The sequence below is a fragment of the Malaclemys terrapin genome, chromosome 2 (assembly GCF_027887155.1).
Source record: "Malaclemys terrapin pileata isolate rMalTer1 chromosome 2, rMalTer1.hap1, whole genome shotgun sequence".
In the NCBI taxonomy this organism is placed as follows: Eukaryota; Metazoa; Chordata; order Testudines; family Emydidae; genus Malaclemys; species Malaclemys terrapin.
Window position 1 is genome coordinate 64715363 of NC_071506.1, and position 72089 is coordinate 64787451.

The window sequence follows — 72089 nt, forward strand, 5'->3', positions numbered from 1 at the left end:
CTTCCGTTCTAGCAAAGTGTCTTCACTGTAATGTTGATACACCTGCATACAACATCACAGGCCAGCAGGCTTCATGATCCTTCAGGGGTGCAAGGCAAACCCCAGTGCTTAAACTTTATTTGAAGAGCAATGAAATTGTTTTAAGTGAACACATAAAGGGCATGGGGGAACTAATCAGTATATTGTTATTTTGACATATTTGGTTGCCTTTTAGAAAATGCATTCATAATTTTCTATTTGACGTGATCTCAGCATCCAGTAAAAAGCTGAGAATTTTTCATCCCTCTGACAGGACTCTATTAATAAAACAACAATCTTTTGTGTGTAGTAATCTTTAATCTTATTTTGTCACACACTTCTCAGTAGCATTTCCACTCGTTTTACAGTATAATTTATGGCACTGAAATAACTCCCTGCCCTGAAAAAGGTCAGTCTGTCAAGGTTTACTTGTCTTTGAAGAAAAGTAATAGAGCATTATTTATGAAGCAAAGAATGCGCTTCAATACTTTAATCAATCAGAAAGATACTTGCATTATTGTATCTTTTGCCAAAAAATACCATGAGCAAAGGATAGATCAACCTTGCATTCTCTTTTATGTTGCAAAAGGCCTTTTACCTTTTATATCTCTTTCTCCTTTTGTGTTTACTGCAGTATGAAAATAACAAGGCTGATGATGTCTGATATCTGGGAACAATTTGTAAATTATGAGCACAGGATTGATCTTTTCTAAAGATCACAAAGTCTCTGGACAGATTAACTAGCACTATCCACTATGCCCATCACAGTAAATTCATCTGATAAAATGTTGGAGGATATGTGATTAAAAACAATGGAGTTAGAGAGAAAATTGCAGAAGGTTTCAAGATGTGTATCTCAGAAGGTAATCTGCAAAATACATAACCACATTTGGAACCCATATGTTTTTAGAAATCATCATAAGCACAAATTAGAACATGCAATGTGGGGAAACAAATTGGTAGTTCATTAGTGAAAACAGTCACACTTTAAATTAAATCTCTCACATAAGGATTTAATTTAGGTTTAGTAAAACAGCTTTATGTGAATGAAATACCAATACATTATTTAAACCCTGTTATTGATGGTTAACAAGTGTGTAATGAGATATATATTATCTATTAGTTCTTAGTCATTAGTAAATATGTTTTTAATAATCAGTTTATATCAAACATGAAATAGCTATTGCAACTATTTTTATCTCCTTTAATATAATAGATGGCTAATGTATTTTATTTAAATATCAAAAGTGTACTAAAATAATTTGTAATGTTTAACATGTTTATGATTTGTATGTTACATAGCTGCAAGACCTCAAACATATTCATAATAATCAAGGCCATGATCCTGCAAAGACTTACAAATGTGCTTAACTTTACACATTTTGAGTAATCCTAGTGAAATCAGGATGTGTAAGTAACCCAGAGCAACACAGCCAACAGAACAGGTGAGGGAACACAAATTATTAGGTCCTACATAAACAACTCTGAAGTCAGAGGTACTAAGTATTCATAAAGTTAAGTACATGCACAAATCTTTGCAGGATTGGGAACCAAATCGTAGTTCTGAAACATGAAAGAAGTATCATACGAAGTTCATAAAATACTTTAATTTAAATCACTATCAAGACAATGTCAGTCCTGAGCATCAGTGTTCCTGCATCAAGATTATCTACATTGAGATTTATGTAACTCTGTGGCCAAAAATGTCCGTTTTGAAACTACAGTTGCCAAAATCAGTGGTGATGTAAATGCATCTAAATATTAAAAAAATGAAAAATGGGATGCGTCTCGCAAGACTATTGTGTATGATTCAGAGTTCAAATTTAGTAGCAATTTATGGAAAATAATATTGTGCTCATGTAATCCTACAGCATTGGCCTGAAGGGCAGGATGATTACAGCAAATAATGACCAGGAATTGTAGTGAAGGTTAATTTTTATTTCACTAAACAGTTGTGTAAAAAAATTTAAAAATTGTGACTTGACTTCAGTGGGTCTGCTCACCTGTTTAAAGCTAAGCATGTGCATCAGTGCTTTGCGAGATCAGGGCCAAAGTGCTCAGCATCTGGCAGGATCGACCCTTAAAGTGGGGTGGGGGAGTCTCAAGTGCCAGTGACAAAAAGCTGAAATACCATGTACCAATACCAGTGATTAGGAAACACTGCCATACAGTCCCTTTCCCACAGTCCTTTCTACAGCCCTTCCTAGAGCCTGATCCAATACCCACTGAAACATAAGAACATAAGAATGGCCATATTGGGTCAGACCAAAGGTCCATCTAGCCCAGTATCCTGTCTTCCGACAGTGGCCAATGCCAGAGGGAATGAACAGAACAAAATGAATGGAAAGTTTCCATTGACTTATCTGGGGATTGAAACAGGCCACTAGAATTCAGCACCTACTTTCTTTTCCCTGTGGGGTTCAAATTAAATATGCTACAAAGGTATTATATAATGATTTAATAAACAATGCACACATTCAAGAATCTCTTCCCCCCCCCCCCAATACAGTTTAAATCTAAAGTAGTAAGTGTTCACATAATGTTAGCAGATTTGTATTTTACTATGGTTATTTCCTACTTCTGTGCTATTCCAAACCACTTCTGTTGGATAGTGAAGTCTGCGGCTAAAATCAGATCAAAACTGTGTGTTAAACCAACCTCAATTTAAACTTTTACCTTCCTCTCCTTCTCCATTCCATTAGTGCACTATTGTCAATTTTTCTAACCAAAAGCAAACAGTTTTAGTCTTTTGTTTATGAGAAAATCAGTAAAATTGTATGGGGCAAAAGGTGAGTTAGACGGTACAGTGGATTTTTTGTTTTTATTTTTTCCTCCAAATTGTGTTGCCATTTAAAAGACATATAGGGAGATATGAAAAGAAAGTAAAACTGGGAATGGCACGAGCAAGAACTGCTTTCAAAGTGATAAAGATTGTAACAAGAAAAGGTCTGTTGGTTTATACCATTTCCCTTTCTTGCTACAATCATTGTCTCAAGAATAGATTCATATTCTGCATCATTTTCTGTTACCTTTATAGTCTTTCTTATGGGAATGAGGAATGGAAATTTTAATGCCTCATATATTCTGTGAATTACTGTAGACGAGTATGCTGTACTACTTTGATCTTTCCTACATTCTGCAGTTTGATTGGATCGTGATGTGAATGGAAAACAGCATAAAACAAATCAGTTTCTGAGAGAATGATTGTAACAAGAATAGGCGGGGAAAAACAAGGTACTGTTCAGCCCATTTCATTACATTACAGACGGGGTGGAGAGAGAGTTCAAATGCTTACTATGTAAAGGTACCAAAAATTATCTCAATTTTTGGAGTTAACCAACCTATCAGTTACCAACAAAATAATTGACTGGGTGTTCATAAACTGAATATAACTGTCTAGAGTTGGATCAAATATTGCTTCATGACAATTCAGCAGCACTATCACAAGATGAATGGGAAGAACCAGAAAGATAAGAAGATAAAAAAACAAAACAGTCAGAAGAATTATATGTTTCTTAACTGTTTCAGACAAACATTCTACATCACATTTGCTATCATAACTGGAAATAACCGGCAGCCTTAACCAGGGTTCGGGTTGGAGCAGGGGAGCAAGGACATATTGTCCTGGAGACAGAGCTATTCTCTTATCTTTAGTGGGGCCCCTCCAGAAGAAGGCTAAGGCACATTGTTTGGAAAAGATTGTAGTACCATTCCCAATGATGTTCTGTACCTTTTCTATAGATAAACTGAAGACTTCAATCTCCAGTGCTGACAGCCCAGGACCTTTAGCAAACAATAAAATTCACAAAGTCACAAGAAAGCAATTTTTTTTTCACACTTTCATGTACCCCATTCCCAATCAGCACTAAGAAAGGCAACTGGTATATGGTTTGTACTGCAGCTAACTGATCCCTGGAGTACTATATAGAAATCTTTGCATATGCGTTGTGAATGGATGGACCTTTCATGAAATATATGGTAGTAGGTTTGCTTGGAGCAGAAAATAATGAGGAAGAGAAAGAAGAAGACAGCACAAACATTACTTTGTTATGAAGTATGTTTGTCCTTAGAGTGAGCTCTCTTAACTTGGGATGGAAATATAGTTTTCACTTTACTTGAGACATATGTAGTAATATCATCCACACAAGATCTTCCGTTTGCAAATCTTTTACAAAGTCTGGAGTCTGTAGATAGCTTGTACCAAATTTTCTATTATGGGTGTTTAAGTAGGACTTGTAAAATTTGTGTATGCATCTGTTGCATGCAAAAACCATTCATTTGTATGGATGAAACATTGCAGAATAAGTACATCTTTGTCCACTCGTTTCTCCATTCTGTGCACACAGATATGGGTTTAACATGTGTGTGATCCTTGTCGGCTGGCCCACCGGGCCGCTAGGGGCAGTGGGAAGCTACTGCATCACTGGCTGGCCTGGGTCATGGCTCTGTCACCGGGGAATTAGCGGCGGGAAGAGCGCCGGCCAGAGTCTGGAGCATGCCCCTTAGGCAGGGGAGCGCCGTCAACAGTCTGTGGCACACCCCTCAGGCAGGGGGGGAGCGCCAGCAAAAGCCTGTGGCGCACTGCTTAAGCTGGGGAGCACCGGCAAAAGGCTGTGGCATGCCCCTCAAGCAGGGGGTGCCGACAAAAGGCTGTGGCGCACCCCTCAAGCAGGTGAGCGTGGGCAAAAGTCTGTAGCATTGTCTGGGTTTTGGTCCTGAGGTGGGTCGGCTGGGTCATCAGCTGCTGGCAGCTCCGGCTCTCCCTCTGGCTCAGGCTGCTCCAGTTCCTTGGGGTACTCGGCTACTGGCAGTCCTGGTAGCTCCAGTCCATCTGGCAGGTCAGGTTTCCCGGGTCCAGAGCCTCCCCTGGCATGGCAGCAGGGGCTGAAGGCAGCAGCCCGCACCTGCATCTGCCTTCCTCCCTGGTGCTGCCCTGGCAGAGCTAAGGGCCCCGCCCTTTGTACTTCCTGTCCCACCCCTCCCCTTCCGGGGGGTGGAGTTAGCTTGGCCTGGCCCTGCCCACTCAGGCTGAGAGAGCTGCCCTTTACCCTCAGGTTGAGAGGGAAGCCACCCTGGCTCCCTACAATGTGCAAATTTTGTAAACACAACCTTGGTGTCTGTATTTTTAATTAGCTAAATTTATGGCATGAACAAGCTATTTCTCCAAAGGGTTTTTAAGAGTTCTTAAATCATTAGGCTCACTGGTGCAATTTATAGTATATAAAAAACAGACCATCATTCAAACAGTATGCAGTATATATCTCTGCTATCACACAAATACTAATTTTTTGTCTAGGTATTTTATAATATTCTTACTAACTAAACTTACTTAATGTAGGAGCAGGAGAGCTGTATTGCAAATAGTAATCTGCATTATCCTGTTTCTTCCTTCTCTACCAGAATAGACAACTTCAACATCCACCCTTCAAAAAAGTCTTGTAATTTTGGTGATGTCTGATTCATCTTTCTCCTTCTCATCTATGTATTGTTACACTTGATAGTGAAGGGACACAATGCTGTAATAAACATATAGCAGATTTTTTATTCAGGATGCTGGATATGGCCCTTGTAGCTCCCTGTCCAAAAAACATAGCCTACATAGCCAAGTGTCACCACACAAAGTGTTCACTAATACTAGTCTGAAAATTGGAATGGATTACTGACTGCACAATAACCTATATCCAGGCTCTAGATCAGGGTTTCTCAAACTTCATTGCACCGTGACTCCCTTCTGACAACACAAATTACTACAGGACCCCAGGATGGGGGACCGAAGCCTGAGCCCACCTGAGCCCTGCCACCCCTGGGGGGGGGGCAAAGCGGAACCCCAAGGGCTTCAGTCCTGGGGAGGGAGGGCTGGAACCTGAGCCCTGCTGCCCAGGGCTGAAGCTGAAGCCTGATCCCTGCCACCCAGGGCTGAAGCCTTCAGCCAGTCTTCAGCTTCAGGCCTGCGCCCCAGCAAGTCTAACACCAGCCCTGGTGACCCCATTAAAATGAGGTTGTGACCCACTTTGGGGTCCCGACCCATAGTCTGTGACCCATTGCTCTAGATGATTCTTACTGCTCCTACATTTTGAATGCCTTCACTTTTCTCTCCATTCCTGCTGCTAAAACCTTTGCTCTCATCATAGGCATACCATGTCTTGACCACAGCAACCTTCTCCAGTCTGTCTTTCCACCACCTATTTTGCAGTATTCCAGTTCATACAACAGTGTGCTGCTACTATTATTACCAAAATCATCTTCCTCTACCTACATTCCTCCCAAGTCTTCCTCCACAGTTCCCTCTGTTTCCTCCTCCCACTCTCATTTTCATACCTTTCTACAAGCCACCTTTTATCCTTGATATGCTCTCTTTCACTCTCTCCTTATATGCTAGTTGGCTACCCTATTATAATTAAAATCACTCTTCAAAAAGCAATTTTTCCATGAAGCCTATCAACATTAATTGATCAAGTACGTGTCATTTATTATATTTTATATTTGAAAAGCATCACTGTAACAGCTTGATTCTTCAGGACTTACTCATTTTCAGTCATACTTACTCATGCAAGTTGTATAATTGAAATCAATGGGCTACATCATGTAAGTGCTACTGAAGGCGACCAACGATTGCAGAACTGGACCCTAAGCCTGGCTCTTCAACATGCATATCTTATATGTCTGAACTACATTATCTGTGTTTGAATTAGATGGTGAGCCCCTCTAGGCCCGCAAAGTATGAAACAGACAGTTAGCTCTCAGTACATAATCAATCATAATCACTTGACTATAGGATGCAGAAATATGTAAGGAAATGAATTTTCAGGTCAGCTGTGGAGATTTGGCACTCAGAAAACCAATTTCATGAAATAAGAGGAAAACAAATGAAACATTGTGACAAGTTTAGACGATCGGGGGTGGGGCAATGATAGATGAATTCTGGGAGATGAATTCTGGTTAGTTATTATGGTATGCAAAGACTTCTACAAATTCATAGTAAAGTAATAGAACTCTTTCCCTGTTAAAAAAGGGAGATTTTAAAAGTTTTCTGTTCCCTCTCTTGTGCCGTTTACTTCAGCTAAAGATGAGGATTCTGTTTTATAGGCTGTCTGCAATCAAAATGATGTGACCTTTACTGGATTAATATCTCCTTCTTTTCCTAACTAATTTGCTCTAATAACAAAGGAAGATGCTTTGTGGTCTGAAAAACACTCTAGGGAATTGGGACTGGTCATATTAGTGAGAGTAAAACCATTATGGCAGGATATATAGTGGCGGTAAAATCTTATATATAAATTTGCAACCACAGTATATGGTAGAATTATTTTTTAATGCTCTAGTTCTCCTTTTAGTAGTTCTTTGCTAAAGCAGCTCGGCTATATTGCTGTAAATTTTGCACAGAATCGTAGGCTATATTCACCAAAGCTGTCTCAGAGATGTCTAAATTATAGCTTCCTCTGCCAGTTAGGCCCCTTATCCCCCCCAGAAGGGAATTCTGTCAGAGGAAAACAAGCAGTATACAGATGATACCACCTCTCAGGGTTCCCAACTGGTGACAGAAACTAATGCCTGCTGAAACTCCAAAGAAGCTCTATTGGTGGGAAGTACTGAAGGAAGGCATTGAATTAATACATTCCATCTGTCCTAGTCATGCTTCTTTCTCAACCAATAACCATTTTTTGGACAGTATAGGGCTCTATGCTAAAAAGGTTCTGGCTACTTCCCAGCACTGTAATCATCCCTCCTGGAGGATTTTCCACCATTCCTCTGTTAGTCAGGGTCTGTAGAAGTTGAGGTAGGTCTAGGGTGAATCTAGACTCTTATAATAAGAAGAGGAAAAAATCCTACACATCCAGAAGAACTTTTGTTATTCTTCCTGCACACAGGACTCAGAATCCTCAGTAACATTTAGGATCTGGCCTGGCTGAAAGGTGATTGTGATAGATACGACAAAACATGGGCATAACTTGAAACCACTTAATGTTATGAATGTAATTTGTATATCTGAGCCAATACTTGAAAGTATGGAAACTTTAAAAACCATTCTATTGAGAGGGATCAGAGGATAGGCATCCCTAGAATATTAATAGACCATTGTATCAATGTGCATTATATGCATATATGTTTCTGGCTCACTGGTTGGATTTTCTGGGGAATCTGACATCACGTGAGGGTAATTAATGCAACATCCCAAGGCTGTTTGTGGAGGTGCCCAAACTTTCAAGCCTTACCTCCTGAGGAAAGGGGCAGGGACTGCTTCTATGTTTTTTCAGTGGGCCTGGGAATAAAAATGGCATTTGGGGCTATAAAGGCTCAGTTTGAACTGACTTAGGGGATGTTTACACTAGAGCTGGAAGTGTAGTTGGCAGCTTGAGTACACATACACATGCTAGCTCTGACTGCTAGAAATGGAAGTGTAGCCATGGTGGTACAAGCAATTGGAGGAGCTAACCACCCCAAATATGACCCCATCGGAGACCATAGATACATACTTGGGGGGCGGGGACTAGCCCTTCCCACTGCTTGTGCTACTGGAAATTAGCACCTGCCAGCTCCAGTGTAGACATATCCTGAGAGAGGGCATCTTGGGCTACACATTTATATTACCTGATAACCAAGAGAGGAAAACCCTGAGAGAAGGGTCTGAAAGACTTTGGAACCTTTCAAGGACTCCCATGAGGATTGATAAGGTGTCTCTGGTGAGTTTAAATATGCACTTCAATCGTTTTATATATTTTCTGTGTACACTTTTTCTTCAGTACATTTGCAAATAAATATAACCCTTCTGCCAGGTGTGGTCAGCAGCAAAAAGGGATATCTTCAATTTTCTAGGGATTCCTTCTGAAATCTAAAATAACACCAGCTTGTGCTCCCACACAGAAACCTGGGAAACTATATATACCACCTTGGGCACCCTTGATGGGTAATACTTCCCCATTCACAAGCACTGAGTCCAGGGTTTCAAACATAGGGTACTTTATTAGAGGGATAAGGAGGAGACAACATAATGAACTTGGCAAACCCAGCAATTAATAAATTAATAGTATATATTAGGTAAGACTTCCACCCTCCTACTCCCCCAGTATGTCTTAACAATAGTCCCAACCTCAATCCTTCTCTCACATTTATGAGTGGCTGAGGCATTCTAGCCATATCTCTACTCCGCACTCAGACTCTGTTGTCCATGACTGGTGGAGCCCAAGAATTCTGGCAGGTCAATCACCTGGTAGGTAAATGCTGCCTGGCTTGCTCCAGGGACTCTAACAATTGACCCAGCTGAAGTGATTTTGGCATTGATTGCTGCACAGGGAGGCCCACACCAGAGTTGCTCAAGTAGGCTGTTACTCTCTGTGGCTTCAGGCCACACCATCTCAGTGCTGCCATGACACCGCCTCAGCTCAGCTCCATCCACCACCTCAGCTCAGCCTATGATCCCTCATTTCAGGCACATTACATGCAGTTCTCATGTCCTTTCATTTCCCAACAGGGATTCATAGATTCATAGATTCTAGGACTGGAAGGGACCTCGAGAGGTCATCGAGTCCAGTCCCCTGCCCACATGGCAGGACCAAATACTCTCTAGACCATCCCTGATAGACATTTATCTAACCTACTCTTAAATATCTCCAGAGATGGAGATTCCACAACCTCCCTAGGCAATTTATTCCAGTGTTTAACCACCCTGACAGTTAGGAACTTTTTCCTAATGTCCAACCTAAACCTCCCTTGCTGCAGTTTAAGCCCATTGCTTCTCGTTCTATCCTTAGAGGCTAAGGTGAACAAGTTTTCTCCCTCCTCCTTATGACATCCTTTTAGATACCTGAAAACTGCTATCATGTCCCCTCTCAGTCTTCTCTTTTCCAAACTAAACAAACCCAATTCTTTCAGCCTTCCTTCATAGGTCATGTTCTCAAGACCTTTAATCATTCTTGTTGCTCTTCTCTGGACCATCTCCAGTTTCTCCACATCTTTCTTGAAATGCGGTGCCCAGAACTGGACACAATACTCCAGTTGAGGCCTAACCAGTGCAGAGTAGAGCGGAAGAATGACTTCTCGTGTCTTGCTCACAACACACCTGTTAATACATCCCAGAATCATGTTTGCTTTTTTTGCAACAGCATCACACTGTTGACTCATATTTAGCTTGTGGTCCACTATAACCCCTAGATCCCTTTGTGCCGTACTCCTTCCTAGACAGTCTCTTCCCATTCTGTATGTGTGAAACTGATTTTTCCTTCCTAAGGGGAGCACTTTGCATTTGTCTTTGTTAAACTTCATCCTGTTTAACTCAGACCATTCCTCCAATTTGTCCAGATCATTTTGAATTATGACCCTGTCCTCCAAAGCAGTTGCAATCCCTCCCAGTTTGGTGTCATCTGCAAACTTAATAAGCGTACTTTCTATGCCAATATCTAAGTAGGTAATGAAGATATTGAACAGAGCCGGTCCCAAAACAGATCCCTGCGGAACCCCACTCGTTATGCCTTTCCAGCAGAATTGGGAACCATTAATAACAACTCTCTGAGTATGGTTATCCAGCCAGTTATGCACCCACCTTATAATAACCCCATCTAAATTGTATTTGCCTAGTTTATCAATAAGAATATCATGCGAGACCATATCAAATGCCTTACTAAAGTCTAGGTATACCACATCCACAGCTTCTCCCTTATCCACAAGACTTGTTATCCTATCAAAGAAAGCTATCAGATTGGTTTGACACGATTTATTCTTTACAAATCCATGCTGGCTATTCCTTATCACCTTACCACCTTCCAAGTGTTTGCAGATGATTTCCTTAATTACTTGCTCCATTATCTTCCCTGGCACAGAAGTTAAACTAACTGGTCTGTAGTTTCCTGGGTTGTTTTTATTTCCCTTTTTATAGATGGGCACTATATTTGCCCTTTTCCAGTCTTCTGGAATCTCTCCTGTCTCCCATGATTTTCCAAAGATAATAGCTAAAGGCTCAGATACCTCCTCTATTAACTCCTTGAGTATTCTAGGATGCATTTCATCAGGCCCTGGTGACTTGCAGGCATCTAACTTTTCTAAGTGATTTTTAACTTGTTCTTTTTTTATTTTATCTGCTAAACCTACCCCCTTCCCATTAGCATTCACTATGTTAGGCATTCCTTCAGATTTCTCAGTGAAGACCGAAACAAAGAAGTCATTAAGCATCTCTGCCATTTCCAAGTTTCCTGTTACTGTTTCTCCCTCTTCACTGAGCAGTGGGCCTACCCTGTCTTTGGTCTGCCTCTTGCTTCTAATGTATTGATAAAAAGTCTTCATGTTTCCCTTTATTCCTGTAGCTAGTTTGAGCTCATTTTGTGCCTTTGCCTTTCTAATCTTTCCCCTACATTCCTGTGTTGTTTGCCTATATTTATCCTTCATAATCTGTCCTAGTTTCCATTTTTCATATGACTCCTTTTTATTTTTTAGATCATGCAAGATCTCGTGGTTAAGCCAGGTGGTCTTTTCCCACATTTTCTATCTTTCCTAACCAGCAGAATAGCTTGCTTTTGGGCCCTTAATAGTGTCCCTTTGAAAAACTGCCAACTCTCCTCAGTTGTTTTCCCCCTCAGTCTTGATTTCCATGGGACCTTACCTATCAGCTCTCTGAGCTTACTAAAATCCACCTTCCTGAAATCCATTGTCCCTATTTTGCTGTACTCCCTTCTACCCTTCCTTAGAATTGCAAATTCTATGATTTCATGATCACTTTCACCTAAGCTGCCTTCTACTTTCAAATTCTCAACGAGTTCCTCCCTATTTGTTAAAATCAAGTCTAGAACAGCTTCCCCCCTAGTAGCTTTTTCAACTCTGTGAAATAAAAAGTTGTCTGCAATGCAGTCCAAGAATTTGTTGGATAGTCTGTGCCCCACTGTGTTATTTTCCCAACATATATTTGGATAGTTGAAGTTCCCCCATCACCACCAAAACTTGGGCTTTGGATGATTTTGTTGGTTGTTTAAAAAAAGCCTCATCCACCTCTTCCACCTGGTTAGGTGGCCTGTAGTAGACTCCTAGCATGACATCACCCTTGTTTTTTACCCCTTTTAGCCTAACCCAGAGACTCTCAACACTTCCATCTCCTATGTCCATCTCCACCTCAGTCCAAGTGTGTACATTTTTAATATATAAGGCAACACCTCCTCCCTTTTCCCCTATCTATCCTTCCTGAGTAAGCAAGGGCTAACAGCATTTTAGTGCTCCCAAACTCAAAACTTAACTGTATTTTAAACAAAGGTCCCCAAACTGTTACATAACTGAAATGCAAATGAGGACAGGCTTATTCAGTGGTTTCCCCTTGCTCACAAATTGATGCTGGCAGAGAGCTCCCTGTCCAAAGGAGCCTCTGTCCATCTGGACTTCTCAAGTAGTTCTGGACTCTTCTCCCTATTCACCAACAGGTATCAATAGTGTGCTCCCATCTCTTCTGGGTTTCAGATGAAAGGGCTTACGTAACTTGTCATGGTTCCACATTTGTATAAATGGAGCCTGAGGCCACAGTGTGTCCTATAGAAATGGAGACAAGCGAGGCCAAAGGAAAGATAAGCAATTCATATAGTGATGTAAGTGTGGGAAAAGATATCTTGGTCATTAGTGTAACTTAGAGTACTCCTTACCCTAAAATACGTTAAAACCACATCAGCTGTCAGCAAGGTCTTGCGGAAGAGCTATCTAACCCGAGGGAAATAATAATAAAAATACAAACATGCTAAGGGTTGTTATTAAAAGGATGGTGATCAATTGTTCTTCCTGTTCACTGAAGTTAGGACACGAAGTAATTGGCTTAATCTGCAGCAAAGGAGATTTAGATGAGATATTAGGAAAAACTTTCTAACTAAAAGGATGGGTACTGCAATAGGTTACCAAGGGAAATTGTGTAATCCCAATCATTGGAGGTTTTTAAGAACACATTACACAAACATGTATCGGGGTGATCTAGGTATATTTGGTCCTGCCTCAGCATGGGGGAATGGACTAAATGACCTTTGGAAGTCCTGTGCATGTCTATATTTCTATGATTATGATCACTATTTTGGGGGCAGGTTATTATTTGGAAGTTGCAGCAAAATGTCAGTGCATTATGTGGATTTTTAAATTGTTTTGTATTGTATTTTTGAAATTGTTATGAGCATAGCTAGAGCTTTGGATTGGACTTTGAAATGAAACTAATCAACAAATTCATACTTACATGGAAGAATCTAAACATATAACGTGAAAGGGGAACAATGTGCACTTTAAATATATCAGTGCCAACCCCACTATAACTTAATGTTGTGCTGAGTAAAGTGGAAGAAGTGTTGTTAAATCTATGTTTCCAGGAGGCATTATTCCCATCTAGCATTCTGCCAAGGGTTACTCTGCAAGCTGACTTTCTAGGAACTCTGTGTATCTTGTAATAAACTGTTTCTACCTTTATCTAGCTGCCAGAGCGGAGATAGGAATGAGACTGCCCAACAAATGCATTGCACTTTGAGTGTGCTGTCAACCTTCTCTTCATTCTGCAGAGACATTTCATGATTTTTGTTTCACTGTAGCTGTTGCTTGGGGTATCAACCACTTTCTGTATTTTCCCCAGCAATCATTCTGGAATTATGGGTTTGTTTCATTTTCTGTTGTTAGGAAGAACAGTCACATTGCCTGTCTTGTTTGTTACTATTTTGGAATATGGGCTTTTCTGAAGGTTTCAATATAACACCCATTTAGCACATTTTCTTTGTAATTAATGAGTTTCCATTGCAGCTAAAAGACGAAAAAAAATTATGACACAGTCAAAGGAGCATGTCTTTTTTCTTTTAAATGCTGGCCTTATCAAAATGTTATAAACTGCATTACTAAAATAAAAATAAATGCATTCTGAATTTTAAAGGGGGCTTATAATTTTGCGTAAAATTGTACTAGATTAATTTTGAAAAAAAAAAATTCCATTACAGGAAGGTATAACCCTGTTTGTCAGCACATCTGTATTTTCCCCACCATTTAATAAACTAGCTAGGACAGAGCAGCAAAGAAACATTATAATATTAGCAATGTTGCTGGAAAGCTCAGTGCTTTAGAATGAATTAAGTTTCACTGCACTGCAGAACATATGAAGCGACATTTGCTCAACTGAATAGCAAGTTTAACCCTTTAGGAGCAGCTAAACCCTATGTGTATATTGACAAAGGTTTTAGTAGAATAGCCCTTCAAATGAATGGAAATCATGGATGTAGCTAGTATATTTGGCCACCCTGAAAAAGCACAAGTCCTGGGAAATTTATGGGAATCATTCTTATGTGATACAACAGAAAATGCTGTATTAGGAACAGCTTTGTACTCCAGTCATTTGAATGGACATTCTGAGCAAACTGTTGAAAGCAGAGGGCAGCAACAATGAAAGGGTTAATACTGTTGTGAAACAATAGTTATGGATAAATTATGTTTGATGACGGTATTCACAAAAGGTGAAACTGAAACCTTCTAAGTGGGTCAAATCCTTAATCTGTTTTTCTTCAGCCAAAACTATTATTGACTGCAATGTCTGCGTAAGGACTAAATAAAAACGGAGGGCCTCAGGATTCAGTCCTTCATATCCAGGTATAGGTACTGAAAGGTTCCCAGGAAACAATAGCGTGACTCCACTGACTTCCATGGAGATACTTCTGCTGTAAGTGAAATTACATCAGGCACATTCTCTCTAGAAGAAGGAAACTAGTTTGGTCATCATTCACTTTCAGTCCTTGGCCAATCTCCTCAGAACACCAATTGTGGCTGCTGCTTTTGTGATGTGGGGATCTGCCCAGGAGAAACTGGGATGAGACCACCCAATCACTTTCACACAGGTCCTCAAACAGATGATAATAATTTTTGGTAACTACCATCTTGGGCAGCATTCAAATCAGTTACCTAGAGATGAAATGCTCTGAATTCCAGTGCCAATTCCTGAGCCACACAGACCCCACGGATAAGTTGCTTTTGGTATGCAATGTCCATGTCCAATTATATTTTTCCTTCTTTTGGAAAATATAAAAAGAAATGGTTCAGAATGTCATTGCAGTGAAACAAAATATACGGCTTTTCAGGCTGTTTTCAGGCGGTTTGCCTTTTGGTAGAACTTAATTTACTCAGGGGGTGGGGGTGTGTCTTTCTATAAAATCAATAAACTAGCTAGGACAGAGCTTTCTATAAAGTGTTTGCCTTACAAATTGTCTCTGCAAAAAATTTGCAGACTGAAGTCCCCAACACTTTAGCTTGAGGTTAATTTCCTTTTTGGTACTTCAAAAAACTATTTTCCTCCACTTTTAAATGATTAATGTTCATTTCATTTGCCATGGGGTATCCGGAGAGGGTGACACAGTGAATACTACTCTTGAAGCTTTGTCACAGTGCATATTTGTGGATTCCTCATCTGTGGTTTCTATATATCAAATACTCAAAGTAAAGAAAACATTTCTTAATGTGCTGCTTTATATTTGATCTATTTTGGGTTGTTAAATTTTATTCACGCAAGTAAATTATATCAGTTGAGTGAGTGAGTATGTGGGGCGAGGAGACAGAGCAGAAACTCACTAAGTCAAATAAGTAAAAAAGAAACTCCATGCTTGAAGCACTGAAGAATGAAGACAAATTAATTCTAATAATCTTTTGCTTAAAAGCTCTTCTCTTCATTGCTGGGTCATTTCCTTATCCAATTGATGCCCTTATGGACTCGCAGCATTCTTTGGTTATGTTTTAATACTCCACTGCTTTGCACCTCAAAACATTATCCTATATAACACATTCCTCAAGCACCCTGACAAAACTAGATTCTCCAGCCTGAGTTCCTCCCCATGGCCCTGATCCCAAGCCAGTTGAAGTCAATGGGAGTCTTTGCATTCCTTTCAATGATCTTTGGATAAAGCTCTTGATTCATCCTTTGCTGATCCTTTCCACCTCAACCCTTAATGTTGATAGCTATAATTAGACTTGGTCAAATTATCTTGGAATAATTTATTTGATGAATTATGCTAAATAACTCAACTAAAATATTCTGTAAATACCATTTTCCATTATTTGTTTAGCTCTACTTTATAAGTCTGCCCTGGTGATTGCTATGATCAACCAGCCCCATCCAAACCTGCATTGCTTCTTACATGTCAAGATCCTAAACCTCAAAACACTGGATCAGATCATCAGTTGGCATAAACCAGCATTGCTCCATTGTCGTCGGTGGTGCTATTCTGATTAACACCAGCTCAGGATCTGGCCATATAATAAACATTCCACCTAATGCACAAATCAGTGCCTCAAAAAACAAAACCAAAAACCAAACAAGCCCTATATTCAATCTCTAGGTCCATTACAGCATGAGAAATGTCATCAAATATTTTACAAAGATACCTCAGAACTGCCAAGTCTGATTTCTACTCCTCCCTCCTTTCCACAGTCCGTGGACATCCTCAGTCTCTTCTCCATACCTTTTATCCTCATCCTTGCTCATTCAGAGCACTTCCCCAGCCTTCCAGCAGTCAGGTGAGAAAAATTTGATTTCTTCTATGAATAATACAAATTTTCCCTCAGGAGAAGAATAGACCTGTGTAAAATTATGATTAGATGGCTTTCATGCCAGGCTTATATAACAAACTGTATTTTATTTCTAGTAGTATCCATAGTATGCTAGGAGCTGTACAAACACAAAAACAGGCATGCTCCCTTCCCTGAAGAGTGTAAACAGACATAAAATTCTTAGCAGCATGGTTGAAGAAAGGAATCCATCTTCATATCTTCTGGGATTGTCCAAAATTGAATCATTACTAGTCTAATGTCAGAAAAATTGGTGCAAGAGTTATTTCCACACTATGTCCTTCCTAATGTTTATGAAGATGCTGTTACAGAAATGTCCTAAAATAATGAAATTAAACAAGTGCTTGTTTAGAATCTTTGTTACTGCAGCCAGTAAATATATTTAATCACTATGGTTGCAACAACAAATATCCACTATTGGAATGAAGTTCACAAGAATAAAATAACTAAGAGTAATGGAAAGGCTTACTGCTTGTATTACATTAACAGCTGAACCATCTGAGGAATGTTGACGCAAACTGGATCAACTGTTATCTTCTTGTTCTATGGCTGTCTAATTTAGGCCTTGATCCTGCAGAGATATATGCGTAGATTTCAGTGAAATTGATCACAGCACATAAAGTAAAGCACATTCATACTTTTTTTTCCCTTCAATATCAGGTCCTTAGACTGCATGGTAAATTCTTTGGGTCAAGAACCATCAGCCTGATCTGATCTCACACCAGTTTCACACCAGTGTAACTCAATTCATTACAATACAGTTACAAGTGACTTTCACTGTTATATGTGCAATTAGAATCAGACCCCATGTATTAGCAAATCTTTGTAAACTGCCATGACAAATTCTGTTACTCTATAAATGTTTAAAATCAACAACTGACCAAATCATGTATTTGTAATAATAAGTCTAATTTTCATAACACATCATCTAAAATGCCTCATCTTTGTTATATTCTGTTCTTTTGTATGTGTGAAACCTTTTCTTTAAGTTCTTATGTAACAAAAGAAAAAAAACACCTTTTTCTGTCAATAACTATTTATTTTAACAATAAATTAGTAACTAACATTACCTTAATTTGTTACGATATCTCACCCATTTCCAACAGCTGCACCCCACTTTTTCCCACAAGAACTTTCACTTTTTTCCCTAGTCCCTTTCCTTATTTTACTCCCTGCCTAGCCCCTTGAGCCATTTGAACACCCTCTAGGTCATAATCTGCGACACTCAGAAGTGTTGGTAAAACACTGGTCTTTACTTCTTAGGCCTGGCACAGAGTCAGTGCTATACCTGTTCACTGATTCTGGTGGCTACTTAAGGAAAGGTCAAATGCAAATAAAACATACTATTAACCAAAAAACACTGCCACAAACTAATACAGCTTATTACTAAAACAGAATGTAAGTCAGGATAGATGACATGAATCTCTTTGACAGATGAGAGACACATGCCTCTTATTGAATGTCTTTTAGCAACTTCTATCTCTGGTCCTGAATGGCTGTCTGATTTACACAAACAGTTCTTAGGCTCAGAACAGTTCCTTGCAATGGTTGGCTTGGCTGCCATGATTCAACCTCTACCTAGAGCCTGTGTTTGCTGCTCTTGGTGTTTTTCTTTGTCAGTGATTGGGTGGGCATGTGTTATTTCTGTCAGCACACACGTACTGTCATTAGCTTTTAGGATGTCCTCAAAAAACAGAAATCAAGTGTCCTTCCTGGCTTTCTTTAGATGTCTTTTGCTCCTCCTCTAAGGCTGACCATCAGGGTGATTATAACATCTGACATCAGTGTGAGCGCTATAGATGTTACCTGGGCAGGTTGCCAGCCATCTGCTATCTGAAATCCAATACTCTCTCCCATATATAATGGAGGTCACTTTTTTGCATTCTGGTCGTAGTATGTCTTCAATTTTGGTTTCCTGGCATATTTGCTTTTTTTGGACCATTTCAGGGTTCATTGTCTTTGGCTCAAGAAGCTTGGTATACGATAGCACTAAGATTGTCATCCTGACTATGAGTCTCTGAACTAGTAATCCTCATAAAGCATTGTAAGGTGTTCTGACAGATTGCAGCAATGCTAAATATGGACCCCTTGAATCTACCGGATTTGTTTTTATCAATATTTTTACTATTTGTACTAACTTTTCTCTTAATCCATTTATGCAATGTATGGGCTTTAACTGTACATAACAGTGTGTTTGAACTAACATGTATACTGACATTCTAAAATGAGCCATCTCTACCTGGTAGACCATTATCTGTTATTAACTCATCTCAAGTCCCATGTAAACCATGAGTTACAGTGAGTGCTATTACATTACTATTCAAAGTGTTCTACAACAGCAAAATTACAACAACAACAACAAAAAAGAAAGAGAGAGAGAGAAGAAGAAAGAGAGTAATAGTACATTAATCAGAGGTACTCTCTTTCTGATTTTTTTCAAATAGATCTATACTGCCCTTGAAGAAAGGTATATACCAGGAATCTCATGTGGTTTCAGTCTGTCTTTTGCCTTCTGTTTCCTGTATATTGCAGATTTCACATTTGGATACCTTATCTTTGATGGCAAAATAAGACATCTCAGGCTGTTCACACTTCTCAATGCTTAGATGGTCATTGTGGATTATACTTAGTATTTCTGACAGCATGCTGTTTGCTATTGTTACATAATGCCTTTTTGTGCAGAATCTTGCCTAATGCAGCAATTTCATGTAAAAATTCCAGTCTGTTTTTATGCTCGGAAGTTCATGGATTTTTTTTCCTTAGCCATCTATCCAGAACTACTCTCTAAGGCTGGGTCTTGTAAGGTTGGTTCATTCTGTGTTTCTCAAAGATTCTTTGACATATATGAAAAACAATGGCAAAAAAAAAGTAGTAGTTTTCAGATTCTTTCAGACCTCAAATGTTTGATTTCAGTACCAAGCAAATGTTTGAGTTGATGTTTTATTTTACCCTTAGTACATATAAATCTAGAAGCCAGTGTATTTAAAATATTTTCTGTATTTCCATGTTTATTTTGCTATATGTCATCTGTCTTTTCATTTCTAAAACATGAGTGTGAAGGGGGAAGGGGAAGATTGGGAAAATGCCAAAAGGGATTTGATCACTTTAAGAACAATAAACTTTTTAGTTTGACTTCTTCCCCTAAGGATGTGCCAGCATCTTGTGAGGCCTCTTTGCTCATGGGTTTTGATGGCAATCTGCATTTTCAGGAACTGTCAGCCATGATTGCCAAAGGTAGTAAGATTATGGCAATGAGATTATGACAAGAAGATTTGATTCCATGCAGGAAAGTTTCACATGCGTTGACAGCAAATGTGAACAATTTAAAACTATATTGAATGAGAATGGATGTAAAGTTTCTAACAACACGGCATAATTTATTTTGTATTTTGTACCACGTAATAAATCCCAGAAGAATAAAGTGGAGTTATTAGAAAGTACATTATCTGGTAGAAATTTTGAATTATAATCCTTCTTCCTAGATCACAAAGCCTAATCTGTGAATATTTTACTTAAAATTTGCTATTAGAAGTGCTTGGAGCTTAGAACATATTCTCCCAATTATGTATGTCAATGAAAACTAATAAATGGAGCACTTTTTCTTTTATGCTTGTCAATGGAGAAGCAGAATAAAGTTCTCATGGATGTGAGAAAAATGAAAGATATTTAGTATGAGAGATCTTAAATTCAGTTATGTGGTCATACACAATTTTATGTTATTTTTTTAAAAATGTTGAATTCCATTTGAGAGACGTGAGCTAAGAATAACAGCTTTTATTTACAGCTAACCACTACATTACCTATGAGAATTACTTATGTGTAACCAAAGAATATCTGTGTAACCCAAGAATAGGCCTAATTGTGTTATGGATCACAAAGATAAACACATTGAGGAAGGTACTGATGGCTTCATGCAGACCCTGCGAACTCCTGGATGTGATCATGAAGGCCAAATCTTTTAAGGACACTCTATTTGTCTATCTGTTTATCCATCTATCTTCAGTTTGGGGTCCAATTTTGCAAGCACAATAAACTGCAGGGGCAAATATTACCACTGAGGATAGTGGAGTTGTATGCTTTTTAAATACCAGGTTTATTTGCTAAGACTTCACATAATTCTTTATCTGGTGATGAATACACCTGCTGATTTTTTTTGAAGGATGGGGATGTCTTGAATACTATCTTATCTGCAAAAACATTATATGTTGGGCTTTGTGTGTTTGTGTGTATGTGTGTGTGCACGTGCTGCTATGGCTTTCCAGCTCCTAATTTTCAGGCTGGCAATCTGTGCCTGATAGTGATCTCAGATATGCTGGCATATATCCCTGCCTAGCTTGTTAAATCAGCTACTAACAGCTGATTTCATATTTTAAGCACCAACAAGTAATCTGAAACCAGAATCAAGTCTTTTATGTCTCCTATCTGAAAATGTAAAAAAAAAAAATAAAAATAAAAAAATTCCAAGTTCCTGGAACTCTGCCATTTTTGAAAAGGTATTTCAGTCTTTGCAGCTCAGGTCTTTTTTTTTATTCTAATGTCTCCTTGTACAGATGCTTCTTCTCATTCTTTGCTGCAGGCATAGTGCACCTGTTTGAAAGAAACACATTATTTTTTCTCTCTCTTTTTTTTATGATTTCCCAACTGGTTACCCTGTTGGCAGGAATCTGTCTTCAACAGCTGAGAAAGCTAAAAAGCTAAAGCCCTTTCACTTCTTAGAAAGAACCCTTAAAGTTTGTGTGAAGTCATGTGACATTACTGGAACTTGTGTTTCTTGGATTTCTAATCTTAGTCTAAAATTTCCATGATACTGAGGCTTCCCACATGCATAATGAGAATGACATGTTTCTGAGAGACATTCAGTCAAGGGCATGGCTAACCTTCTCCAGACCTGCTGCCTAGTTCTTCTACTTTGTCAGCACTTTATAAAAATATGGGATCTCTTCCATATTTAAGAATTTGATATACCTCTTTTTCTTTTACAGAACTCAAAACCATATGGTATTGTTCCCCACTGTTCTCTCCATGCTAGGAATCTCTTCAGTAAGCAACCAATTTGCAAAAAAGGAATACATACAATGTTCTTTCTTCTGATGTTTGCATGTGCTTCAACCTTGTTTTCTAAAAAGCAAGCACAAATCCTAAAGGGAGATTGATAATCATAAAATTACAGACCCACAGAATACTCTAGTGAAGATCAGGAAATTCAACACAAGTAACTGAGCATGGATGTACTATGAATGTTCCTTATTCTGGTAGTCATGGTAACAAATCTCTACACAATGTTACATAAATACATCTCTGCTAGTAATATTATTCCCTACATTTATCCCTATCCCCTTGGAATCTGAAAGTCAAGCTGAGATGTTTCTCGCTCTTCTGCCTCTTTTGACACTTGTGCCATGAGCAAGAAAGATTCTGAAATCAGAACCTAGGGCTTTTGTACACCGCACCACAGTATGGAGTATGGATGTGTGAACTGGGTAGAGCTCTCAAAAATGTTGTACACTAACTGCCCCATGTAGACTGTGTTATGGGACTATCTTAGCAGGAGCTTGGGACCTTTGAGTTGACACCAGCAGTGTCTACATAGGGCAGTTAGAGTGCAACACTTTAGAGTGCTCTACTGCTCTGTGATGGGGTGTGCATACCCCGCACTGGACAAGAGGGGGTTAACCCCGCACTATGTGCAGCGGAAGTCCGCCCCTCAGACCGTGCTGGGCATGCTCCAACTACTGCCTCAATATAAAAGGGAGCAGCCCAGCTCATTCTAGGCTGACCATCGGAGAGGAAAGACTTTGGGCGGAGGCTTCAGGCAAGGAGTCATCACAGCCTTTGCCTGTGGGAACTGGAGACCTTGAGAGCTGGACCAGAGGGTTGCACTGCCCTGTACCCGAAGGCTGTTATATTGATACTGGCCATAGGGTTATCCTGCCCTGTACCTGAAGGCTGTTATATTGACACTAGCCATTGGGCCTCACTGCCCAATGCCTAGAGGCTGTGATATAGACTCTGGCCATTGGGTCGCACTGTCCCATACCCGAAGACTGTTATATTGACACTGGCCATTGAGCCTCACTGCCCCGCGTGTAGGGGCTGCAACATTCACTCCAGCCATTGGGTCGCATTACCCCATACCAGAGGATTGTTATATGGACATATTATATGCCATATTGTCCTCTGCCTGAGGACGGTTACATTGACTCTAGTCGCTAAACCGGGGTGGGCAAACTACAGCCCGTGGGCCACATCCAGCCTGCGGGACCATCCTGCCCGGCCTCTGAACTTCTGGCCCAGGAGGCTCGCCCCCGGCCCCTCCCTTGCTGCTCTCCCACCCCCGCAGCCTCAGCTTGCTCACTCCGCCGCTAGCGAAATGCTCTTGGCAGCGGGGCTGTTAGCTCCTAAGGAAGCACAGCTGCAGAGCCTAGCCTGACCCAGTGCTCTGTGCTGTGTGGTAGCGATGGCGGCGTGGCCCGGCTCCAGCCAGGCAGTGCGGCTGTAGTGCTGCCAGCCACCAGTGCTCCAGGCAGAGCGGTAAGGGGGCAGGGAGTGGCGGGGGGGGGGTTGAATAGAGGGCAGGGGAGTTCTGGGTGGTGGTCAGGGCACGGGGGTGTGGATAGGGGTCAGGGCAGTTGGGGGGAATAGGGGGTTGAATGGGGGCGGGGTACTGGAGGAGCAGTCAGGAAGGAGGGAGGGTTGGATGGGGCAGGAGTCCTGGGATGGATAGATAGGAGGTGGGGGCCGGGCCACGATCTCCTCCCATAACCAGTCCTCCATACAATTTCCAAAACCCGATGAGGCCCTCAGGCCAAAAAGTTTGCCCACCCCTGCACTAGACCGTGCTGCCCTGAACACAAGGGCAGCTGGAATTGACTCTGGCCGCCAAGCCACGCTGCCATGAATGTAAGGGCGGCCGTAACTGATCTGGCCACTAGACCGCACTGACCTGTATGCAAGGGCTGCTGGAAGTGACTCTGGCTGCTTTCGGCCTAAAGGTAGTTGGGATACTGTAACAGCGGTGGTATCACAACCCGGTCCCTAAAGGGGGATGGGGTGTGCATAACCCGCAACATGCTCACACCCCCATAGTCCGGACTGTGGCACTGTGTAGACAAGGCCTGAGTTAACAATTTTGTTGATGATTTATAAAACAGAACAGAATCTAGTTCATTTCTCAGAGCTCTGCTAGTTCTTCAGGGATTACAGGTGGCAAAAGTAGCAAAAACTTATTTCAGTCAGTAAAGAAGATGTGACTTTGAATGTGGACAGGGATCAGACCTGTCCAGAAGGAAGATGCAATTTCACCTCATCACTTTTCAGAATATATCTGCACTTTGCACAAAAAAGACAAGTCAAGCAGCAATTAGAATTTTCATCCAGTCAATGAGGTGAAAGAAAACCAAGAGTACATTAATCTTTTCAGTTGGAATCTGCAATTTCTTTTTCTGTTGTTTTCTTCCTGGTTTTTGTTCATTCTTCAGGCCAGTCTCCTACACTACTCTCCTCACTTACTTTACCTACATCCTATTATTTTCCACTGTCACTATACTTAACCTCTTCAACTACCAAATTTCAACTGCCTTTCTAGAACTTCTGGTTCCCTTCCCAACGTGTCATTACTTCTCCAGTCAAAGGGACATCACTCAAAATAATCTGCATGTTGTCTGAATAATAATAGAAGAGAAAATACAATTGCTTGTTTTTGAGTGCCCAGTTACATCATTTCTGATCCAATTGAATCAGAGGTTATTCTAACCCAAGCAAACTTGGATTTTGGGACTATGCCTTCAATATAGATTTACCAAACTGCTTCTATGAGAATTGGCTGCCTCCAGATGTGAGCATAATTTTAATGCAGCCACCTTCTGTGATTTAAACTTTTGCAAGCATGTGGTTTAAATTTTGGTAAAGACTACATGTCAATCTGCCTTAAAAGAACTGATACATTTTATATTGCTGTTTTTCAATAAAAGGCTTTGTCCTGGCATATCTCCAGCTCAAGGGCAAAGAAAAGTGGTTTGACTATTTTAGGATTTGTTCAGAAAACAAGCCTTTTCTCTTAAATATACAATATATATGTGCACTGTATACACATGTTAAAATCCATGTTATAGTCACAGCATGGTCTACAGGCAATGAACTATGTTCTTATACCGATTGAGGAATATCCCTTTGATCCTTCTACCAGGATCTAATAATAGAAGAGTATTGGGTAAGATGTATAACACTTTATACACAGTAAAAACTCCTATCCATTCACTCTGCACGTACTTATACAAATAAAAACATAATAAAACATCATCTGATAGGGAGTGGCCTACTCCTAGATGACTGGGCATCTTTGAATTCAGAGGTCAACAAGTTACTCATCAAAAAGACTAATGGTCTATATACATATACTTGGCAGTAAGTCAGCCAATGAAAATCTCCCAAAAATCAAATAAAAATGTCAATATATTTTTTGTGGTGTAAAAATAATTTTCTGATCAGCTCTGATTAATAACTCATAACCTTCTTCTCTGAGACTCATGTAAATTCATAAAAATTGTGAAGAAAATAAAATCATATCTATTGTATTCAGGTAAGTCCATTACCACCAAAGGAAACTCTGATATTTGAATTGCTATTTGTTTATTCGGTAGTTGAGGGGTGTTTTAATGGTCCAAGGCAATAGTGGATATATAGTGTCCTGTTTTGTTCAGTTATTATATTTTATCTGTTTCTCTTGGTCTTTACTCTGCTTTCTTCTCATTTGACTGCATATACTCTTTAATGGGAATGGTTTTATACAAATTTGCTCCTCACTGACTGAAAGCCTGATGTAACATTACAATATGATTGGCAGGAAGTTTGATATCTGAACTGTGGACAGTTGTTCTACAAAAGCTAGTTGAAGTTATAAATACAGCTGGAAGAATAATATAAAAAGTGATTCATGAATATTTCTGCAATTAAATATGGTAAATTCTATCTTCATTGTTATTAATGGAGCCATATGATTTTTTGCTGATAAGTAGTTGGATGAGCATGAGTTTATTGATAAAAAGTTCAAATATCCCAAATATAAAGTTCCCCAAAATTTATAATTAAAACACAAATAATTTTTCATCTGAAAATTTGTACTGGAAGTTGCATTTTGCACTATTTAGTTATTCATACTATCCCAATTAAAAAAGTTGTAGGTGCCTCGTTAGGGAGCAGGAACTATACCATGTGACACAGTTGATCTGCCATACCCCAAATAACAGCAAACAGTAAATAGTTGAAGCAAACAGTTTGCAAACAACTCAAACTGAAATTTGCTTGCAAGTAATCAGTATAGCCATAGAAGTCATGATCAGTTCTCAAATGACTCGCAAACAGAAAAAAGAAATTAATTTATTGTTAATTAATATTTCAGCCAGCAATAACCATGACCAAGCTACACCAGAAAACCATTTGTTGAAACAGCATGTAAACTATTAGATCTGCTTATTGTGTACTCTATCAGTTCACTGAGCAACAGAAAGCATTGCTGATTATATAGGCACATAGGAAGATAGTGTCTTCACCTACCCTGATTTGAATGTAACTGCTGCTTTGATTTTCATCCTCCAATTATCAGAAGTGATCACACAGAAAATAAGAGCTGAAGGCAGTACTTTAAGCCAGGTGCTGCCACTTATCAGTTATAGTATCTACTTTTGCTTCCACACTAATGAAAAATGATTTCAAAAGAAATGAAGATCCTGTTTCAATAAGACTGGGGAAAAGATGTAACCCAAAAGCTGTCTACAGACTTAGGAACAAGTGAAATGTTTTGACAGGGAAAAATATGTGCTGGCAACATTGCTTGACTCATATTTCAAAAGTAAAATTGAAACCATACTTCTAGAGGGTGCAGACACTGACAACTGGAAGGATGTTCTGAAATATATAGTATTTCAGAATATGCCATCCAACTCCTCTTCCCCTCAATCTCTTTCATGTGCAGGACAAATACATTTCAGGGAAAAGAAAAGTCTGATTCTGTAAGTTCTTGCAAAGAAACAGACAAAAACAAACCCAGAAACATCATTCTGCCAAGAGTTCAGGAAACACTCACAACACTGTATATACCAACCACTCTATTTAATACTGTGAGGAAAAAGATATGGATGGGACTTTTGCAATCAGCCCATGGGGAATTTTGGTTGAGTCCATGTGTATCAGTGGTGGCAAACATCCAGCTTATTTGAGGAATAAATCTGGAATCATGCCAGATTCATATTCTGAAGAATCTAAGCTTTACTGAAAATAAAAAACAAAAACAAAAAAAGTAAGTGTTCAGGTGAGATGGAGATGACCTGAATGTGAATTGATTAGTGATGTCTCAGACTATCTTAAACCATAGCTCTGAGAAGTGTGAACTGCTCAGATTCATGTCAGTGCAGTTGAATTAACTCTTAAGCCTAATAATGGAATTGTAAGGACAAGAATTTCAAATAACTGTGATGTGCAACTGTGTGCCTAATTTGTTAAGGGCCATATTCTAGCCTCAGGCTCTGTGCAATCAATAGAGTTGTTTTGGTCTCAAAACTGTGAGGGACAAGGACTCCCCCAAGCCTTCATTGTGACATTTAAAAAGCAAAAAAAATATGTGTTTAATACATTCTCCCTCTCTATCGTTTGTATCTATATATGAGGGGTTCAGAAATACAGCATACAATTCCTCCTTCTTGAGTCCCAAGTGGACAACAAATGATGGGCTGACAATGATCTGCTGTCTGTGGATTTTTAAATACTTCATTGCCATAATATCTATGTGCCACAAAGTGATCGCTGACAAACTGCAGAAAAGGGACCCTCCACATATTCAGGGCCTGGACCCCAACAAACTCTTCTTAAACCTCCCTTATTCTCAGTAGTTTTGAGCCAACTGCAACCAGGAAAACGGAAAATCCCCTTTAAAGTTTTGTTTTCATGAGAATCCCAACACAATTTCCAACCAAAAGAAAGCCATATTAGAAGCATCTGAACTTTTTGTTAAATGGAATCTTCAGAACTCTTTAGACTGAGGTCTATGAGGAACTGACTAGTATGGGCCTGAACTTGTACAAATTAAGTTAATGGCAAAATTCCCATTGAATTTATTAGGCGGGACAACAGGCCTTGGACATTCAAGTGACAAAGTCCTAAACTAAACTGATTTTCTCTTTTCTTTTGGACTGATAGGGTGGGAAAAAAGCACTGAGAGAAATCTTATTTTTTTCTTCTTCCTACTGCAATGTTGTAGAATCTCATATAAGGTCAAACTTCTTAAGGAATTTGTTATAGAATCTTTCTCTTTTCCCAACTCCTTTTGTTAACTTCTTGCAGATACCTGAAGGAGGACAGAGCAAATGGGGGAAGAAGGAGAAAGAGGAAATGGGAGGGTTTTTCCTTTGCCTTTTTAAATATCTGCATGCCCCCACCTCCACCCGCATTGCAGTAGCACATATTGCCACTGAAGGGGTTGATTGTAACCTCTTTTTTAATGCAAGAGATATAAAATTCTCACTGAAAATTTACGTGCACAAGAGAAAAAAAGATGATGAGGGGGGCAGATACTAAAGACCGCCAACAAAATGAGTCTGTCAGGTGCAGAAGAGACAAACTGTAACATGACAGAGGAAGAAAGACCTAGGGACATAGTGTCAGGGAGTTTGGTATTATTATTTTATAAATATTTGCTGTTTAACTGTTATGCTTCTAGAAAATATTGTGATTTCATTAATGTTTATAAAGAGCGTTGATGTCCAAAAGCACAGTGGGACTGACCATTAGGTTCAGAGAGTCTTCCAAACCCCGCCCTTTATACTGCCCAGGAAAGGCCAAGGAGATTTTCAGCTCCTGATCTCTGGGCACTGCAGAGGTACCACTGGCCCACCTCCTCCTGTGGTGCACAGTGCCTCCGTGGAGGAGTGAGGGCGGGGCAAGGATGTCCCTCCCAACTGGCTGGTAGTGTAAAATGGACCTCACAATGGGGTGTAAGTAGTAGATGCAGAGCCCCTATATGCCATGGAGCTCGGGGAGGTATTGTCTTATTGAAGCAGTGTAAGACCTTATGGGCCCCTAGAACAGGGATGGGCAAACTTTTTGGCCTGAGGGCCACATTGAGGGTGCAAAACTGCATGGACGGCTGGGTAGGGAAGGCTGTGCCTCCCCAAACAGCCTGGCCCCCATCCCCTATCCTCCCCCTCCCACTTCCTGCCCCCTGACTGCCCCCCTCAGAATGCCTGACCCATCCAACCCCACTGCTCCTTGTCCTCTAACCGCCCCCCCCGGGACCCCCACCCCATCCAACCCCCCTGCTCCCAGTCCCCTGACTGCCCCAACCCCTATCCACACCCCCGCCCCCTGACAGGCCCCCCTGGAACCCTACGCCTATCCAACCCCCCCGTTCCCCGTCTCCTGATCCCTATCCACACCCCCGCTTCCTGACAGGCCCCCCAGGACTCCCACACTTATCCAACCCCCCCGTTACCCATCCCCTGACTGCCCCACCCCCAGAACCTCTGCCCCATCCAACCGCCCCCTGCTTCCTGTCCCCTGACTGCCCCCTGAACCCCCCCGCCCCTTATCCAACCCCCCGGCCCTGGCCCTCTAACCATGCTGCTCAAAGCAGCATGTCTGGCAGCCACGCTGCCTGGCTGGAGCTAGACACGCTGCCGTGCTGCCCTGCGAGAGTATGCAGCCCTGCCACCCAGAGTGCTGCCCACGCGGTGGCGTGGCTGCGGGGGAGGAGGGACAGCAGGGGAGGAGCCGGGGGCTAGCCTCCTGGGCTGGGAGCTCAGGGGCCGGGCAGGATGGTCCCACGGGCCAGATGTGGCCCGTGGGCCATAGTTTGCCCACCTCTGTCCTAGAATCTAGCAGCTCTGTACCCCCTTCCCTTACTAGGGGCTGTGTGCTGCTTGTGTAATCTAGCCCTATATGTAATAATATCTAGCTCTTATATAGTGCTTTCCATCAGTCAATCTCAAAGCACTTTACAAAGGAGAAAAGTATCATTTGCCTCATTTTACAGCTGTGGACATTGTGGCATAGAGCAGGGAACTGATTTGCCCAAGGTCATCCAGCAGACCAGTGGCAGAGCTTGGACTAGACCACAGATCTCTGTTCAGTGCCTTGTCTATTAGGCCACATTGCCTACTATGTGCTAGTGTATTTTTGTTATTACACTCTCATATGTGAAATATGTTTTATGTTATATAATTATTTTTAAATGGATCTATTGCTTTTCAGGGTTCAAAGAGTCATGGCCACTGTGAAAAGTTAAACAGACTTCAGTTTTCCAAACATAATGAGTCTGATTCTGATCTCACACTAGTTTTACACCACTATATGCTGGCTTCAGTAGAGTGACTCATGATTTATACAGGTGAGCACTGGAATAGAATCAAGCCCACGTGGTGTATGGTTTTCCCTGCCTTGTCTTTCTAGGAGAGCATTTCAATTCCTATTTTGTTAACCACCCGTTTTACTAACAGAATGTTATATTTTTTTCACCAATACACTATGAGATATATTCTCCTCCGAATATATAAACATAACTCCCACTAATGTTAGTGGGAATTTTGAACATGTATTGAATAATATAACCCTATGTGTATAACTCCTATGGGGAATCCAAGTTCTGGCTATGACAAAAACTAATCACAGTTTTTGAAAATGTCATTTGTAACAATGCAATGAGTTCCAGGCACATGTTTGCCAATAATGAATGGAAGGGTGCAAATATAATATTGGAACAATCTCCCACAGTGATGTATCATATACAATCATATATTCTGTCAGCTTGCTTGATTATGTTCAGGACTGAATCCAGCTCACTCAAAAGCAGAACAATATTTTCTGTTCTTCCCAAATTTAATTTCCATGTGAGATTTATATGGACGAACTTAATCAGCGATTACAAGAAGGGAACCAAAACATCTATTTGTGCCTTAATTTGCATGATAAACAAATACTTTTGTGAATGCCTTTTAGAAAGGTAATCACACATTAAAATAGAGTTCCTTCTTTAGCTTAATTTCACTTAAAAAAGAAACATTTATAGTCTCATTAAATCCTCATTTTACAGTTTTTCTTCATTGATGTAGTGTTTCTTTTACTGTAGAGACACTGCCCACATGACTAATTATCTTAATTTTTTAAAATCTGCAGTCACAATTCCATCATTAATCAATGTATCAGAGCTTCACTCCATTAGCTCTTGTTTGTAATAGAGCATTGCAATCGATTAGACTAGATTTTTTTATAGGACTTGTTTTATAAATTGAGTCTAGTCAAGTAAACATAACATTTGGTAATAGTCTTCATAGCAACCATCAAGATGACTTATTGTTTTTCCAGTCCTGCATTCCTTCAGAATTAATAATACCTTTGTGCCCTTTATAACACTTATTATTAATGCTATAAAAGTTCTCTATATTTAATGAGTGGATGTTTCATTATATAGTTTGGTTGACAGACTGAAAATTTTTCTAATCTGTTTCTCTTTTCCTCTTGATTGAAGGATTGTAAATATGCAATTAGCAGCTGGAGTAGAAGTAAAAGCAGAAAATGTCAACTGTCAAGTGGCTCTGTTGAAAGACGCATGATGCTTCAAGCTAAGACAGAAAGACAAAAGCATCTACCAACATGGATGAAGGTTGCAGAATCTCTGCTTAAACATTCCATTAATCTCCTCCAAGGAATAAATACAGTCAATACATCCAGGAATGAAGAATCCACTATCAAAACTGTAGTTTACTTTCACTGTAAAGCTCTGTGTGGTAAGACTGTTCTCCATCCCCAGCAGGCACTCTGGCTTCTATCTCTATTATAGTCCATGATGTACAACCCTGTATGTAAGTTATAGCTTGCCATATCACACAAAATCCTTGGCTCTCAAGAACATGCACACAGAGAGAGTGCAATAAATCATTTACTGCATGGTTAGAGTATCTCTGTCACCCAGATCAACAGTATTGCTTTGAAATGCTAGATTACTTTTTAGACCTAAAAAAGCTGAATGTGCCTTAGCGCTTGAGTGTAGTGGTTCATTACATTTTAGACCAGGCACACTGGAGATGATAGCTGAAAAAAAGCAAGAGGAACATATAGAGGTACCCACGTTTATTGACAAGAACAGCAAAACTATTTTAACTTTATCATAACTTAGGACCAGAGGGTATTGCATATTCCAGATTTTTCTGGAGATCATCCACACTAGTGGGAAAGGATTGTTGGGATACAAAATGATAAGAGATGAGGCCACCCTAATCAGCAAATCTAGAGACTTTGCTCAGATGGCCAAATCTAGATAATCCAGACAGCTGGCCCATTATTCTGTTGTATTGGCCTCTGGCTTAATATCCATGTGATTTCTCAGCAGCTGTTATGGTAGAACTCTGCATGAGTTATTATTGCAAAATAAATGGTTGTTTGAAGTAGGGATGTGTCATTATGGGATGGGGATAAACTGCCCACCAGCCACTCCAAAACATCACGGTGGCTTACCAGCCCATTGAATTTCTGTGCAGGAGATAAGTGGTAAGAGTTCCTTTTCCTTATCTTCTGCTTATTTCCCTGTTCACTAGAACCTTTAAAAATATTATGTAAGGGTTTTGCAATGTGAGAAGAATATTTAATGAACCCATGATAGTAGTCTAGGAAAGCAAGTAGCTTTTGTAGCTTTTGAGTTCTTTCTGGTCTTTTTCTTTAAACTTTGAATGGTGTCCACAGGTCAAAGATCAGAATCACTTGTTATTAATCTCCCCAGGTACTGGATTTCTCTGTGAAAATGGTTATACATATTTTACCAAGTTTTAGTTTTACTCCAGAGTTTCATAGTTCTTAACTCTTTGTTTACATCTCCCATGTTGGCCAAAATACCTGCTATGCACCAAGGCTATAATTTAAAAATGATATGCATATCTCATCCCAGCGACCCCTCAAATGTTAGAAAGCGGCTGGTGCACATGTTGATCCAAAGGGAAAGCAGATTCACTAATAACTTCCCCATGATGTTACAAATGTGGTCAGCTTCTAGGCATCCTCAGTCATGAATCCTTGGTGATAAATTTGTTTTTGATGAAGAATCTTAAAATAATTTATTTCCCTCCAAGCCACTGAGTATTTCTTGGATTCTGGATAGCTGGAGTCTGTCAGTACAGTTTCATGGTTTTATTATCAATAGTAATTAATACATAATATTAATATGCACATTTTTCCCTATATACAAACTACAGATGAAGCCTCATGGGAGAGAACACGATGGTTTTATGCATTATTCCAGTAAAAGCTATTGAATAGATATTTTGACTTCTTGGTTTAGGAATGGATTTATAGGTCTGAAGAATAGTATTGATATGTGATAGTTTTATATCCATCCTGAAACTTGAGACACTCAATATGTCTGACTTATCTCTAGCAAAAGTCATACACTTTTATTGAAGTGGATCCATCAGAAGACCTAAAATATCTAGAGAGCTTTATCTGGGCTCCCAAACTGCTCTGTTCAAGCACAATTCTCCAACTCCTTTATTCTCTTAAATTATCAACTTCCCATGGGGCAAAGCACAATAACTTTATTTTCCTCCTCATTTTTTGTATATTTCATATAGATAGTCAGTTTTAAGATGATAAAGACATCTTTCAAAATGTAACTGTAAATTTCCAGTCATCCTCTGCTATTATTCTTCCATTGTTTTATGCAGACTATTGCAAGATAATGCCTCCAAAATCTCCTATAAAATGAATACTATAGAGATGGTCAAAATTACCATAATTTCAAGCTTTTGATTAGTTTTTTGACAACAATTCAATAAACCATTTTCAATAAAAAATTTCATCCAAAATTTTAGAGTTTTGACAATGTTTCAACAATCAAAAATGGCAACAAAATTGTGATATTTTAACATTTTTTAAAAAATTGAACATTTAAAGAGAAACTATAAAAGATCAAAAAGATTCCATGACGTTTGTTTGTTTGGACCATCTCAATGGAACATCCACCTTTTTTGACTTGTGAACAGAAGAAAGAGTTGGGAGGAATATAAAGGCACAGAAAAAACACTCCCTTCAATACTACAATACTTAATTGCAATAAAACTGAAACAGTCAATTCTAATTTTCCTGGTAGCTCCTTAACTTTCTTGAAAAGGGCTCTCCATTTTGTACAGAGATTATCTGAACCCTGAATTCCACTGAAAGCTCTTTTGGATGGAACTTCTCTGTCTGTCCAATAGTTTGCCCAATAATTGGGCTGCAGGAACTAGTGCTGTGCCATAGCTTCTGATTCTTACTCCCTCTTTTCTTTTCCTGGTCATGTTTCTTTCCCCCATTCACCCTTCTATTTTCCAGTGTGTTACCTCTGGTCTGAACAGCTCCTCCTAGTGATCCAGTTTGGAATTGTACCACCCCAATTTAAGTTCTTGTCATTTCAGATGAAGAAAGATTGAAAAGATTGAGATTGTTTATTTTAGAGAGGAAATGAATGAGATTAAATTATAAAAGTACCTAAAATAATGAATGGTTTAGAGAAAGTTGATCAGGAGCTCCTTTCTCCCTCTCTGATAACACAAAAACAAGAGGACATTCAATTAATTAAAAAGGTAGCAAATTCAAACTGATAAATGGAAATACTTTTTCACACAATATCAAATTAGACTGTGGAACTCATTGCCATGGGAAGTCATTGAGGCCGAGAACGTAGAAACATTTGAAAAAGGATGGGACATTTTTATTGATATTAAGTTGTCATAATTAATGGTAACAAAAATTTGGAAGGGATGTTAAGTCTTGTGCTTCAGGGTTTAAGCCAATCTCTAGCTGTTAGAGATCAGGAGGAGACCTAATGTGGGGGCAGATTATCCCACATCTATACACATCTGGCACTGGCCACTGTCAGAGATAGGATAATGAATTAGATGGACCTTGGGTCCAATCTATGCAATTCCCATATTCACTTGTGAACAAAATACTCAGTTTAACATTTTTTTAAATATGCTATCACTGTATTCTGCATAAGCAACCATACCAAATACCAACTCATTCTTCCACAGATATGAGATATCTTTTATGCAAGGTCTTCCTATTTCTTAGGCTTCATTTAAGAATTCTATAGAGGGTTGGGGGGAAAAAGTTTGCTATGTTTTCCAGACACTTTATATGGCATCAGGGCTGCCCAGAGGATTCAGGGGGCCTGGGGAAAAGAAATTTCGGGGGCCCCTTCCATAAAAAAAAGTTGCATTATTATAGAATACTATATTCTCATGGGGGCCTCTGTGGGGCCCGAGGCCTGGGGCAAATTGCCCCCCTCCCCCCTACCCCCTCCCGGCAGCCCTGTATGGCATATTTTCATAAAATCTATGAGTAAATCTTCTTTCCACAGAATCTTTGAAAATCTCTGAACATTGTCTCCTCGTGCAATGGATATTTTGCACATCTACGTGACAAGTGAACTGGACATAATATTTTAGAGACTGCTTTTTAAGATCTCTTGTTTTATGACACCAAGAGAACAGTGAAATGGGCATTAACATGAAGGAAAAGTAATAATTTAAAGTGACACCAGAGATATAATTCATAGTAATAATATTTTGCACTGCTATAGTATCTTAAAGTTAAGGATCTCAAACTAATGGGATCAAGTTAAGACAATATTATGAAAAATAATCCTTGCATTGGGAAGATCATTCCCCAAGGATCTTCATGGAAATCCCTCCATGCTTACATGGTGTGAGGGATTAGAATGCACACAGAGATACCCAGGATGGAGGATACCTGACAACCGGAGAAGATTACAGTGGCACTAGAGGAAGAAGAAGATCTGGCCACTCTGTGAGGAGGAGACTGGCTGCTGGCCGCCTTGGGCAGCAGACAGTGCTCCACTCTGCTCACCCAGGTACCCCATCCATTGAGGTAAGGGAAGAGAATGAAGGGACAAAATCAAAACGGCTAAGGCATAAAGTGAGTTACACTTAGCAAGAGACATAAAAAGCAATAAGAAAAGGTTCTTTAAATACAATAGGTGCAAGAAAAAGATAAAGAAAAGTGTATGTCCACTACTTATTGGGGAAGGCAAGCTAATAATTGATGACATCAAGAAGGGTGAAGTGTTTAATGCCCATTTTGCTTCAATCTCCACTTAAAAGGTTAATTGTGACCAGATCCTTAGCACAATTAATATTAACAAGGAAAAAAGAACAGAAACCAGAATAGGGAAAGAACAGGCTAATGAATAATTAGATTAATTAGACGTATTCAGTCAGGAGGGCTTAATGAGGGGAACAAAAAGGGGAACAAAGAGGAACTGGGGAATTATAGACCAGTCAGTCTAACTGGTAGGAGGGAGAATAGCACAATAAAGACAATCGATTTCAAGAAGGCAGACTTTAGCAAACTCAGGGAGCTGATAGGTAAAATCTCATGGGAAGCAAGTCTAAGGGGAAAAACAATTGAAGACAGTTGGCAGTTTTTCAAAGAGACATTATTAAGGACACAAGAGCAAACTATCTCACTGTGTAGGAAAGATAGGAAGTATGGCAAAAGACCACCCTGGCTTAACCAGAAGATCTTCAATGATCTAAAATTCAAAAAAGAGTCTAACAAAAAGTCAAAACTCAGTCAAACTACAAAGGATGAATATAAATGAATAACACAAGTATGAAGGGAGAAAATTAGAAAAGCCAAGTGTAGGGAGCCAGGGTGGCTGCCCTCCGAGCCTGAGGGTAAAGGGCCGCTCGCTCAGTCTGAGTGGGCGGGGCAGGCCAAGCTCGCTCCATCCCCCGGAAGGGGAGGGGTGGGACAGGAAGTATAAAGGGCGGGGTCCTCATCTCAGTCAGGGCAGCACCAGGGAGGGAGGCAGATGCAGACCGCGGGCTGCTCCCTTTAGACCCTGCTGCCACGCCAGGGGAGGCCCTGGACCAGTGGAAACCTCACCTAGAGGAAGGACTGGGGCTGCCAGAACTGCCCACTGCCGAGTACCCAGAGGGACTGGAGGAGCCGGAGGGGGAGCTGGAGCTGCCAGCAGCCGAGGACCGGGAGGAGCTGGAGGAGCCTGAGCCCGAGGGGGAGCTGGAGCTGCCGGCAACGGACTACCCTGATGCACCGGCGGGACAGAGGGATTTGGATGAGCAATCGGGTAGGAAGTAGCCCAGGGACAGAGCTGCACAGTGGTGAGTCTATATAGCGGAAGGACCCCGCTGACCCAGTGGCGGGACCCTTGTCCGGCCACTATCAGGGCCCTGGGCTGGAACGCAGTGGTGTAGGGTGGGCCTGCGTTCCCCTACCCGGCCGACCCATGCCGGGACCTTTGCCAGGGCTCCCCTGCCTGAGGGGCGCGCTACCGACCTTTGCCGGCGCTCCCCTGCCTGAGGGGCGTGCTACCGACCTTTGCCGGCGCTCCCCTGCCTGAGGGGTGCGCTACAGACACTGGCTGGCGTCCTTCCCACCGCTAATTCCCCAGTGGCAGAGGCGTGACCCAGGCCGGCCAGTGACATCGTAGCTCCCCACCGCCCCCTAGCGGATAGGTGGACCGACACCGATCACAAGTGGTGGAGAATGTGGGCAGCGTCCCCTATCCCTGCCACAAGGGATTAGAGCAAGGAGGCAGCAGCAGCCCCTAAATGGAATATGGAGATGGAGAGGCTTATCAAGGTGCTGGCTGAGACTCAGCAGCAGCAGCAACAACAACTCATACAGCGGCTGGGTACCCACCAGCAGCAGTTACTTCAAACCTTGGGGGCCCAGCACCACGAACAACAGACCCAATGTTTCCAGCAACTTGCCACCCTGTGGCCGAGCCCCGGTGGAACCCAACCGGGCGGGGTGGTCACCCCGAAACCCCCTGCTCCACCAATCCGTCTGGCCAAGATGGGGCCTGACGATGACCCAGAGGCTTATCTGGTGACCTTCGAGTGGGTTGCTGCAGTAGCTGGTTGGGTTCCGGACCAATGGGCAACCCTGCTTGCCCCCTTTCTAACGGGGCCGGCCCAGAAGGCTTACTGGGGTCTACCAGATGATGAGGCCCGTGTTTATGCCCGAGTAAAAGCGGCTATCCTGGATGCCTTTGACATCACCCCGGAGACCTTTCAGCAACAGTTTCGGGGAAAACTTTACCCCCCGGGTGCCCGGCCCTGGGCCGTGGCCCAGGAATTAAAGGATGCAGCGTGCTGATGGCTACAACCCGAGCATCGAACTGTGGCTAAGGTGACAGAACAGATCATCCTCGAGCAATTCGTGCATATCCTCCCGACTCCAGGGAGGGCGTGGGTGTTGCGGCACCGACCTCAAATTCTAAGTGCAGCTGTAACGCTTATGGAGAACTTTCTAGAGGCCGAGGCCCCAATAGGACCGGAAGCCCGGCCCCCAAATTCGGGACCCGGCGCTCAGAAGCCCGAAAGGGGGTCCTCCCCCAAAGTTGACATGCCAACTCGAGGCCGACAACCAAACGGCGGCAGCACTACAGTGTCCCGACGGCCCGATGCTCCACAGCCCACGCCGTCCGGATGCTTGACCCGTCCATCGGGCCCCGGCCAGCCAGACAGCCACGTGGGTGACCCCGCGCGGCCGGGGCGCACAGAGGTAGGACCTTGCTTTCGGTGTGGCGAGTATGGTCACCTGCAACGAGACTGTACGGCGATGGAATGCGACTTTGGCCGGGTGTACACCGGGGAGCGCCGGGCCCGCCCGCCGTCCACGGCCAAATTGACGGCCCCCATGGGCATCGCCGGGACACCCATTGTGGGTCTAATTGATTCGGGCTGTGGGCAGACTCTTGTCCGCCAGTCCCTCCTCCTGGATACTGAGCAGATCATTGGGGAGGTGCGGATACGGTGTATATATGGAGACGTGAAACCGTACCCCACGGTGCAGGTCCCTCTCACGGTGAACGGGGCAACTCAGTTAATGAATGTGGCAGTGGCCCCATCCCTTGCCTACCCGATCATCCTGGGCCGGGACTAGCCAGACTTCATCGAGGTGCTCCGGTCCCTATCTCCGGAAGAGGCGTTCGAGGGAGCTTCCTCTGCGACGGACCCAGGTCCCGGGCTGTGTCCCGACCCCGGCGTTGACCCATCCCTTTCACCACGGCAGGATGGCCGGGAGATGGAGGGCCCCCCGGTGGACATTATGGACTTTAGCCAAGACCAAAGGGAAGACCCTACGCTCCAGTTTGCCTATGAATAGCTGGCATGGGTAGAGGGGAAGGTCGTGGAGGCCCAGCGGGTGACCCATTGGCCTAGATTTGAACTCGATCAGGGTCGTCTCTACTGCATGGAGCAAGACCCCCAAACCCAAGCAGCCCGGACCCAACTCATGGTTTCCCGTATTCATTGGCGGGCGGTCCTGAAGCTAGCCCATGACATCCCAGCCGCAGGCCATTTAGGACTGGAAAAAACGTGGCTAGGGTCCTGGCCAAGTTCTTCTGGCCCGGCATCCATCGCGAGGTGAAGGATTATTGTGGGTCATGCCCGGACTGCCAACACGCCGCCCCGGCCGGGGTCCGGAAGGCCCCCCCATGTCCCATTACCAATGGTGGGCGTTCCGTTTGAACGAGTAGCGATGGACCTGGTCGGACCCTTCCCGAAAAGTCAGGTGGGCTACCAATATATCCTTGTTTTGATGGACTACTCCACCCGCTTCCCCGAGGCTGTCCCCTTAAGAAGTATCACTGCTCACACTATTGCGGCGGAGCTCGTGAAGATCTTCACCAGGCCTCCCTCGCGAGATACTCACTGACCAAGGGACCAACTTCACCTCTAAGTTGTTCCGTCGGGTGTGTGCCCTGCTAGGGATTAAGAAACTGCAGACCTCGGTTTACCATCCCCAGACTGATGGGTTAGTTGAATGTTTTAACCGGACCCTGAAGGGAATGTTGCGATGCTTCCCCACCCAGGACCTCAGTCAGTGGGATCAACTACTCCCCTCTTTACTACTGGCAGTTCGGGAAGTTCTGCAGGCTTCCACAAAGTTCTCTCCATTTGAGCTCCTCTATGGGCCACGACCCCACGGAGTGATGGACCTCCTAAGAGAAACTTGGGAACGTACACCATCCTCAATGCAGGGCCTCTTACAATACGTCTTACAGCTTCAGGCAGGGCCGGCTCTGGCTTTTTTGCCGCCTCCGGCCGCCGCCCCCCTCCAGCTCTCCCTGGCAGCGAGCCCGGCTGTGGCCCTGCTCTCCCTGGCGGCCGGAGCCGGAGCGCCGCACCGCGCTGCCCCCCTCCAGGTGCCGCCCCAAGTACAAGCTTGGTGGGCTGATGCCTGGAGCCGGCCCTGGCTGCAGGAGCGGCTGGCCCGGGCGGGATAGCTCGCGAGGGAGAACTTAAACACAGCCCAGAGGGGCCAGGAGCAGCAATATAATCGGGGTACCCACGTCCAAGTATTTGCCCCAGGGGACCGAGTCCTCCTCCTGCTCCCCTCGGAGGAATCAAAACTTTTTGCCCACTGGCAGGGCCCGTATGAAGTCCTTCGCCAAGTGGGGCCTGTCACTTATGAAATCCGACAACCTGATCACCAGAAGGGAAAGCATATTTATCACGTAAATCTTTTAAAACCCTGACGGGAACAGGAAGGACTACTAATTGCCCCATACCCACCTGAACCGGACCTTGGGCCACAACCCCCCGAAGAGTCTGATAATGGGGAACCGCAGCTAGCCCAGATGCTCACCGCCGAGCAGCGAGAACAGGCCCTCTGCCTAGTGAAGGCGTTCCCCAGGACCTTCACCACGAACCCCGGATGGACTACGCTCGCCTACCATGCAATCCAGACCAACCCCGGGTGGTGGTCCGAGAGACGACCCTGCCATTGCCTAGGCGAATGCGAGAGGCCGTGGAGGAGGAGGTCCAGGCCATGTTGGGACTGTGTGTTATTGAGCATTCCCAGAGCGAATGGCGGAGCCCCGTCGTCCTCGTCCCGAAGCCAGTTGGGAGCCAGCGGTTTTGTATTGACTTTCGGAGAGTCAACGCCATTTCAAAGTTTGATGCATATCCAATGCCCCGTGTCGATGAGCTCCTTGACCGACTTGGAGAAGCCTGCTATATCACCACGTTAGATCTCACCAAGGGGTACTGGCAGATCCCCTTGGAACCTCAATCCAAGGAGAAGACCGCGTTTGCCACCCCTTCAGGGCTGTACCAGTTTACCCAGATGCCTTTCGGCCTCCATGGGGCCCCAGCAACCTTCCAGAGCTTGATGGATCGGATTTTGCAAACACACACCAAATACGCTGCCGCCTACCTGGATGATGTGGTCATCTATGGCAATAACTGGGAGGAACATCTCAACCAAGTGGCGGCTGTCCCCCGGGACCTCCGCACCGCCGCCTCACAGCCAATCCCAAAAAATGTCGAATTGGGTGAGAAGAAACCACCTATCTGGGGTACACCCTGGGGCGGGGACAGGTACGCCCCCTCATCGGGAAGGTTCAAGCACTCCAGGAATGTCAGGCACCAACCACGAAGAGGTAGGTGCATCAGTTCTTGGGCCTAGCCAGTTATTACCGGCAGTTCGTACCCCACTTCGCAACCATTATTGCCCTGCTGACAGAACTCCTGACCAAAGATAGCCCCCGCAGAGTGTGCTGGTCCGCCGACTGCGAGGAGGCCTTTCAAACTGTCAAGGACCGCCTGTGTAGCAAGCCAGTACTCTTCAGCCCAGACATTGATTGTGACTTCATTGTTCAGACCGATGCCTCTGGCGTGGGGCTTGGGACAGTCCTCTCACAGGAGGTGGACGGGGAGGAGCACCCTGCTGTTTATATCAGTCGGAAACTGTTCCCCTGGGAGCGGAACTACTCCGTCCTTGAGAAAGAGGCCCTAGCTGTTAAGTGGGCAGTTGATGCCCTCCGCTACTACCTCCTCGGGGTCCCCTTTATACTGGTTACAGATCATGCATCCCTGAAGTGGCTCAACAAGATGAAGGACGCGAATGCCCGCCTTCAGTGATGGTATCTTACTCTAAAACCCTACGCCTTCACGATCCGCCATCGGGCGGGATGGGACAACGCCAATGCAGACTTTCTCTCCTGTCTGGGGGAGGCTGAGGATGCCAGCTCTGAGGTTCGGGAGCTGGATTTGAGGGGTGGGGTATGTAGGGAGCCAGGGTGGCTGCCCTCCAAGCCTGAGGGTAAAGGGCCGCTCACTCAGCCTGAGTGGGCGGGGCAGGCCAAGCTCGCTCCATCCCCCGGAAGGGGAGGGGTGGGACAGGAAGTATAAAGGGCGGGGTCCTCATCTCAGTCAGGGCAGCACCAGGGAGGGAGGCAGACCGCGGGCTGCTCCCTTCAGACCCTGCTGCCACACCAGGGGAGGCCCTGGACCAGTGGAAACCTCACCTGGAGGAAGAACTGGGGCTGCCAGAACTGCCCGCTGCCGAGTACCTAGAGGGACTGGAGGAGCCGGAGGGGGAGCTGGAGCTGCCAGCAGCCGAGGACCGGGAGGAGCTGGAGGAGTCTGAGCCCGAGGGGGAGCTGGAGCTGCCGACAGCGGACTACCCTGATGCACCGGCGGGACCAGAGGGATTCGGACGAGCAATCGGGTAGAAAGTAGCCCAGGGACAGAGCTGCACAGTGGTGAGTCTATATAGTGGAAGGACCCCGCTGACCCAGTGGCGGGACCCTTGTCCGGCCACTGTCAGGGCCCTGGGCTGGAACGCAGTGGTGTAGGGTGGGCCTGTGTTCCCCTACCCGGCCGACCCAGGCCAGGACCTTTGGCGGTGCTCCCCTGCCTGAGGGGTGCGCTACTGACCTTTGCCGGCGCTCCCCTGCCTGAGGGGTGCGCTACAGACACTGGCTGGCATCCTTCCCGCCGCTAATTTCCCAGTGGCAGAGGCATGACCCAGGCCGGCCAGTGACGTCGTAGCTCCCCACCGCCCCCTAGCGGGCAGGTGGACCAACACCGATCACACCAAGGCACAAAACGAGACCAAACTAGCTAGGGACATAAAAGGAATCAAGAAAACATTCTACAAATATATTAGACGCAAGAGGAAGACCAAAGACAGAGTAGGCCCGTTACTCAATGATGGGGGGGGAAGACAATAACAGAAAATGTGGAAATGGCAGAGGTGCTCAATGACTTATTTTTTTCCTGTTTTCACCAAGAAGGTTGGTGGCGATGGGACAACTAAAATAGTGAATGCCAGTGAAAATGAGATCAGAGTCTAAAATAGGGAAAGAACAAGTCAAAAATTTACTTAGACAAGTTAGATGTCTTCAAATCACCAAGGCCTGATGAAATGCATCCTAGAATACTCACGGAGCTGACTGGGGAGATATCTGAGCCATTAGCAATTATCTTCGAAAAGTCATGGAAAACGGAGACATTCCAGAAGACTGGAAAAGGGCAAATATAGTGCCCATCTATAAAAAGGGAAATAAGGACAACCTGGGGAATTACAGACCAGTCAGCTTAAATTCTGTACCCAGAAAGATAATGTAGCAAATAATTAAGCAATCAATTTGCAAACACCTAGAAGATAATAAGGTGATAAATAACAGTCAACATGGATTTGTCAAGAACAAATCATGTCAAACCAACCTGATAGATTTATTTGACAGGGTAACAAGCCTTGTGGATGTGGGGAAGTGGTAGATGTGGTATATCTTGACTTTAGTAAGGTTTTTGATACTGTTTCGCATGACCTTCTCATAAACAAACTAGCGAAATACAACCTAGATGGAGCTACTATAAGGTAGGTGCATAACTGGTTGGAAAACCATTCCCAGAGAGTAGTTATTAGTGGTTCACAGTCAAGCTGGAAGGGCATAACAAGTGGGGTCCTGCAGGAATCGGTTCTGGGTCTGGTTCTGGTCAATAATTTCATCAGTGATTTAGATAATGGCATAGATAGTACACTTATAAAGTTTGCAGATGATACCAAGCTGGGAGGGGTTGCAAGTGCTTTGGAAGATAGAATTAAAATTCAAAATGATCTGGACAAACTGGAGAAATGGTCTGAAGTAAACAGGATGAAATTCAATAAGGATAAATGCAAAGTACGTCACTTAGGAAGGAACAATCAGTTGCACACATACAAAATGGGAAATGGCTGCCTAGGAAGGAATACTGTGGAAAGTGATTTGGGGGTCATAGTGGATCACAAGCTAAATATGAGTCAACAGTGTAATGCTGTTGCAAAAAAAGCAAACATCCTTCTGGAATGTATTAGCAGGAGTACTGTAAGCAAGACACGAGAAGTAATTCTTCTGTTCTACTCTGCACTGATTAGGCCTCAACTGAAGTATTGTGTCCAGTTCTGGGTGCCACATTTCAGGAAAGGTGTGGACAAATTGGAGAAAGTCCAGAGAAGAGCAACAAAAATGATTAAAGGTCTAGAAAACATGACCTATGAGGGAAGATTGAAAAATTTGGGTTTGTTTTGTAGGGAAAAGAGAAGACTGAGAGGGGACATGAGTTTTCAAGTACATAAAAGGTTGTTACAAGGAGGAGGGAGAAAAATTGTTCTTCTTAACCTCTGAGGATAGGACAAGAAGCAATGGGCTTAAATTGCAGCAAGGGCGGTTTAGGTTGGACATTAGGAAAAACTTCCTAACTATCAGAGTGGTTAAGCACTGGAATAAATTGCCTAGGGAGGTGGTGGAATCGCCATCATTGGGGATTTTTAATAGCAGGTTGGACAAACACCTGTCAGGGATGGTCTAGATAATACTTAGCCCTGCCTTGAGTGCAGGGGACTGGATTAGATGACCTCTTGAGATCCCTTCCAGTTCCATGATTCTATGATTAAGCAGTCAATTTGTAAGCACCTAGAGGATAATAGGGTGATAAGTAATAGCCAACATGGATTTGTCAAGAACAAATCATACCAAACCAACCTAATTTCCTTTTTTGACAGGATTACTGATCTGGTAAATGGGGGAAGCATTAGACATGATATATCTTGATTTTAGTAAGGCTTTAGGCATTGTCTTATATGACATTCTCATAGACAAACTAAGGAAGTGTAGTCTAGGTGAAATAACTATAAGATGGCTGGATAACTGGTTGAAAAGCCATAGTCAAAGAGTAATTATCAGTAGAAAGTGATACCTAGTGGGGCCCCACAGGGGTCACTCTAGAGTCAGTACTGTTCAATATTGTCATTAATTACTTGTACAATGGAGTGGAGAGTGCGCTTATAAAATCTGCAGATTACAGCAAACTAGGAGAAGTTGCTAGCACTATGTCGGATAGGGTTAGAATTCAAAATGACCTTGACAAATTGGAGAATGGAGCAGAAATCAACAAGATGAAATTCAGTAAAGAAAAGTGCAAAGTAGTACACTTAGGAAGGAAAAAAAATCAATGCAAAAATAGGCAGTATTACTGCAGAAAAATATCTGGGGGTTATAGTGGATTACAAATTCAAGAGGAGTCAACATGGGATGCAGTGAGAAAAATGTCATATCATTAGTATTAATATCAGTAGTATTAACAGGAGTTTCATATGTAAGACACAGTAGGTAATTGTTCTGCTCTACTCAGCAATGTTGAGGCCTTAGCTGGAATATTATATCCAGTTTTCAGTACCACCGTATAAGAAAGATGTGGACAAACTGAAGAGAGTCCAGAAGAGAGCAATGGAAATTATAAAAGGTTTAAAAAACCTGATCTATCAGGAAAGGTTACAAATACTGGCATGAGTGGACATGGAGAACAATTGATCACTACCCTTTTGTAACTTTCCTTAACATATCTGAAGACTGATTCCCTCTAAATATGTGTGGAGTAGAAATGAAGCCAACACCTGTGCAGCTTCTGCAGCTGCAACACCCATGTGCCAACCCCCAGAAATAATACATTCCCAGGAGCTGTTGTGAATTTGTTGCTGATTGGTTCCCATCTGAGTACTTCATCTTTGGCTAATTCAATTCTTGTGGGGTATCACAGTCAAACCCTAAATACTAAAGGCATGTTGTGATCCTAAGTTTCTGACTACCCTAACTCAGCACCCTTTCTGTTTCATAAGGGAAAAAAATCGTATTTTCACTTATTTTAAAGACATTTTAATCAGTTCCTGTCTGCCTCCCCAGGGAATTTCAAAGCTTTAGGAATGGATGACAGCCAGTGATAAGACCAAAACCACATGAATCTGCTATCTGCTATTTACTGAAGTGTTGACAGTCCAGGGCAGATGTAGCTACAGATGTGCCTTTAATTTTAAAAGAAGTTGCTGCATTTAATTTAAATTTAATTTAAAATGGAGTCAGAGATTACCAATTGACATACTGGAGCCAAATCCAAGCCTTATGGGAAGTAACATTAGGTAAAACTATGGGATGTGGTGGGGGTCTTTGCCAGTAGTGTGCTAGTTATGGGGGAATGTAAAGGCAGGTGGTTGACAAAGAACCATAGAACAATATCACGGGACATAGCTACAGTAGGCCCAAAGGAGATCCTTCCTTATCTCTCTTCTCTTCTAATTAAAGCAGACTTGTGCATAAGACAGTATAAAAACAATAGACCCAAACTTTCCCCCAAGTTAGGTTCATATGGATCCAAGTGTTTTGGTTCAATGCATTAGAGATATAGGGCCATTTGTAAGTTCAGATTCACATTCCAACTTCACCCAAATTCAGAGGTGGTTGGATCCAGGGTTTTGGTTTAAACCCATCTCTAATCACTTTTACCACTTTCTTTTGTTGAATAAGCGCTTGACATTTTTTAAGTATCTTTTATCCATCCAGATCCAAAAGTGCTTTACAAACTTTACCAACTGATTGCGCAGGCTATGTAAAGTAGAACTTTGCTAATTTTAACAAATGATGGAGAGACACATGGTAGATGACTACATTTTGTGAAACCGTGAGTGCAATGAGTAAAAAAAATACAAATTCTATTTAAAAAGTGTCAGCAAAAATATTTAGTGTTTACTATCAGTAGAACTGGAATTTTAGTGAAATGTAACAAAATTTTGAAAAACTTAGCTCAGTTTTTCTTAACAATAAAGTGGAAAAATGAGCATAAAGTTCTTCAAATACAATATCATGAATGGTTCAGTTTCCCTACAAAATTCAATGAACCATCCCACTACCATTTTGTTTGCTTCTAGTCTTCCTTTTGGGACTCCTTGCAGTGTGTGCAAGAAGTAATGTTAAAGGAATAATTGCAATTGGAGCTATGCAGAAATATTCTCCCCACCAGCAAAAATAATGAAAAAGCCAAACAACTGTGATTTTAAACTAGAATTTAGTATGAAAATCAGAAGCTTTTGGCTGTAATTCTCCAGGAAGCCTAAAGGAGCTAAGCAGCCAACTGCCATTGAACGTCCATGGAAGCTGTCCCACTCCAAGTGTCCTTCATGCCTTGAAAATCTCCCCTTTATTTTCCATAGGTAAAAATACTTCATTTCTGCTGAAAATGCTAGTTTCATTATAAAAAACAGTGATTTTTCTATATCTACCAATTGTACAAAGTGGCATAGTTTTATTTACTTAGGCCCAAAATGTTGCCATCTCACTTTATACTGGTATAAACCCAGAGTAACTCTTTTTACTGCTATGGACACCATTACATTGCTGAAAATGAAAGATTGGCGTTTAGCCCAAAGCTCTCAAATAAATATTTAGTACTGACAATACATATTAAAATCCCACTCAGAGAAGGCTAGTTATATCTCAACAATAGCTCCATTTTCACACTTTCCAGAAGCTTGCCTTAAACAAATCAGGCAGAGTGATGTGCCCATTGAATAAATTATTTTAATTTTGGTACCTCTTCAAACTAACAGATATGCTGAGTTTTTTTGGCACTTTGCTGAAAGCTTCTGAGATGAGCACCATTGAGGTGAAGAATACACCATTCATCTATTTAATTCTAAATCCTTGAAGTAGTTACTGATAAAGCTTCATCTAGAATCATTATCAGCCTTATTGTATATACTTACTTATTTTATATATAGGTATATACTTATTTTATATACTAAAGTAGTTCTGCCTTGGCATCCCTGGAATAATTTCTTTTGGGGGAGGGGGGAAGCAAAACCCTTCAGAAATAATAAAAACAAATCCAAAAATAAAACATAGTATTTTTTCTGAACTGATTCTGAAGCAGCATGGTGCTTACCTGAGCTGCTCCTTTCAAAAGGATGGTAGCCAGGAGAAGAGCTCAGACCTGCCTGGTCTGACAGAGACTGATAGAAAAACCAGAAAGTAAATTTCCTCAGAAAGGAGTCTGAACAGGTTGGACAAGTAGTTTGGAAGGCATCGTAAGACTGATAAAAGGACATTTTTTTTGCACAATGTACAGTTAGCCTTTGGAATTTCCTGCTACATATTACTGAGGCCTAAGAGCTTAATATGATTCATAAAAGGATTGGATAATGTTAAGGATAATAAGAATATTCAGTTACAACAACAAGGATTAAAAAAACCACACAAGACTTTTGGAAAGGCTATGCTTTAGGGCATAAAGCAGCCTCAAATTAATTGGCGTTAAGAAGAAACTTTCCTTGTGATCAGGTAATTCCATGACTGCTTATTGCAATGTTTGAACCTACTCCTGAAGTAGCTGGTATAGTCATCCTGGGAGACAGGATACTGGACTAGATTGGCCATTGATCTGCTCCAGTGTGGCAACCTAGTTTCATGCCAATCTGAAGTGACAGTGGCACAAATTTCAAAGACACCTGATAGCTTTCGAGTCACCAAAAGAATGATTCTATGTTCTGGGCACAACGCAGGTTTGGGAAAACCTGCAATAAGCAAGTGAGACGATTGAAGTGGGGTTCTCTGGGAGAAAAACAACAACATCAAAAAACTTTAATACTTTCCCTGCCTCACTTTCTCTGAGAATATTTGGGATGGAGCTGAGAGCCAGACCTGAAGTTCAAACTAGACACAAGAAATCAGGGCAGAAAAATAATTATTTGACTTGCTATAGTGTGTTTTCAAGTTTATAGCCATGGGATTTCCAGTTGAAAATAATGAAAAAGGAGTAGATGCTAAGAAATTTGACTATAGAAAGCTGCTAGAAGAACTACAGTTTACTGGTGTTTTCCTCAAAGAGGGTGCTCGTATCATAGTGAAAATAGGAAGTGGCAGTCCTGTAAACATCAGCAGAGGCAGATAAAGCTAAAGGTTATGCTGTTAGATGAAGCCATATTCCACTTAATTCAGACCTTATTTTGAATGTGGACATTTTAGATCATGGAGTATAACAGATTAGTACTATCCCTTCAATGTCAAAGTTCATTAGAAAATTAGCGCCTGAATCTCATTTATAAGAGGCTACCTTAAACCCCAATAGCAATGTAAAGGGTAAATTATATTTACACCTACATTACGGCTTTCTTACACGGCTAGAGTGGTCTAAATTGGAATTTGTGTAAATGAGAATCACACCCTTAGTGATTCTGAGACCTTGAGCAACAAAAGTCCTCTACCACTTGAGCTAAAGGAAAACTTCATTAATTGTGAGATAGTTTTGGGCTGTTATACCTGCTGATTCAGCAACTAGTGGGAGGCATGATCACATGTGTTACGCTGATATGTTTCATGTTCCCTCAGTTAGACAAGCTCATCCCAAACGACTGAGATTCTCAGAGTTCAGGCCTCATATGGGGTGCCATTTTGTAATGAACTTCAGCTGTATACATACAGAGACCATGGATGTCAGCACAGATTGAACATTAGGCGTTCAGCAGTACAACAAAAATCAAGTCCTTACAATGTGAACTAAAATAAATTCAGATACATGGGATAAGCTTGATAAACAAGTAATATGATGACCTAGGGGGTCAGTGAAATCTCACTGGTGGGCACAATAGCCTCCTTTCATTCAGAATAAGTGTAAAATGTAATTGAACTCCTTTGTGGAACAAATAGCTAACACAGTAGGAGTCACCACCCAAAACACAAGTTGCATGGAAGACTGGAGTAGAAGTTGAGCCATGCAGTTTGAGGAGTTTTCCCCAAGGTCTGACTGCAGACACAGAGGGCTGGTTATTATTTTAGAGAGAGCTCTGTGAGTGTGGAGAGAAATATGGAAAAAAAAACACAGAAGCACACAGAGAAGGCAGGACGGAAGCCTCAGAGACAGTCAAAGAAGCACTTATAGTTGTTGAAAAAGCTAAAATAGCTGTTTGGAAAGAGTGCTTGCTGGAAAGAGGCTTGGAACTGTGAGCAAAGAACCTGTCTCCTGCTGTTTGAGTCCTACTATATCAGAGTAACAGGACTTTGTACATTGTTTGTAAATAAACAAGATTGCAGCAAAGGAATACCTGACTCCATCATCAGTTTCTCCCCTTAACGGAAACAAGCCACAGGATTCCAAATATTGGCTAACTGCTTGGACCAAGTGTGTAGGACTGCTGGTAAAAGACTAAACTTTCTTTCCTGACCCGTCACCTGAAATGGATGAGGTTTATAAAATGTGACATCTATGTCACGACAGGAGTGAATATCCAGTAGCTACTCTTACAAAACCCAGATGGGCCATGGACTTCTGTGGACCTCACATGCTTGGTGAGCTTTTCTAATAAAAACAGTATGTGTGGCCTGACCATTTCTCTCTTTACTGGCTGGCTCCAGGGACAATGATGTTGTTTAGTTCTTCATACCTAAAGGAGATTTCTTTAAGATCAACAGCTAGAGTTTGTGATTTTGGAGGTGAACGTCTCAGCTTTGATCCCCACTGACAAGCACAGTATTAGTATTCATGCACCGACGGTTCATTACACACACACTGTATGAAGACAACTGGTTTGTAAATGCATGAGGTGAGAAAATTGCAACATAATGGGCCCATTGATTTTAATGGAGCAGGATCAGGCCCTTTATGATAGCTGACTAACAGAGTAATATAAAAGTCATGCAGATAACGATAGTAATGGAGAATTTGTTTTACTTTATTGGAATCTCATGTACTGCTGGTGGTAATATCACTTGTTTTCTGTAACATTTATCCATTTTCAAACTGTGAAATTGTTCAGTGTCTATTGGAAACATGATGGCATTTCAGCTGCAGTTTAATCTTCTATTCAAATTATGTTTCACTCACATAGCAAGTACAACAGTGGGTGAATGCTAACAGCACACTGTCTTTGGTAGCTGGTACTGTATGTATAATTATTTACAATGAGTAAGCAATTTCCTTCAGGTCAAACATGCACAGAGCTTCTTATGTTGCTGAGGATGAGTACAGTGATCTTTGTCATTGGAATGAATCAGATTTTCTTTTCTTTTTTTTTAAATCAGCTAATTAAATAGAATTATGTAAACTGCATGGAAGGTGGCTCATATTCTGTATTCATATTATTGTAGGGTTTTTAGAGGTGAAAGGCAATTTTTTTCTGTTATGATTAGAGGGTTTAGCCTACACTCATTTATTGATTTCAATAAGCACGAAGCTAATGAACTAATTTATTAATAGGAAGTGTTGTCCAGTGTTTAGATTAAGAATCTATTTGTCAGGACTAGTGAGCTCTGTTATTTGCTATCTGTGTGGATCAAACATTGTTACTTGGCTCTTTCTCTGTCATGGACCAAACCAGAATACTGAAACGGAGCACTCCCAAACTGTAGGAAAATTGATATGCAGATTGGACTCCTGATCTGATAAGGCTCCCAGTAGCCGAACAACCAAATTCATCCATGATGTAACTCTACTGGTGTCAGTCAATCAAAGGTGATTGCTTGTATAACATGGACACTGACGTTGAATGCAATTTAATGGCATACACAGCAGCTGGGTAAGTTGAATATGGGAAGCCCTTATTACTGGATGACAGCTGGTCCTATGAATCAAGAGAAATGTATTATTATTATATTATGTACTGAAAAATTCTGTTATGTAATGTCTAATGTTATTTAGGTTTTCCTCTAAATTAAAATTAATGGCCAAAAAGAAAGCATTGGAGAGCTCTGTTACATTTTATTTTTCCAGGTTGTTACTAGCCTTATGTCCAGTCACTATTCCAGATTTTTGTAAACACTGGATAAGTGAGTTCATAATCTTCTGATGAAATGTGGTGGATAAACTATTGTACAGCCTTGCAGGACAACTCATTTATGAGAATATAGGTGTTCAAGAGCTAGTATTAATATGAATAATATATATGTATATTTCAGTAGGGCCCACAGGTTCCAATCAATCATGGCTAATTGTGCTAGGCAATCTATAAACACATCTAAAGATGTGGGGTGAAATCCTGGACCTATTGAATCCATGGCAGCTACACTAAAGGCCGTGTAGTCTATTTTCAGACATGTATGATTCTATCTTCGTAGCTCCTTGAGGCTCATTTTGCTGCCCGATCCACATAGCAGTAAGAATATTATTGGAAAGTGAGTGGTTTGCTTGCTCTTAGGCCCTGATCCTGCAATCAGTGACTCAGTAAGACTCTTCATGTATCTAGATACTGACACATGTAAGTGTTTGAAGGATCGGTGCTTTCAGCTGCAGGAAAACAAACACAGCAGTTGAGTCACAAAAGAGAGAAAACACCAGTAAGCTGTTCATCACAATGGTATTTATCAGATATTTTTATGCTCAGAATTTGTTAACTGCAAATATACCTCTTCATAACAATGGAATAATACAGTGCAGCTACTATACAAACAGACTGAGAAAGCTCCACTTTCTTTTGAACAGAAATAGATCCCAATAAGGATGGATGCTTCATGCAGTGAAAAATAGTTATAAAGCTTATGTTAGTATGAGACAATATTCCATTTTGTCACAGCTCGTATAGTGCAAGCTTCATGCTCATAGGAAATACGTTAAGGGAAAGATGAACAAATAAAAATGCTTCTAATGCATTTATTATTGTAAACATACATGCATTATATTCAAACACTCAGTATAACTTACTTACTGCCACAGGCCAATTAGATCATCTCCAATCATATGTGGAAAGGGCTCAAGCTAATCTAATTGGCCCAAGAATGCTCCATTTATTTCTGGGTTTCTGATGTCTTTATACCATTAGAAAATGATCACTAAACATGCCCTCCAGTGAGAAGAGCCCATGAGCTCAGAAATGCAAGTTCAGAGGAGTATGGTTTTGAAAGTATTAATCTTTCACTGTAACTCCCAATTGGGGCATGTGGTGTGATACTCAATAGCCATCTGATGTTAAATTGGAGAGTCTTTGCTACACACCATATGCAAAGATTACTACTATCTTTCAGTAAATTAGTGCCATATTAAGGGTTCATTGTTCTTTGGTAACATTTCAGAAGAGTCCTTCATCTTCTGAGTTCTCACAATGAGATAGATTTAATTCTAATTCTAATATTTAGATTCAGACTTGGCTTTCCTTGGTTTGGGGAGTAAAAAGATAAGGAGGAATTATTGACATTGGATTGGAGTAAGGGAAGCAAGCCTTCATTAATATTTGGTACCTTTGTCTATTTAACTGAGGAAACCAGTGTAGACTCTCCAGTAAATTGATTTGGAGAAGACATGTTACCATTTGTATACTAGTAGCTCTTTGTATTGTATATATATATATATATATATTTAAAATTAATGTTTTACTGTAGCATATCGAAGATCTGAAGTGATGAAAGACATATTTATTAATTACTAGGTAATCATCCTGCAATGTTAAATAATAGTTTTGGTGTTTGTGTCTCATATGAAAAGATAGTACGTTAAGGAACCTTTTTCAGGTTTCAGATGGGTTACATTAACTAATTGCTTCTATCTGGTGGAATGAGAGATTATCGTATGGATCAAGTTAGCCCCAATGTTCTGTCATCCTCACATGCAATATTCTGTCAATAAATTCACACAGTGTGAATCATTTAACTGAGTTTGATTTTTTTCTTTCCATTTTCTTTCTCTTTTGTATTAATGCATGCAATACATTGAATTTCTCTGATAAGGTGTTGTGCCCAATATCATAAATATCCAGCGAACTCTGGGCTCATCTAAATAGTTTGCTGATGAAACCAAGAATGGGATTGCATCCACCAAGCCAGTGATATTCACTACCATCTACGTTTGAGTTCAAGCAGTGCTCTGCAGTTGTAGTTGTAACTGCATTAAATGTCTTCAATAAAACTCCTACTTCTCCCTGAAGTGACTGAAGTAAAACATAACATTTTAGTCATATATTGTATCTCACATGAAATGTAATGATCTGAACTTACAGTACGTTAAGAACCTTTGTCACAGCACAAATTGAACAGTAGGCAAAGTCTAGTGTATGTTACAGGACATTAAAATGAGCATTCAACCAAAAGAAAATCATAAACTGAGACTGCCATAAATCTTGTGCACCCTTGGTGGCTATTAAAATTCCACCAAAAATTCACATGCTAACGATGTGATTCCAATCAAGCCAATTTATCAACTTTATGGGCTGATTAAAACTATATTACACCATTAACTCATTGGTGCTGGGAATTAGGACTTTGTGAAGCTTAACGGCACAAAGTGGTAGCTTTGGATCAGCCAACTCCAAGAGGTTAATAGGAAACTATAAACTTTTAAAACTTCAGCCCAGCACAAAAAAGGATATATGTTCAAAAAGGTGTTATCGCATTCATGCCACAATTTGTAAACATTCATTTGGTCTGGCAGCTGAATAACGTATATGCATCCATTTTCAAACACTGTTCATGTACACAAGTTAGAGCTAGAAGTCTCTCATTTGCCCTCCCCCCCCTTTGGATTTCAGCCCCCTTCTCTTCAGCATATAACAGGGAGGTGTCTACTTACAGGCAGGGGAACATGGTTCCATTAATCACAGAAAAGAATTCTTTATGTAGAGAAAAGCATGCTCCGCACTTTTTCCACATAAAGACTTGATATTCATGTGGAAACTGCCTGAATTAGTTTTTATGAATAGGGCCCTTGGTGACTAATTCTTTTCCGGGGAGGGTAAGAAGCAAATGTTATCCAGATGCATTCCTCTGGAAGTATTCCCAGTTTCTGGAAGTGAAAACTACTGTACCTGTGGTACAATACAGGGCAGTCAGTGAAATGTGATATCAGCATAAAAAGTGCAACAGTGTTCCTTCTCCTTCTCATCAGTACTATCAATTCTGATCAGTTGTAAAGAGCTACCAAGTAATCTGACAGCAATTGAGGTTCCTATAATCATAAGAGTACCTGTGCCTACACACACAAATATGTGTGCATTATAATGACTACCTGATAGTCTCATCTCATCAACTGAGTCAAATCAGTTAAGCAGAAAATTCTGCCCACTTCTAATACTTGTTTATCCTGAGAGGAGGAAAAAGAATCTCAGAAAGGGACACTTTGTACAATATATGGGAATTCACTGGCTAGGGAATCACATATATGTGATCGGTACAATAATTTAGAAGCCCAACACTGCAAACACTTGCCAAAGTCAAAACAAGAGAGAAAGTGATACAGCTGAGGAAACACAGGTGAAGTGACTCATCCCAGGTTACACAGCAGGTCCTTTCAGTGGCAGAGCTGGGAATAGAATACAGTCTTCTGACTGTAAGGGAGTGGGGCATAGATAATCTGCCATAGCGGTCACTGCTGGGCTGGTGTCCTCACATCAAGGACAGTCACAAGAGAGTAGTCCATGAGCAGGTGGTGGAGGAATCGCTAGAGATGGGTTCAATAAGCAGAACTCTGGGTCAGAGTCAGGCTGGGGTCAGAGACCAGAGATCAGAAGTAGGACCAGACTGGAATCAGGAGGCAGGGTCAGGATCAGAGCCAGGCTGGGGCCAGAGACTGGAGATCAGAAGACAAGGTGTACTCAGGAGCCACAGCAGACCAGAAGTCTGTGTGATTTCCCAGACAACTTCCGGAGACTCTAGCTGGTAGGAGCAGAAACAGCCAAAGCAGGGACCTTTGGGCACTCACAGAACTTCCTACAGTTTTGATTGGACTTTTGCTGCCTTGGGCTGATTGGCTATTTGCTTCAACCCTCTCCCTTCCCAACTCCCTCTTCCTGCCTCACAGTCTCTTTACCTCCACAACTGCCCCACTTATCCTCTTCTGTCCTGTTCCCCTCACCCCACGCCCTTTTCTTTCCATGTAGCCTATCCCCACCTAAGTAACCGCCCTCCTTCCCCTCCCCCCAGATCATGGAACTAACATGCCATTTGCCACTTTCACATTGTTCCCTGTGCTGAGTGTGTTATAGCCTTCCCCCACCCTGTGTCTGTCTTGTCTATTTAGATGGACGGCTCTTTGGGCCAGGGACCATTTACTACTCTGTGTTTGTACAGTGCCCAGCAGATCGGGGCCTCATTCTAAGTTGACTCTTAGGCACTCTCATAATAAACAGGAGGGATAGCTCAGTGGTTGTGAGTTCAATCCTTGAGGGGTCCATTTAGGGATCTGAGGCAAAAATCTGTCTGGGGATTGGTCCTGCTTTGAGCAGGGGGTTGGACTAGATGACCTTCTGAGACCCCTTCTAACCCTGATATTCTATGATTACTACTGCAACAGGGTTAGAAAAATATAGTATCCATACAAATTTAAAAACTCTGAAACACTCTTGAATAGTTTTAGAGGAATTTCCAAAACAATACGTAACCTATACTGGATATGTGATTTTGTGGTGAGAGATAAAGGATTTATCAGCACTTGTTTGAGAAGAGCTGCTCATAGCAATAAGTCCTGTGTGCCATACCACAGTTTCTCCCATACTTAGTATGCTAAATATATTTCAGTAAATTTCAGTTATTGTGATGCAGATTGTTCAGTGGCACCCACTCTGTCCCTGTACATGGAGCATACAGTTTAGACAGATATATAGAATATTCGCTGTCTGAAAAAAAGATATCTCTGTAAACTGTCTTTATTCTGCTCCACTGTACACACATTGGCTAGATTATGATCACGAAATGTCATGCAGAAAGTCTAATTCTTCTCTATACCTTACAAAGAAATGCTGATTGAACAAATAATGATCGGGGCATATTGGTAACAACCTCCTCCTCTGTAATCTGTTATGTAGGGGTAATTTGAGTACTTTACGTTTTATCAGTTTTTCTAGAGGATAATTGTTCTAATGAGTTTAACCACACAGCAGTGTATTATGTAGGTTGTGACAGCCTCCTTCTCTAACAGCACAAAGAATCAGTCTTTTGTCAGTATATACACGCTGAGGAGACTCCATACCACATTTGGAAAATCGCTCCCATGTTCAAATACTGTTATTTGTATCAATGGATTTTTTCTGCACGGAGTAAAAACTCTGAAAGGAACTAAGCATGGTATTTTAGCACACAGTACTACATAGTTTATTCTGTATATTTCAAAAATATTAATGGCTATATACAGTATATATACAAAGGGTATTGGGACCTGATCCTGCAGGTTCATAACAGGTGCATAACTTGTGTCATCAGAATAAAAATAAGCATGTACTTAAGGCTTAGCAAGATCAGGTCATTAGACACTAGGGCTGGGATTATCAAAGGAATATAAAGGAATTAGGTGCCTAGGAGTTGGGAGCCAATCTCCCTTGGTTCCTTTGAAAGTCCCAGTCTACTTCCTACATGAATTTGCTCCCATATTTCTATTTTTCCTGCCAAAATGCAGTGTGTTTTTTCAAAATTTTCTCACCTACTGGATTGGGGAGCAAAGCCTAAATGCTAAATGGTAACTGGACAACACCTTGAGAGATATTTTGAAGTTTTTATAATACCAACCGAAAGCATATCACTACTTTGCAGTTAGTAGCTTTAAAGGGTTGTGCTGACATTTACTTCAATTGCAAAAACTTCTACTTTGTTTGAGAACTAGCGATTAAATGGCCAATCAGCTTTCCTGAAAGGGGTGATGTTACTTTCATCACTGTCCTGTGACCCACAGGAAATCAGTTATCACATGTGAGTTGAAATGAAATAAGGCTTTGAGAATCTTGGAAGTGGGTCATTCCCCACTAATATTAAAAAGGGATTCTCAACACCCTGCCTCGCCCCTTGGGTCAAAATAGCCTCAATCTGACCTTCAGGGCATATTTCAAGGCTCTTATTTTTTCATTGTCATTTGAAAATGGGGGAGCATGAATTGCAACTGTAAAGGTGGAATTGTTTCTAGGGGAGCAGGATTAGTAGTGGGTTATTTTGCATTATTGTACTCAGGCTTTATTTTAAAGTTATGTCAAGGGCACCTAGGATAGGTGCATTTTTCATATTTTTAGAAATCAACTTAAATAAACAAGCCTGTTCTGCTTGAGCTACTGAGTATTTTTTCCTGCTGCCTATTTCCAGGTTCTAGAATCCTTTTTCCATGTTTGAGACTCCTGGAGGTCAGACACAGATGTGAAAAAAAAAGTTCAGTTTGCCAGTAAATTAAGTAGGGTTAATTTTATGACAACATTGTTCTTACTTACTGATAAATCTCTTTCTTCATCTTCCTTTATCTGTCAAAGATTTTATGCATCAGTGAAACGGGGTGTTTCTTCATTCTGTGATGCACCATTTCTTGTGATTGCTATTTATGTTGCTTTGTCTGGTCTATGGGTGAGCCACACTTTAGCACTCTCCAAATTCTCCCCCTAATTCCCAGGTGTTCCTCTTCAGTAGGATACTTTTTCTTTTTTTGCATTATAATACACAGTTGGAGAGAGAGAAAATTGATAATTATTGAGGACTAGATTGTGACTATGTACTCTGCATTGTGATGCTGCCACTGGTGCAGCCCAGGAAGGAAATTGCTGCTCCATTGATGGAGTAAACTATGTCAGGTTTATACCTGGTGCAGTATACACTGGCCTGTGCATTTTGTGAACCTTCTCCCACCCACCAGTATAGTATGAGGTTGTAGTAGTTCTGCAGAGCCTACTTGTACTCCGATGCTCCTACCCATAATGTGACTAGCCAGCAGAAGGGATATTTTACATCAGCTTGCTCCAATGCAGTATCTGGGCCACAATTTTGTCCTGAAAGATTATTATTATTTTTGGGTGGAAAGTAATTTCCTCCCACCCAGATTTTAAGGTCCTTGCGCCTTTGATCAGCCCAGCTGTTTGAAGTCTCTGAGTGATTAATCATTCTTTGGTAGTGAGAGGGTGGAGCTGAGCAGTCAGGCTTAGGATAAAAGTCAACTGCTTGGCAAACTCATGAGCTGTGAACAGGGGTAGCAAACAGGAGGGTTTCAGGGGGAGTTTGGAGGGGGAGAGTGAGAGGCTTTCCTTCTACGTACTGATCTATGCTCAATATCATGATGGCCAGCAATGGATCAGTGGTTGGAACCTGAAACCGATGTGCCATGTTTTCTTTCCTGCCTGATGCCAAAATCACAGACACGTAGGACTAGAAGGGATCTTAAGAGGTCATCAGTGCATCCAATTAGGTCATCCCCTAATCATTGGCTGATCCAAGTATTTCCTCACCTTTGGTGCAGGGATTCTTGCACTCAGGAGATTGACAGCTCCACACACTGGAGCCCAAGTGGTTGGGACCAATCAGTAGGGAGGCAGGGGCAGGCCAGGAGGTAGCAGCAAACATCATGTTACACTCAGGACCATCCTGCTGATATTGGAGGCAGAAGGAGGAACCACATAGGCTGACTGCCCCAGAGAGGGAGGCAGGGGAGATCATCAAATGGGAAAGGGGAATGAGGAGTGTTGGGGCTATGAAGGGGATGGGCTCCAGGTTTGGGGAGAAGAAGGGAGTCAAAAGGGGGTCCTTGAGGATCCTCAGAGGCCTTCACTCACCACACGGAGCCCTCTTCTATATAGAAAGGGCTCCTCCTTCTAAACTCCTCCCCTCCAGGACCCCACTTGGGCCTCCCCCTGCCATGCCTCCTCAGAGAGGGTCTGTAGGTTCCCCAGGTTCCCCATCCACTCATAGCCTCTCTCTGGGACTCCTCCACCAAGGGTCTCACATCATAACCCCCAAGGAGGCAACCAGGTCCCTGGAATCACCATTTCCTGTGAAAGAAGTGCAGACTGGTGGCTGTGCTAGGAGAACAGATTCTTAAATTGGAAGAACAAGTATGGACCCTTCAGAGAGACTGAGGAGTTCTTGAACAACCTGATTCAGGGCACATCACTACTTCAAATTCAAGGAAGAAAAGAACTGGCCACCAAGGAATCAGACAGAGAAGAAATCAGAGAGAAGGCTTGGCAGAGTCATTTTCACAAGGTTGAAAATAATTATCACATCAGTTGGGCAAGAGAATGTAAACAGAAAATTTTAAATGATATTTTAAAATTGATCGAGGACATTTTACTAGTGGCCCCAAAAGCTACAATTGAAAAAGAAGGGCATGCTTGTTAATAAAAAAACTCTGACTTAGAGGGGAAGTAAAGTCAGCTATAAAAATTACACATTGAGAGACAGCGAGAGAGAGAGAGAGAGAGAGAAGAAAGGGGAAGTTGATAGCAATGAATATAATTCAGAGGCTAGGAATTGTAGAAAATGTATAAGGGAAGCCAAAGGACACAAGAGAACTTATGTTCAGCAGAGTTAAGGACAAGAAGAAGGAGTTTTTAAAGTATCTTAGGAACAAAAGGAATCCAATCAATGGTATTGAAATGGTATTGGTCCATTACTAGATGGAAATGGCAGAATTATCAATGATAATGCAGTAAAAACAAGTATTCAATAAATATTTATATTTTGTAATTATGAAAAAACAGATGATGTAGTCAAAGCATAGGGGGGGGATGAAACATTTTACATTTCAAGTGAAACTCAAAAGGATGTTAAACGGCAGCTACTAAAGTGAGACATTTTTAAATCAGGTCTGGATAAGTTACATCCAAGGGTTTTAAAACAGCTAGTCCTCTAATGTTGATTTTTAGTAACTCTTGGAGTACTGGCAACGTTCCAGATGGCTGGAAGAAAGCTAATACTGTGCCAATATTTGAAAAGGATAAAGTGGACGACCTGCTTAATTATAGGCCTGTCAGGCTGATATCGATCCTGGGCAAAATAATAGAACAGCTCATACGGGACTCAATTAATAAAGAATTAAAGAAGGCTGATATAATTAATGCCAATCAACATGGGTTTATGGAAAACAGAGTCTATCAAACTAACTTGATACTTTTTGATGAGGTTCAAGTTTTGTTGATAAAGTTAATAGTGTTTATGTGATACACTTAGACTTTCGTAAGGCATTTGACTTGGTAGCACAAGACATTTTGTTTAAGAACTAGAACACAAAATCAACATGGCACACATTAAGTGGATTTAAAACTGGCTAAATGATATGCCTCTAAATGTAATTGTAAATGAAGAATCCTCATTAAGTGGATGTGTTTCTAGTGGGGTCCCTCAGGGCTTGGTTTTTGGCTCAATGCTATTTAACATTTTTATCAATAACGTGGGAGAAAACAAAGTCATCACTGATGAAGTTTGCAGATGACGTAAACATTGAAGGAGTGGTAAATAATGAAGAGGACAGGTCACAGATTCAGAGTGATTTGGATTGATTAGTAAATTGTATTTTAATACAGCCAAATGTAAAGTTATACATATAGGGATAAAGCATTTAAGCCATACATATAGGATGAGGGACTCTATCCTGGGAAGCACAGACTCTGAAAAAGACTTGGAGGTCATGGTGGATAACCAGCTGAAGAGGATCTCCCAGTATGCTGCTATTGCTAAAAGCGTTAAAATGTGATCCTGGGCAGTATAAACAGGCAAATCTCAATTAGGAGTAAGGATATTATATTACCTTTGTATTTGCCAGTGATATGACCATGACTGTAATATTTTGTCTAGGTCTGGCATTCACAATTCAAGGAGGATGTTGATAATCTGGAGTGGGTTCAGAGAAGAGCCAAAAGCCAAGAACAATTGAAGGATTAGAAAACATATAGAGATAGATTTCAGGAGGTCAATCTATTTAGCTAACGAAAGGTTAAGGAGTGATTTGATCATAGTTTAGAAATAAGGCTAAATTTGGTCACGGAAATCACAGAATCCGTGACTTCCAGAGACCTCTGTGACTTCAGCATGTGGTGGTTGAGAGCTGCAGAGTCCCCCACCGCCTGCAGGGACAGGGAGCTGTGGGTACTCCCAGCTCCTCTGGTGGCCCGCGGAGCTCCAAGCCGCTGTGGGTGGTGGGGGGGTTGCAGGTGGTGGGGGAATCCAGCGGCTCCCAGCTGCTGCGGGTGGCGGGGGCCCCCAAGCTGCCGGTGGTGGGGGAACCCAGGAGCTCCTGTCTACCATGGGTGATGGGGTCCCTGGACTTGGCTTTCACAACATCTTCTGGCAAGGAGTTCCACAGGTTGACTGTGCATTGTGTGAAGAAATACTTTTATTTGTTTTAAACTTGCTGCCTATTAATTTCATTTGGTGACCCCTAGTTCTTGTGTTATAAGAAGTAGTAAACAGCACTTCCTTATCTACTTTCTCTACACCAGTCATGATTTTATAAACCTCAATCATATCTCCCCTTAGCTGTCTCTTTTCCAAGCTGAAAAGTCCCAGTTTTATTAATCTTTCCTCATATGGAAGCTGTTTCATACCCTAATAATTTTTGTTGCCCTTTTCTGAACCTTTTCCAATTCCAATTTGTCTTTTTTTGAGATGGGGCGACCACATCTGCACACAGTATTCAAGACGTGGGCATACCATTGATTTATATAGAGGCAACATGATATTTTCTGTCCTATTATAATATTATAATATCTATCCCTTTCTTAATTATTCCCAGCATTCGGTTCATTTTTTTGACTTCCTCTGCATATTGAGTGGATGTTTTCAGAGAACTATTCACAATGACTCTGAGATCTCTTTCTTGAGTGGTAACAGCTAATTTAGACCCCATCATTTTATATGTATAGTTGGGATTATGCTTTCCAATGTGCATTACTTTGCATTTATCAACCCTAAATTTCATCTGCCATTTTGTTGCCCAGTCACCCAGTTTTGAGAGATCCTTTTGTAGCTCTTCGCAGTCTGCCTGGGTCTTAACTATCTTTAGTTAACTATCTAAAAATTCTGATTAACCTGTCTTTATATTACATATACACAATACATTTATTGTGCTATTTTTAATTTTCTTGTCATCAGGAAAAGTGTGTCAAATTATCTATTTGGGGTAGAGAAATAGTTAAAATGTTAAATATATTATAAACAAGATTTTAAAAAATGAGTGCCCATAGTTAGGCTCATAAATAGGATTTTCAAAAATGATGATCAGCTCCCGTTGAAGTTAGGGGAGAAAATGGACCAAATCCTGATATCTGCAAGCATAACTCCACTGAAAGTAAGAGAGTTGCTTCCTGCTTACATCGGGGCTGAATTTAGCCCACAGTTCTTATTTTATTTATATACAAGGCAATTAGAATTTGTCAGAAATTTCCCAATGAAATGTTTTTTTAATGAAAAATTCAATTGACATTTGTGACCCTGTCCCCCATAAGGCTTTATGGAATATGCTTATGATTGTATATGTGACATAACTGGAATATGTTTTAGGCTACATATGCCATGTAACATATCTATGTAAAAGTTATGATCTACTGAATGTATTCATCCTATTTGTATGCATGTATCATTTTTATATTTGAAGTTATGAATATTGGCTGTGTATTGGCTTGATTTTAACTAGCATAGTAGTGCATTTGGTCAGCTTCTTGAGAAAGTGCAAATTAAGTGCCCAATCAAAAACCACTTAAGCCAACAATGAACTTGAAGATGCCAATCCACATCTGAGCCTTCCCAGGACTGTGGCTTGGCTGGTAAAAACTGAGTCATGCATGGACATGTAGCTTGCCCTTGTGACTCCAAAATTCCATCTTGGAGCTGGACTTTGCATAGGAGTGAGGAGGGGGTCTCCATCGACAAGAGAAAGTCTATTTATACCCTTGGGAGACCCCTCCATTTTGTCTTCAACTGGCTAAAGAGATAGCCTCTCCACCCCCAAGGATACCTGAAAGAAACTGGAACAAAGGACAGTAACTACAGGGGGTGTGAGTGATTGCTGGACCCACACTAGCAGGAGACTAGTCTGTAAAAGGAAGCTTACTGGAAGTGGTGAGGTTTTATTTGTATTCAGTTTCTTAGACATAGACTTGCGTGTTCTATTTTATTTTACTTGGTAATTCACTTTGTTATGTCTGTTACTGCTTGGAACCACTTAAATCCTACTTTCTGTATTTAATAAAATCACTTTTTACTCATTAATTAACCCAGAGTATGCATTAATACCGGGGGTGGAGGGGCAAACAGCTGTGCATATCTCTCTATCAATGTTATAGAGGGCGAACAATTTATGAGTTTACCCTGTATAAGCTTTATACAGAGTAAAATGGATCTATTTGGGGTTTAGATCCCATTGGGAGTTGGGTATCTGAGTGTTAAAGACAGGAACACTTCTGTGGGCTGCTTTCGGTTAAGTCTGCAGCTTTGGGGCACGTGGTTCAGACCCTGGGTCTGTGTTGGAGCAGACTGGCGTGTCTGGCTCAGCAAGACATGGTGCTGGAGTCCCAAGCTGGCAGAGAAAACAGGGGCAGAAGTAGTCTTGGCACATCAGTTGGTAGTTCCCAAGGGGGTTTCTGTGATCCAACCCGTCACAACATTTTGTTCATGAAAATTTTGATCTTGCCAAAATATTTCAGTTTTTCAATCATACAAATCTAAAAAATATTTAATTTTGGATCAGGTTATTCTGAATCTAGACCTTTCTGTTTATAGAACTGAATCAAAACATTTTGTATGAGGGCAGTTTGACATTGCTCTGTGTCTGCCTGAGCTGCCACAATGTCTTAGGGGAGTTATAGTTTGGGTGTTTCATGCTTGCTACATTCTCCTCTACAAGCTGAACTCCTTGGCTGGACTACATCTTCCATGATGCACCACAGTCTCCCTCTGGCTGAACTGCCATGGTACATCAAGGTCAACAAACAGTGAAACATTTTAATTTGGAAATATGTTTACTTTCAATCAAAAGTGGCAAAATAAAAAAAAGTCAAAACAAACAATGTTAACATTTCCAAACTGAAATTTTTCCTTGTCCCATGAAAAATTTTGATATTTCAACTTTTTGTCCTAGTTTAGGACAAAAACAAATTTTGAAATATAAGAATTTCCTGCAGGATGGCAATTCTGATTTTTGACCAGCTGTATTGGCAGTCTTCTCTCAAAATGAACTGAGTCAATGCTTAGTGAGGGTCACCTTCCAGATATGACAGAAACCAAACTCTTGCAAGCAGTGTTCATTAAAGATCTCATAGCACTTTCAAAAGACTCTGGTGTTAATCCTGGAACCTGGCCAAATCTCTGGTTGGATAATTACCTTCTATTTACCTACAATTATTTTATTGTTTTCAGTGAATGAGATATTCTTCACTTTCACTTTTATAAACTATTGTAACCTAAAATAAAGTGTAACACTCCAGAAAAAAACTAAGGAACCCAGTTACCATTAATATGCAAGAAGAAGATACCACCAGATATCACCTGGATTTACCTACTACAATGAACAAATGCAACTAAATAAGAGTTGCAAACCAGCAAATTTAACAATACAGAGCAAACAAGAAACATACAAGAACATTTATTTTTCCTCTGCCTCCAGTCTTATCTCTTGAAACGAGTGCCAAAAACATGTCCCTTAAAAGTCCAGTCCAGGTTGTCCATACACTATTAACATTCAAAGGTGCAAAATGTAAAGGAACTACCACCAGGAGAAAACAAACTTATATTAAGTTAAAAAAGTGAACAAATCCCTTCCTTAAACTTTTCCCCACCATTCCCCTTACTTAGATTGTGTGCCCTTTGAGGCAGGGACCATCTTTTTGTAATCTGTTTATACAGTACCTAGCAGAATGGGGTCACGGTCCATAACTGGAGCTCTTAAGTGTTGCCACAATATTAAAATGACAATAAAATAATAAAATAAATAATAATAATAATAATAATGTGATATAATATACTATACTGGGGGGAGGGATAGCTCAGTGGTTTGAGCATTGGCCTGCTAAACCCAGGGTTGAGAGTTCAATCCTTGAGGGGGCCACTTAGGGATCTGGGGAAAAATCAGTACTTGGTCCTGCTAGTGAAGGCAGGGGGCTGGACTCAATGACCTTTCAAGGTCCCTTCCAGTTCTAGGAGATGGGATATCTCCATTATTTTTAAGGGGGGAGGGATAGCTCAGTGGTTTGAGCATTGGCCTGCTAAACCCAGGGTTGAGAGTTCAATCCTTGAGGGGGCCACTTAGGGATCTGGGGCAAAATCAGTACTTGGTCCTGCTAGTGAAGGCAGGGGGCTGGACTCAATGACCTTTCAAGGTCCCTTCCAGTTCTAGGAGATGGGATATCTCCATTAATTTAATTTAATTTAATTTAATTTAATTTAATCATTTCCTCAAATTCATGCCATTAGATTCACCATTCATTAGCAACCTAGAAGTTGACATCTAGAACCCACCAGTTGTTCAATTGGCTCACCTAGAAGTTCTGACTCTGACTCCAAAACCCTACTGGAATGTAAGACGGACATTTTCAAAACTTCAGTTCCTAAAGCAGAGTCTTAAATCTGTTTTTAGATACATAAATGAGAGGGCTATAAATGGGGTTACCGTCCACCTTTAGGCATCCTGTTTTGAAAATTGTGGCCCAAATATGTACTGGGTTCCTTTCTTCTCAAACCATCCCAGTCCCACTCTCTGATAGCTATAATGTTTTAAGTATGTCACTGTCTGAATTAGAGAGCTGAAATGCTGTCAGTGTTTGTACATTCCCCTAATCAATAGATTTTATTCATATGCCTATTCATCTTTCTAACATACTCTAACTAGGCAGTTTAATTATTGTAGTTTAATTTATATCTCTAGTGTTGATAATTTATATATTTGTATATGTGAGTATTATAATCACAGTTAAATAACACTGTGGTATTGCAGACATTAATAGAAATTAAATAATTATTACCTGTATTGAAGAGTATAGCCCCTCTACTGTCACATTATCAATACATTTGGTACGTTTACAATTATTTTCTATTTATCTTTCCTGGGGGTAATCAAAAAAGGAGACACTAAATAAAACTAGTCTCCACAGAGGATTGATTATAGAAAATGTAATTTCCCTTTCTATCCAAAGATCTATTTTCCCATATAACTAAAAATGTGCACAGTTAACTGTATTGAAAGCACAATTATCTTCCTTTTCTCCATATAGAAAGGTTTAATCAATGACATACAGCTGAATCCTGAAGTCCTTACTTCAGGGAAAGTTTGCCTGTGAAAGGACTGGGTAAAAAAGTGTCTTGGACCACAGGATTTTGTGCCTAGCTTCATTTGCAAAATATTTGGACAAAGAATGTGTCTATATGTAAAATGATCCCTCATGTTTCCTATGTACTGTAACAATATAATGTATTTGTACTAATCTTGAACACAATATATTCTCAGTTATCCCAGCGCAGGCCTATTGTAATCAGTGGGGTTGCTTTGGGGGGACTGAGCAAAATGTGATCCATGATATTACTGTATTTATTGTTTACTATTGCAGAGGGGTAGACATGACATTTCCATGTCCAACAGGCAGTTTTCCTCCTACTAAGAGGAGGAAGATTGGAAGGATCTTCTAGAAATCATCACCAAGTGCACTCCGTAGGCTGAGCAGTAGGGGATGCTCCAGGAGCAATGCTGCCAGCATCCTACTCCCTCTCTCTGCTTCATATTCCACAGACAAAATGTTTTCAAGCCCAAGATGCATCCGGCTCCTAATAGCTGAGGGATGGAGTTCCTCACAAATGGCAGGCTGGAGAGCTGTTGCTCTGCTACTGGGCTGGCATATCTTATTTGCTTTTTTTTGCAGATGGTGTAACAAACAGCCCATCCCTACCTCCCCTTGACTGACCCATATAAATTTTTCCCCTCCACTTTTTAGAGCTAAGCATTTCTTGGGTCACTGAACACAGTAGCAATTTAGTAATATTATGGTCATATTCTGATATTCATCATCAACTGTGCTTGAGGCATAACTTCTTCTCACACTCTAAAACAGTTTTGATGACAGGTTCTTACACACAGAAGTTTCTCAGCCAAAATCTAGTAGATGGTAACTAAGACGGTTAAAAAAGGGGAGGGATAAGCCAGCCCATTTGATGAAATAGTCTCTCTTTGTCAAACATAGTTGGTTTCAGTTATGACTCAACATGAAAAGACAGATTCCTAAGGAAACTTTCCACATTTTAGGGCCATTCATAAATATTTTAACTTGCTTTTACTTAATGCACAAATGAAAAAAAACATAAAGAGGATTTGACCTTAAACCCTTAATTGACAAAGACTAGTTTAAATCCTCTGCAATAGCCAACTAATGTAGTACCATTATAAATCATAAGGAATCTTAGCATGATGCATTCCCATTGTCACTGAACTAGTTAAAGCCAGTGAGGCATGACTAAATTGTTGTGACATTTTCCCAGCCCTACTATTACCTGTCAGATGGGAAAAAATCAAGGCGTCAGGACAAGCTTCTATATTGATGTGCTTGCTGTTGATATTAATTGATGTAAATGGATAAGCTTGTCCATCAACAGTAACAAGCACATCTGCTCATTGTAAAAAAAAAAAAATCTTCTTAACCTTCTGTTCCTTTCAGACTCCTTTGATTTGAAAAATACTCAGTTCTATATTCAGCAAATATGATGACTATTGTTTGTTTTTATACTTTTTTTTAATTTGCTGACAAAGTGAAATGTGAACTAGTCTGTTTTTTCATGTTTTTGTTCACAATGGATTGAGTTATATAAAGTAGGGCATGAACAAATTACAAAAGCCAGTACAAGCAAGGTCCCTAATAGTCTTATATAACTGCAAACAGTCTATATCTGCTTTAATCCATCATCTTCTTTACTACTCTTAAAAAACAGCTCTTTTCCCCCTCCTTCGTTTTTTAAGCACCAAGAAGTTTTCCATGGTATAAAAACAGCGAGACTTTTTGGTGGAATGTACCGCAAGCCCTTCAGTGAGGAATCCCTTTATTTCATGGGTGGGTCTATTAATTCCAGAAGTATATTGCAAGTTGTGATAAAAACAGAGCTCTTCTTAAGCTCCTTTTCTCTGTGTACAGTGTTTGTGACAATATGACATGCTCATGGAGAGACACATATCTTCCCAAATGTCATGCTATGCACTGTGATTACTTTCCCCCTTCCTAATAAAAGAGGAATAACAACAATTAAAAGTATAGTATAAATAACCTTGCTGAACGCCATGTATTTTGTTCAGTTGGGATTTGAGTTTAATTAGGAATATGATGTCTTATAGCAGAAATAAGTATGCACTGAGCATCCTGTTTGTTGTTTTGAAATTATATTAATGAAGACAACTGTTGCTGCAGACTATATTTAGCATTTCTGTTGATGGAGCCAGAGGATAATTCAGAAATGTTTCCATGTTTGTGAAATATTTACTGTAAAATAAAACCAAACATTCTGAAGTGAAAGCAAATGGAAATGCAATCAAGGCAAACAGAAGTAATTTCAACGTTACATAAGAAAATTGAGATATCTTGGAGAGAAGTAAACTTAGATATTTTAAGTGCCTAAATGGATCCATCATGGTAAAAGCCTTCTACATAATTTCTTATCTATTATCTAACCTAACTGTTCTTCAAAGTCTGACTAAACTGAAAGCAGTATGGATGACTGAAACAGCCATGAAAACTGATGAAGAGTTCCGAGATATACTAAATTAAACCTTGATTCATGTCCTGTTTCTAAAAACTACTCAAGAAGGGTTTCCCAATTCTCCAAAAGCTGTGCCGGTAGATCCAGACTGTCACTTCTGTAAATAGTTTAAACAAAGATAAGCTGTTATTCTCTTGTTGAGTTATTTTTGTTCTGTACTTTGCACCTTCACTACATATGTAAACTACTCCCACACCATTTCCTGACAAACAAAATTTTGCTCTGAAAGCTGAAAATACTAGTCAGTTACATCCTATTTTTAGTATTTATACCAAAGAGAAAATCCAGCAATATATTACTCATTGTAGGCCAAATTGCATCCCATTAGAATGTCTAACATATAGAACTGATATGAGAAACTGAAAAGAAGCATATTTTTAATTGTCTGAGACCTATTCAAAATAGCCAGGAAATTGTTAATTAATACAAACCCATCAAGATACTAGATGTAATACTTAACTTTTGTTGACTCATTCTGCGTTGAGAAAATGTTATAAAAGCTGTCAGCAATAGATTTTACTGTGATCCCTCTCTGAAAGGTACAGTTCTGTTGCGCTCTATATGACCATTTACTTGAAGGGCCAAATTCTTTGCTGGTGTAAATGAATGAAACTGTGTTGAAGTCAATGGAGCTGTAGCAATTCACAACATCAGAGAATGTGGTCCAAATCCTTTATATTACAGGATTCTCATTTTCTGCTACTTACTGGTACATGTCTAACAATGATGGGGCAGGGAATCACTATAAAGAGCCCAGCCGTACTCCTATATATACACACCGGTATATATATATATGTATATATATATTTTTAAAGGGACCAGATTTAACAACGTTTGAAAAAAAAAAACCCTCTCTTGGGAATATACTTTTCCAGTTGTGCTTATTTCATTTATAATTTTTTACACAAATGCTTAAACTCTTAAGAGCTTCATATTGCCCTCAATCCCAACATAGAAATCCTATTAATATCAATGGCAACTCCATGCACACATTGGGGAAATATATAGCCATAAATGTTTAAAATGTACTCTGTAACTCAAAAACATTTCGGCTGGTTACTAATCCTAAAATGGGAACTAAATTTAGTGCAAGTTTGACAATAGCAGAAATCAGGCATCATTAAAAGAAAATAATAATGTAAAAAATCCTATAAATGAAATTATGTTAAAGGACTAAGGAGGATAAATATTTTTGGAATAAATTCAAAAGGAAACTGCCATTAATTAAAAAAAAAAGAAATATGGATAGGGTATCACCAAGTTTAAGCTTAGTAATGACTTTTATCACTGCTGATCTCAATCATATTTCAACTGGAAACTTAAACATGAATGATACTATGCCTCTTATGAATCCACTCTGTTATCTTCTGAATTCATCCTAATTCCCTTAAAATGTAATTTAATTACAGTATTGAAAGCTGCATACACAGAAAAGTCATATGCTCTTAAAATAAAATATATTACAGCAAACATACACAATAAAATAAATGGGGGAAAAGCTAAAGAGGCTTATTTAGTTAATAAGAATGAAAAAACTGCTTGGATTTACATATGGTGATACTGTATATTAATATGGGCTAAGGAAATATGGTACATTCATAGCTGGCACAATATGGCCAGCACATTAATGGGCCATATTTTTCTCTTAGCTACAATGGTGCAAAGCCACTGGCACCACTGTTTCCAAATAAAATGTCCCAGAAGTGGTAACTTTCAGTGACAAGCAGGAATGCAGTTGATTCCTTTCTAGATAAAGGATATCTCACTGAAGTTTAGCCTATCCAGCTCCTCAGCCCTCTCTCTGAGTTACGGAGAAGGACATGGATCATATTAAACATGAACGCGAATCCTCAGTCACTCAGTCTTGTTGAACAACCCAAGTGAAAGAAGTGGGATAGAAAGATCTGAATCTTGAAGTATACCCTTTTAGGAGGACTTTGTGTAAGGAAACATTGGCAAGACAACCATAAAACTGTAACCATAAAATTTAGCAAACCGTATTAGTAAGTCATGCATAAGAATGGCCACACTGGATCCGACCAATGGTTCATCTAGCCCAGTATCTTCTTGCTAACAGTGGCCAGTGCCAGAGGCTTCGGAGGGAGTGAACAGAACAGTGCAATTTATTGAGTGATCCATCCCGTCATACAGTGCCCGCTACTAGCAGTCAGACATTTAGGGAAAACCCAGAGCAACAAGTTTCACAAGTTGATTGTGCGTTGTATGAAGAAGTACTTCCTTATGTTTGTTTTAAACCTGCTGCCTATTCATTTCATTGGGTGACCCCCAGTTTGGATGTTATGGGAAGGAGTAATTAACACTTCCTTATTCCCTTTCCCCACTCCATTCATGATTTTATAAACCTTTATCATATTTCCCCTTAGTTGTCTCTTTTCCAAGATGAAAAGTCCCAGTCTTTTTAATCTGTCCTCAAATGGAAGCTGTTCCATAGTCTTAATAATTTTTGTTGCATTTCTCTGTACTTTTTCCAATTCTAATCTATCTTTTTCAAGATGGGACAATCAGAACTGCACACAGTGTTCAAGTTGTTGTGCACACCATGGATCTATATGGTGACATTATGATATTTTCTGTCTTATTATCTATCCCTTTCTTAATGGGTCCACAAATTCGGTTAGCTTTTTTGACTGCTGCTACACCTTGAGTGGATGTTTTCAGAGAACTATCCATAATGACCCCAAGTTCTCTTTCTTGACTGGTAACAGCTAATTTAGACTCCATCATATTGTATTTATAGTTGGAATTATGTTTTCCAATGTGAATTACTTTGCATTTATCAACATTAGATTTCATCTGCTATTTTCTTGCCCATTTTTGTGAGATCCCTTTGTAACTCTTCACAATCAGGTTTGGACTTAACTATCCTGAGTAATTTTGTATTGTTTGCCACCTCACTGTTTATCCTTTCTTCAGATTATTTATGAATATGTTGAACAGGACTGGTCCCAGTACAGTTCGTTGGAGGACACCACTATTT